This window comes from Cucumis melo, chromosome 1 (assembly GCF_025177605.1).
Source record: "Cucumis melo cultivar AY chromosome 1, USDA_Cmelo_AY_1.0, whole genome shotgun sequence".
Lineage (NCBI taxonomy): Eukaryota > Viridiplantae > Streptophyta > Magnoliopsida > Cucurbitales > Cucurbitaceae > Cucumis > Cucumis melo.
Genome location: NC_066857.1, coordinates 30,774,450 through 30,845,327, shown reverse-complemented (window position 1 = coordinate 30,845,327; position 70,878 = coordinate 30,774,450). Strand labels below are relative to the sequence as shown.

Genomic DNA, 70,878 nt, shown 5'->3' with positions numbered 1-70,878 from the left:
TATTTGCTTTCTTTATTTATCTTAAACCCTATTTCACTTACAGCCGTCCCATCCCTCCCAGCCACTGAACCCCGCCCCGCCGCCGTCTTACCGGGTTTCTCCGGACACTGCACTCTGAGCTGCCGCGTCCTCAGCCTTCCGAAGAAGTCGCTTCTGTTCCCTGCCTCTCCCAGCTAACGGAGATACAGTAGTTCCTTATCTCTGTTTTTATTTTTCAAAAAAAAAAAAAAAAGAAACGCAGTAGTTCAGCCCCTGGCGGGTGCCGTGGGTGAGATCGCGCCGCCGCTCATTTCTAAGATCCTCAGGTTTTGATTTTTGGGTTTTCTTTTTTGTTAGTTGGTTTATGTTGGCTTATTACTTTATTCTCTCCACCCATGTAGAGAAATCAAGAATATATATCTTTTATAATTTCCTCCTCAACCAGTCTAAATTAAACATGAAGATAAGAACATATGCATCACAGATTAGGAAAAAGAAAGATTGAATCCATATATAAGAATGAAGAAAAACATGTTACTCTTATCCTAATCCATAAAGAAAAAGAATTTTAAGATGAACAAAGGATAAAGAAAACTCACATGTATTTTGTTTAGCTATTAAAAATTTGAAATATTGTGTTTGGAAATATCGAGATCATTGTTATCAGTTAAAAACACAATCAGCACAAAGGCAAGCAAATTGAAAGCTACCATTGAGTGTGAATTTGTTTGAGTGGTGTTGAGTTTGCTTGAATTTAGAAGAAAATGAATGCAGATGATTTCTTTTTGAATCATTGATTATCTGTATTTTCAAAATTTTCATGCTGGATTTTCTCTGTCTTTTGCTTGTGGTACTGCCTCACGTATTTTTTGGAAGAATATTTTTTTTGAGTCGTTCACTTGTATTGACAGTGAAGGTGAAATAAAAGAAAATCTGCACAAAGCCCTGGTCTTTTGAAACTTAAAGATGGTAAAGAGGAGCAAAAGTAAGTGGGTTCTATTTATAATTTTGGAAGTCAATTCTTTTGTTTTCTGCTGCATCTGAGGCACATTTAATTTTCTTCTCTAAAATGTTTTGTGTCTTGTAGAGAGTAAAAGCAAGAGGGTTAGTTTAAAGAAGAAATACAAGATCATTAGAAAGGTGAAGGAGCATCACAAGAAGAAGGCAAAAGAAGCCAAGAAGCTAAGCTTCAAGGGGAAGAGCAAAGTTGAGAAGGATCCGGGTATTCCCAATGATTGGCCCTTTAAGGAACAGGAGCTCAAGGCTCTTGAAGCTCGTCGGGCCCGTGCTCTTGATGAGATGGAGCAGAAGAAAGCAGCTCGGAAGGAGAGGGTATTATAATTTAATATTTTTTATCACGAACAATTTTAGATTTTTAATGTATGTATATATATATTTATTAGCCTGTGGATTGTGTATGTTTTTTGGTATGTATATTATGTCGCCGTATAACAATTTTCTGGTATCTGGCTGTTTAATATTGTCCAGGCTCAAAAGAGGAAGTTGGGGTTGCTAGATGCTGATAATATGGATTCTGTAGATCAAAGTTTAGGAGAGATCAAGGATGGAAATAGCTCTGCAGGGCCAGCCCGGAATCATGGTACGTAGGTTGTTTTCTATGAAGAGTTTTGGATAAACAATGGAGCAAGCAAAATTTGATATTCATGTTCATTTCTTTGCATTGAGTCTTTAACTATGAATATGCAGATAACTCCGACAGGGTTTTCTTCAAGGAATTGGTCAAAGTCATTGAGGCATCAGATGTTATTTTAGAAGTTCTGGATGCACGAGATCCGCTTGGCACCCGTTGTATTGATATGGAGAAGATGGTGATGAAAGCGGGTCCTAATAAACATCTTGTTCTACTTCTGAATAAAATTGGTAAAACATTTCTCCTCTGTATCCATAGTCTACTATCCAATGAAGAAGGTCATGAACTTGGAAAACTGAAGCTATACAACACACTTATCTTGTACCCTTTATTAAAAATGGTTTCAATGTTTTCTTTCTTTACAGTTTCATTATTTGCTCCTACACACACACCCACAATGCATATTTGCTTTATGTGTGACTTGACTGGGCATGTTATGGTGTGTTGAAATCCATTTAAAGGATGTAAAACATAAGTTAAGCTAGTTAAATATGCACTAGTGTCTGTACTTAATTGTTTGAACTTGATTAGCTCTTAATCATATCAACTTAGTGTCCAGGTACTTCTAATTAGATTCCTCTTAAAATTGTGGATGGATTCGTGGTATCGTATGCATGTGAGTTACAACAAGCTGTGTATCTTTATCTGTAGAAATTTCAATTTGTTCATGTATTTATGTTTTTTCATTACAGATCTTGTACCTCGTGAGGCTGTTGAGAAGTGGCTTAATTATCTGAGAGAAGAATTGCCTGCTGTTGCCTTCAAGTGTAGCACGCAAGAACAAAGGTCCAACTTAGGTTGGAAATCTTCAAAGGCATCTAAAACGAAAACAAGCAATTTATTGCAGAGGAGTGACTGCCTTGGAGCTGAAACTCTAATTAAACTGTTGAAGAATTACTCAAGAAGTTACGAGGTACTTCAATGATTTGTGGGAGTTCTATAAAAAACTTTTATACTTTCAATTTTAAGAAGTTGATCATTTTGTTTTGTTTAATTTGGTGTTTTCTTTTTGTGCATTTGAAACTTGAAAGGTTGTGATATCCTTCTGCCCCATCATTGGATTAGTTCTCTAGCCTGCATTTTTTGGCTCTTTAAAAGTTGCTTCCGATCAATATCTGGAATTTCCTTTCCAATTTTGGTTAATTGACTTCTTATCCAAACTGTTTTTGGTTAATTGATGTGGTATGTTGTATATTTTGAATCTGACAGATTAAAAAATCAATAACCGTGGGTGTTATTGGCCTGCCTAATGTTGGCAAAAGCAGTCTTATCAACAGTTTGAAGAGATCCCACGTTGTCAACGTTGGTGCTACACCAGGATTAACAAGATCGATGCAAGAGGTCCATTTAGACAACAATGTCAAGCTGTTGGATTGCCCTGGTGTTGTGATGCTAAGATCTAAAGAAAACGAGCCATCTATAGCTTTGAGGAATTGCAAAAGAATTGAAAAGTTGGAAGATCCCGTTGCTTCTGGTAAATTGATTTTTCAACGTTTTCCTTTTTGTAATCCTTGAGTTCTGTATTCAAAAGCTTATTTACTACTTTTGGATAATCATAGTTAAGGAGATCTTGAAGCTCTGTCCTTCCAAAACCTTAGTAACTCTATATAAGCTTTCAAACTTCGATACGGTCGACGATTTTCTGCAAAAGGTAGCTGTTATTCGGGGCAAACTTAAGAAAGGGGGAATTGTGGATATTGGAGCTGCTGCTAGAATTGTTCTACATGATTGGAACGAAGGTATTTCTGTTTGATATTTTCAACTGTGTTTTATTATTTTGAAAAGAACCACATTCTAATCTCACTATTGATTGATATATGAAAAGTGTCAAGTGTAAAACAAGTGGAACTTTCTCCCAACTAAACCACTCCTTTTGGCATTATTGAATTAAAGTTCAAAGGAAAATTTACCTTTTTAGTCCACAAGTTTTGAAGAATATGTGCGTATTGTTTCTAAGTTTTAAAAATGTACCTTTTAAGTCCTCAGGTTTATAAGAATATACCTATTTGACCATCGTGTTTTCAAAATGTACCTTTTTAGTTCTTTGGTCTTTAAAATTAGGTTTAAAGGTTCTTCACAGTACTTATATTTTTATTTTAAATAATTATATGACATTTTAAATTAGTAGAATAACTTTTAAAATCATATCCTTCCTAAAACTATTTTTTTTCTAATTTTAAATATCATATAATTATTTCTAAAAAATCAAACAAAAAATACTTTTAGGACCTTTTAAATCTATTTTAAAAAACTCAGAAATTAAAATGAGTCAATTTTATAAATTTGGGACTAAAAAGGTACATTTTTAAAACTAAATGTATACATTAAAACTTGGAGACTAAAAAGGTAATTTTCAACTTTACAAGTTATGAATGCAAAAGGATCGGAGATATCACAATTCACACCTAACAAAACAAAATGTTAGTTCCCTCTGATAATAAATTAGCTTTTATTGTTTGGTTTTCTTTCTGATAATAAATTAGCTTTTATTGTTTAGATAACTTTTTCGGATGTTGACTTCACTTTGGTGCTTAATTGATGTCATAGGTAAAATTCCATATTACACAATGCCACCCATTAGAAGTCAGGTAGAGCCTTCAGAGGCAAGGATTGTCACCGAACTCGGGAAAGATTTCAACATTAACGAAGTTTATGGTGGTGAATCTTCATTCATTGGAAGCCTCAAGTCAGTTAATGATTTCAATCCAGTTGAAGTTCCTCCTAGCTGTCCACTGAATTTTGATGAGAACATGCAAGAGCCAAATGTATGCTTTTTTTCTTTTATTCTCACTCACATCTAAAACATTTTTAATGGATTTGCCAGTTTTCTCATAACCGAATGATTTTTTGTTATTTAGAATGAGAATGTTGAGCGGTCTATACAAGATGGCAAAGTCTTGGGGAATGCAATGGATAATAGTGAGGATGAATTGATGGAGCAAGAAGAGAAAGACGACGGCGACACGAGCAAAGTAATGGAACGAGATGCAACTAGCAAACAAAACGAAAAGTTGTATTCAGTAGAAGGTATTTTAAATACAAAAATGCGGAGAGCAGAGAAGAAAAGGAGAAAGAAGGCTAACAATAGTATATCATCAGTGTCTACAGATGCTATGGAAGATGATGACTACGATTTTAAAGTGGATTTCAAAAAAAATTGATGGATATCTTAACGGATAAACTACAATTGCAATGAATTCAGCTGTAAATTCAAGAGTTTTGTGTTATGATTTTTATTTAAAATTTAGATCTCATTTATGGCATTGTTGTCTTAATGTAAGAAATCTTTTTGTTAAACATTGTTGTAATGTAAGAAAATTTTTATTACTTTCCATCTTTAAGAAAAATGGAAACTGTTCCGAATTTAAAAGGAATTTTATAATCTTATTTTTGACTTTGGATAGTAATATTTCCCTGCAGTTCTTGCTTTGGATGGCAAAATTATCTATTTTGGCTTTTAAGTAATTGAAATGCAAATACCATAAAACTCTCATCTTCAAAACTGCAACCAATACTTTGTAATATAAATTACGATAAATTGAAGTGTTTGACCTTCATTTGAAATAATTTTTGGAAAAATGAAATTATGAAATAAATCATTTTAGAGAAATTCTTTACAAATATCTATTCTTCCTTTATTTTTTCTATTTCTTTTGTTTTTTTCTATTTTTAAGTATTTTGAATATTTTTTTTCAATATATATGAACACACATTTAAATATAGAGATTAACAAATGTTTTTCTCTCAGTCAAATCTATTTCGATTTAACATCCGTGAAAGAAATCACGAGGACGTCAATGAATAACATGATTGTTCGGTTTGTGAAATAAAGATGAATGAAGAACGTGATCGAATTGCACATCTTTTTGTCTAATTGATATTATATTATCTCGAAAAAAATTATTTATCTTATTTATATTTTTTGGATGGAAATCAAATTTTTTTTTATGATTATATATTTACATTTCAAGATATTTGTGCTTTTAAAATTGAATTTTTTTATAAAAAAAATACAAAAAATGAAATTAATGTTTAGTTTCAAATAACTAAAAAATTAATCATTTCAAGATAACGTATGATTAATTTTAAAATATATTTATGAAAAATATTCAAAATGTGTGTATTTTTGTATATAAACATTTATAAAGATATCAAAACAAACATGTGAGTATTTAGATTTTAAACTCATTTTACAAAAAATATATTTTCAAAAATCCTAAATTCTCAACTCAACTTAAAGTTAGTATATAAGATGGTATACTATACTAACATTTTGTGCACTTAAGAAATACTAGTAAAAGACACAATGTATGACACGTATAATGCGTAGCTTTAGATTATAGTATATATTGCATGTATAGGTTTAAGTTGTGCTAAATTTAAAGGTACGAAATTCAAAATCTAATAGAATTAGATGTATATGGGAAGAAGTTACAATAATTAAATTAAAATATAATAATTTAAATGTAAGACTTGCATATATCAAAAATTGATTTCTTTATAAACAATATTTTGCTGTACAGTTTGAAGGTAACTTATTGTCAACTATGAGCTTGATCCAAACTTTTTGTACGAGTTGAAGGTAACTTATTATCACCTATGGATTTGATCCAAACTTTCGTTATCTTCATTGAAATTCCTATAGATATTGCAACATATAAAGTTGTCCATGAGAAAACACATTTTTTAGGAAGATATGCTTCAACATTAGGAATTATTAGTCTTTATGCTTTGTTAATTGTCATTGCAAAGCATAAATGAATAGGGAATTGTTTTATCTTGAACTTGAATGAATATCCATTGCGATTTGGTGGGCTTAACGGTATTCGTGGAAGAAAATTTTGTTTTCTTGCATGATCATTCATTGCTATTTCAGCATGTATAAAATTTTTGCTAAAAGATCGACATATCAATCTTGTCTCATTACATAATTCATTGGATGAATCCAAATTTCTCAATAATCATGTTGGTAGAAAAAAACAAGAAAGCTTTTTATATAGTAGAAAAAAATGTTACAAAAACTTTTTAACTTTCAAGTCTTTAAATTTGTATTATTAATTAGAATTAATAAGATATTTAATTTGTAATTAATTTCTAAAATGTTAATGAAAAACCATTTGCATTCTAACTCTTTCACATCCTACATATTTTAATTCCACTAACAAGTATAATTAATTCAAAAAGGAGCGAAAGAGGGTGTATGTTTTATAATTATATATGTTACAAAAAAAATAAAAAATGAATTTACCATGAAACCAAAGAATCATTTAGAACATAGAACTAAACTCAATAGTATAATGAAGAAAAAAATTCTCCACGTTGAAGCTTTTATATATATATATTTATATATATATATAATACTATAGATAACATATTTCTTAAGAAATCAACATTGTAGTACAACTGAATGTGGTTTGATTTGTATTAAGAAACCTTTTTTTTGTTTTTTTTTTCAACTTGCATCAAACCCAAAAAATTTTGTAGTGAGAGGAAAACAAGGAGAAAAAATGAAATCAATCATTCAAAAAAAGAGAAAAGCTAATATAAGCAAATTTTTCTACGTTAGAAATCTAAATATAGTTCAATAGATATAAAATATTATTATAATGTTCAAAAATCTTATTATTTTCGACCTATCTAAAGAAAGAAAGAAAAAAAAAGTCTAAAATAGTGCTATATTTTCCATTTCCATTACAATAATCTAGGGAAATTGCCAAAAATAGGTTAAAAGAAGAGGTTTAAATGACTTTTGGGATAAGTTTTCAAAAGAAAGACTTTTATGACAATTTAGGTGTGAATGGACAAAAATGCCCTTCATTAAATTTCTATCCCTCTTCATTGAATTTTTCGACTACCCACGTTCGCTTTTCCTTCTCTTTCGCGTAGAACACCTGAAGTAAAAAAAAAAAAACATCTCCTTTCGTTGGCTTTTGAAATTTTCTGCTCTGCTCTTCGAAGATACTCCGACTGTTCGTCGGTCCTCCAGCGCATTTCGTCGCTTCTCCTTTTCGAATCATTCAATCAACTTTGAGTGTTTTCTCTTATTTCAGTGAGTTTTATCTGTAACCCATTTTCAATACATTTGCTGTAAATGTTTGGTTTTGGAGTCGACTTATTTGCTAGAATTTGTTCCTTTTTCTTTAGGCTTCAATCATGACATCGACATCGACCGGCGGACCCTTGTACAAGATTAATCCTTCCCATTATTTTTATTCCCTAGTAAGTTGTTTGTCTCATTTAGAAAAGACAACACATAATATTAAGGCCAAACTCAAACCCGATCAATTAGCCTTATTTAGGAAAACAAAGTTTGGGCACTTTTTGGACCTAAATATTGTCTTTAATGGGCCACTCATCCACTACTTACTGTTAAGGGAGGTGGAAGATGAAGGAAAGGATTCTATAAATTTCTTACTAGGGGCGTTGTTTGTACTTTCGGTAGGAAAGAGTTTAACATCATAACTGGACTATGGGGTCCTAAAGAGGACTATATTCAGTTGGTTGGGAATAGTCGACTGTTGGAGAAGTTTTTCAAAGACAAAGAGTGTATTTATGTTAGCGACTTAGAGGATATATTTTTGGAATACGAGGGTGATGACGATGATATTGTGAAATTAGCTTTAGTCTACTTTATAGAGATATCTTTGTTGGGAAAAGATAGGCGAACCAAAGTCGACATTGGTTTTTTCAAGATTGCTGATGATTGGAATACATTTAATAATTATGATTGGGGTCGGATTGTTTTTGGACGCACGCTAAGTGCCTTGAAAAGAGCCTTGGACAAGCAATATGCCAAGGGAAAGAAGAAATCAACACAGACAAAAAAATATACTATCAATGGATTTTCGCATGCATTACAGATATGTGACATCTTACTTCTTACTTCAAAACTTATGCATACATTTAAAATTAAACGATCGTTTAGTTATTTTAAACGATCGTTTAGTTTTTTTGATGGATTTCCGCATGCATTACAGGTATGTGACTTCTTACTTCTTACTTCAAAACTTATGCATACATTTAAAATTAAACGATCGTTTAGTTATTTTAAACGATCGTTTAGTTGTTTTAAATGATCGTTTAGTTATTTTAAACGATCTTTTAGTTGTTTTTTAACAATCATTTAGTTATGTTAAATGATCGTTTAGTTGTTTTCAAACGATTGTGAAACCACTTGTTTATATATCTATATATATCTTGTGGCACTTCCTAAACTTGTTTGTCAAATATCGAATAGCTTTGGGCATATGAGTCTATACCAACCATCATTGGATGTAGTGTAGATAAAGTAAACGATCATGTCATACCACGAATGCTGAGGTGGGTGTGCCAACAATCACCAAAGTCCAAAACTATAAGCTAGGTGTTTGACTCGCCAATGGTAAGTAGCAAGCAATAGTAACTAACTTAAGGATCGCATGATTTTGTGCTTATTTCTTTGTCCTAAATACATTTGCCTTTTTCTATTTGCAGTTGATAATTAAGGCGGTCATTGAGATGACACCTGAAGAGGAGCAGTTGAAAATTGCTTCAGGTGAACTTTTTGAAAACCTTCGCTCATCTATCATTATTCAGTCGAAGAATGGTGGTTCAAAAAGAGGAAGAGAAGTTGTTAATGATGAAGATGACTTAAAAAAGAGTAAGAAACAGAAGTCCAAAACTAAGATGAAAAAACAGAAGTCCAAAACTAAGATGAAAAAGGCTATTCGGAATCTCGAAGATCGAGTAGCGGTTGTTGAAGGACAACTTACTAGTATAAAATCAGATATTGACGAATTGAAGGGCATGATGTCAACTATATTGAAGCACATTGGACTTCAAAGAAAGGTTAGGAATGAAACTGTTAAGTGTATTGACGTTAGTTGTTTCATATTTGGTAATTACTCATACGTTAAGTTGCATGTTCTCGCTAATTCATTTTGAGGTTCCATAGGGTGACGAATGAGACCGCAAGGTGTTTGAAGGCTTAGTAGATCATACATTAGAAAGTGAAGAAGTGGATAATGCTAAGATCGAAGATGTTGACACGGGCGGTACCCCTAATTGGTTGAGGATGCCAAAGGAGGATGAACACATTGAACTTAAAAAGAAGGTTTGGTTCCATGTTCTTGCTAATATTGATGTTTAATTTTTATCATTATCCACACTAATGCATTATGAGCTTCCATAGGGCGACGAAGATGTTCACACCGTCGGTATACCTCCTTGGTTGAGGTTTAATATTGAGTTAGAGAAGCCAATCGATGTGTTGGAGAAGAAGGTTGATATTGGTTTAGAGGAGCCAATAGATGTTGTTGACGATGAGGTTGAAATTGAGGAAATTAGGAAAAAACTTCGAAATTGAGGACAGTAGGAAAAAACTTCATACTCATTTTGATGAAGACATCACAGAGATAGAACCATTTCCCACTCAACGACCACACGTTCGACCCGCCCGTAGGAAACGTGCAAGTGTTTACCTATTAACCCCATTCACAACTCTACCTAAACGGTTTGTGACATCAACCACCACCACCTCTCAGTGTGAACCAATTGTTTATGATCCTATGCACAAAATACTTGACGTCCATTTAGATAGACTTCGAGCTTGGATTACAGACAAGCGTACAGACGATGAGGTGCGTGAAACCTTTCATGGGAAAAAATCGAAGGTTTTTTTCAGAGACTTGTTTATGTGTCGCTGGTGGTTGGCGGATGAGGTAAGGGATTATCTTATCATTTATGTCATTATAATTTTTTTATTGTTATAATTCTATACATTTACTGCTTACTTTTGTTTCTATTAGCATTTGGATGCACTTTTTCTTTTCATTCGCTTGAAGATTAAGGCAGTCGGGATACCTTCTTCTCAGAACTTCACAACTGCAGACACAATCTTTATGGTTTGGAATCGTCACGTTACTTTATGTATGTATTTGCATTTGTTGTCTTTCGGTCTGATATTTGCGTTTGTATGTTTTTCTTTGCAGCGCATTTTAGTTGCGAAGTGGCCCCTATACAAAGAATGTATTAAAGAGAATCGCTCGTTTGACTGGACGGAAGAGTATAGGTTGGTTGACTATGTTGTCGGGTCAAAAGAGGACTTCCAAGATCCTTGGGCAAGTTTTGATTATGTTTACTCTCCATTCAATGTCCATGCCAACCATTGGGTTCTATTATGCTTGGATTTGGTAAGTTGTCAAGTCAAGGTATGGGATTCGCTTTCGTCACTTACAACTGCCGAAGAGATGACAAACATATTACTGCCCATTCGAGAGTTTGTGCCAAAGTTGTTAGATAGTACTAGCTTCTTTGATAGAAGAGGTAAATCATCGACATACAAGGAACCTTGGCCAGTTGTCATTGTTGACTCAATTCCACTTCAGCGAAATAATAGTGATTGTGGCGTATTCACAATTAAGTATTTTGAGTACATAGCTGCTGGTGTTGGTTTAGATACATTATGTCAAGAAAACATGTCCTACTTCAGAAAACAATTAGCATTTCAATTATGGACCAACACTCCTATGTATTGAAATATTTACATAAATCACAAGTATCATATGGCTTTTCGATTATTCTCTATGTTGCATTTCAATTAGTATCAATTGGCAATTCAATTAGTATCAATTGGCATTTCAATTAGTAGTATCGATTATTCTCTATGTTGAAAAACTACTTGTAGCTAAACGATCGCTTAATATTTTTTATGATTTTAAGAAGATCGTTAAGACTTTACTAAACGATCGTGTAAATATATGTGCATGATCTTTTACATTAGTGTCATACATATAAACGATCGCTTAATATTTTTTATGATTTTAAGAAGATCGTTAAGACTTTACTAAACGATCGTGTAAAGATATGTGCACGATCTTTTACATTAGTGTCATACATATAAACGATCGCTTAATACTCTTCACCTGAACGTTAAGGAAATCGCTTAATATTCTTTTAGATATCAATGTGGTTTCTCTAAACGATCGCTTAATATTTTGATGTTTATTAAGAAGATCGTTTAGACTTTACTAAACGATCGCTTAAACATATGTGCGCGATGAGTATTTCTCTACACGAATGTTTTGTGATATGTATCTAAACGAATACAAATATTAACTCAAAAGTACAAGAACCAAATATATATATATATATATATATATATACCAAAAGTATTTATTCGCCTAAAGTTCCAGCACATATTGTTGTCTAAACAGTTTCATGTTTGGCACAGTTAGACAACCAAGGTCACTACCAGTTACAAGGCATTCAATAAATTTAGAACAGAAAATTCCACAATCCAATGAACGCCCTTTCTGTAATGTGGACTTCGATCTGCGTATTGGCCAAGGGCCATATGTGAAATAATTTGAATGGAGGTTGACTCCAATTGCAATTGCGAGTGAGGCGATGCATCATGCAGGCATTTGAAGAGCTTCATCAACAAGTTTTTGCTCAACATAATTTGGCATTGATTCGAACACGTAGATCTTGCATTTTCTTATATCAGCTGCAATAGCCAACCAGTGTTCTTTTATGTTGATGCAACTAATCACGTAGTTGACATCTTCCCACCCTGGTATTTGTTCGTAATCACCAACAGATGTCTTAAAATAGTATTCCACATCTTTTTCTGTCCATATAGTTAGGTGTGTTGTTGGGTCTGTCCATTCAGCTTTGTTATTATCTAGTGTCACCAAATGAGTATCGAAAATATGGTTCCAAACAATGCAGTCTGGTTTATTGATTCCAGTCTTGAAGAACAAGTAAAAAAATTTAGTCAGAATATAATGATGCAGTTTAACTTCTATACAAAGAAAAAATTAAAGAATAACAACTTACTATAAACGAGGAATGTAATATTCTAAAAGAACGCTTGCAAAGTTGCTTGAGATGCAACATTTTTTTCTACAAGTGGGATAATAGCAAATCCAATGTCTACAAAGAAAAAATAAACGATCGTTTAGTGAATGAAAGGAGAGTATAAGCGATCGCTTAAGAAATGTACATGTGATCGTTTACTTACTAAGCGATCGTGTAATATTAACTTAACGATCGTTTAGTTAATAGAAGCGATCATTTAGAAAATACGAGTGATCGTTTACATATAAAATGAAATTGGAGAAGAGTACTTACGTCTCCATGTACCCATGTGTTTTCTTCAAGCTGTCTGAAAAAGTCTTTCTTTCTGGTTGTGGAGACTACTTTCCTTTCTTCATGGGTTGTTTTTCTTGATCTTTTCCATTGTAAGTATTCCTTCCATAATTTTGGATCCACTTGCCACATCGAATTATATCTATCTACTTCTTTGATTTCCACATCTGGGACAGGTATTGTAGATTCTGATATGATCTTAGTAGATGTTGTGGGTGGATTACCTTGTTCATCTTCATCAGGCACCTTTTTATTTTCTATTTTACACAACTTTCTTCTCTTTATAGGTTTTTCTTGTTCATCTTTATCAGACACAGTTACTGGTTCTTTTTCAACCAAAGTAACTGCTTCATCATTTTTTTGAATCTCAGCCTATTGTTTTTTTGTTTCCTACAATGTAATCGTATTAAACAAGTAACAAACTATTAATTCAAACGACTACAAATTTGTTGTGTATACATACCAGTTGAGATTCTTCATTTACAATTTGTACAGTTTGATCCAATGGAGCCAATTCACAAAGTGCAAGAGGTTGGCTCACAAGTGGAAGGGTAGTAATCATTTGTGGCAAGTCTTTTTCTTTCTGAATTTTAGCAGTTAGATTATCCGATATATCTCTTATAGTCCTTAGCAAGTCTGCATCCCTGCCGTCTATGCTTATATCACTACCACATTCCTGTTGATGTTCCCTAAACAAAATGAGAAAAAAAATGAGAATAAGAAAAAAAATACAATTGTTAGGTATTTATAAACTAGTAAACAATGAATAAAATTTTAACCTTTGGGTTTCCTCTTGATGTTCAGTATGTTGTTGTTCAGTATGTTGTTCTTGAACAACATACTCATTGTCATTCTGATGAGTATGATCATTCCCTTGATTTTCAGTTTGATTCTAATAAACCAAAAATTGTTTTGTCGAACATTTGCAGCTGTTCTTTGGTCAGTTTATCCTTAATAAGACTGCCGATCTTGTGCACTTGGCATGACACAGTGGCAGGGAAATACTTGTCGCTAGGTACAGCCATCCTGAAAATATAGTTAATCGAAAAGTAATAAATTTAACAATCTGAAGAACTATATTGAAGACAGAAGTCAAATCCGAAACCCTAAACGCTTCATAATAATAATTTACGAACACAATGATAGTTTTTCAAGATAGAAGTCGAAACGTTTGAAATATAAAGAAAGGAAAAGTGTAACGTTATAGTAGGAAAAGTTCGGGAAAATACCTTTTGACGTTGACGAAAAATATGGATTGAGACAAAAATGGTCTGAGAGAACAATGGACTGAGAGAAAATGAAGGTGAGTGATCAGTGCAGTTGTGTATTGCGAAGTGACGAAAAACGAACGAAGAAGGCGGAACGTATATATCCGTTGTTTTTACCAAAGGGGAAATATTGTAAATTCGCGTACTTTTTTTAAAATGCTGAATCGCGGTTGTAAACAATTCGCGGGTGTGTTTCATTTTTTTAAAATATCGTTTAAAACTAAAACGATCGTTTAGTTTTTTATAATCGATCGTTTAGTTAATTTCAAACGATCGATTGGTTGTTTTAAACGATCGTTTAGTTTTTTTTACCGATCGTTTAGTTTTGTTAAACTGATCGTTTAGTTGTTTTCAAACGATCGTTTGGTTGTTTTTACACAATGTTTTGGTTGTTTTTAACCGATCGTTTAGTTTTGTTCAACCGATCGTTTAGTTGTTATTAAACGATCGTTTACTTTAGTTTTGTTTAACCGATCGTTTAGTTGTTTTCAAACGATCGTTTGGTTGTTTTTACACGATGGTTTGGTTGTTTTTAACCGATCGTTTAGTTATTTTTAAACGATCATTTATATATTTTTAAACGAACGTTTAGTTATTTTTAAACGATCCTAAAACCAGTTTCTTGTGTTCATAAATGAATAAGCCAATTGTTATTTTCGTCTTCTTCATCCATCTGGAAGCACAGAAAGTAAGAATGTTGGGACACATCATTAAGAAAACACATCATTAACAAACATTCATTAATTAGTGTAATAATTAGTACATTGGTAGAGAAATTTCTAATCTTGTATGCTTGACTTGTCGGTATATGAAATTGGATTGGTACACGTTAATCTGTTGTGACCTATTTGTTTACACCGACCACACTTATGCAATTTCGGAGCTTCACCAACACTTGGAATCCTCTTTTTCTTCGGTCGACCAACTCTTTTGACTACTTTCAGAGGTAAAACAGTCATATGTACGTAGTATTCGCTTGTCTTCCAATCTGATTAATTCCCAACTAGGTAGACGGCCTCCGCATATGCAGCCAACAAACATTCATTAGTGTAATAATTAGCACATAAACTATAAACATTTATATTACGATCCCGTGCTACAGCAATGGCATGTGAGCATGGTAATTGCTCAGCTTGAAACTCCTAGCAAGTGCATTCTTTAGTCTGAAGATTTACGACCTCCTCCTTATGTAAATCTTTGACATGAAATTGGTAACAGTCAATTGGGTTGACCTTCATTGTCAAAGCTCATTCTTGTTTCTTTTGAATAACTAACTCTGCCCATTTGGTCAATGTAGATGTCACTTTAATGCCTTCTTCTCGACGCTCCCAAAACCAACGTTGTAGCAAAGCTCGAACATGTTCAAGGAATGAAGCAATAGGAAAATCTCTAGGTTCTTTCAGTATAGAATTCATGGACTCTGCTATATTTGTTGTCATCATGTTATATCGTCTTCCTGGGCAGTGAACACGAGACCACCGTGCTATTCCAACAACATTTAAATATTTCCCGGAACCATTAAGAAATGCAAGAAGATATCTCTACGCTTCTACAAACGTTGATTCACGATATGTTGTCGATGCATTATAAAACAAAGTAGCAACTGTGTCATTCTTATATTTATCATGCAAATTTTGACACAAATGTTGGACACAAAGGCCGTGGAATGCAGAGGGGAAAACTGATGAAATACCCTTGGAGAAGCATGTTTTCCGATCTGTCACGAAGCCTAGATTAGGCACATCCCCTATTGCTCCTTTCAATTTTTCTAAGAACCACTGTATTGAGTCATCTGTTTCTCTATCAACTACTCCAAAGACTAGAGGATAGATCTGATTGTTACCATCTAAGCAAACGGCCACTATCAACTGACCTCGATATTTGTTTTTAAGAAATGTTCCGTCCATGACTATGACCGGTCTAATGCAATTTAAGAATCCTCTAACACATGGACCAACAGCCATAAGAAGATATTTAAAGAAACGATCATCTTCGAGTTCCATGCGAAATATTGTACCTGGATTTGTAAATTTGAGTGCTTCACCATATCTACGCAAAAGATTATATGACTCTTCAGGAGACCCTCGCACTCGTTCATATGCATTTTCTCTGGCACGCCATGCTTTCTCATAACTCATATTTATGCCATAGTCTTGCCTCATGTCTTCTATGATATCACGTGGTTTGTATATGCAACCGGCTCCCTTGAATTTGAACTTTATTAATTCTCCAACAACCCAAGATTTTGCTTGCCTATGGTCACGATTAAAAAACTCAAGAGAACATGAATGAACTTTCACATACTTTTTAATCTTCAATATATTTGAATCCTTCAGTGTAATCGCTCGCAATCTCCAACCACACTTGTTGTCGATGCATCTAACGAAAAGAACCTCTTTTGTAGACTTTTTTACTACAAACTGAAAAAAAAATTCATTGCCAACACACTTAATCTCATTGACAAATCTTTCTTGCAAAAAAAGATTTGTCCTACATCCAACCCTTCACTTGTACAGCTTTCTTTGGACCAGCCACTTCCTTTTGTCTTCAACTTCCGACTAGAGGAGCTGTAGTCAACTTTACCTTTTCCTTTGCAATTTTTGTAGGAGCATCTCTTTGTTCTGGGATGTCAAACAATTCATTGTACATCTCAACTGACTCCTATATAAAAGTATCATCTTTTGAATGATATGACTCATATGATTCCCATATAGCCGAATTGGTCCCTATCATTTTATCACACAAGCCAACCTGAACTTCACCAATATCAACTTCATTCTCATCTAATGTATCCATTCCAATTGGAGGATGAGGGTTTAAATTTTGAACTTGGTTGCTCCCAGGTACTGAATTGTAATCTTTGTTTAACACTTTCATGCTTCGGTTGCTTGTAGGCTCAAATGATAGGTATAGGGGGACCTTCAATGGATTTTCACTAAGAATATAAAACTTCAAATCACGGTCATTGCTTAACTCAAATGGAAGAGCTTCCTTTTCCCCTTTTATCTCATATATACATCTTATCTTTATGTCAAACTTTGTAGGGTCAACTTCTGCAAGGTCATATAATTCATACTGTAAATCTTTGTGCGTTATTTATTTACTGACAACAATGCCTTTTAACACTCCTCCTTCATATTTTCTTCGTCCCTCATCCATGAACCACCGTGACGCACTAAAATCCGAACATGTGCCATCCTTAAACTACCTTAAGTAGTTTTGTATCTTCAAAAATTGATTTGAACTTAACCTACAATATGCGTGCAAGATGTAAAGAAATAACAAAAATAACTGCAAGATGTGTGCGGGCCTAAGAGAGTTACTAAACATGCAAAGAATAGCTCTAAATGGATTAGAAGGTGTACCAATTTGATTTTCAAATAAATAGTGAAAGTTTGGAACGTGCGAGATACGTGCGAGATACGTGCGAGATAAAGCATGAGGGCCTAAGAGAGTTACTAAACATGCAAAGAATAACTCTAAATGGATTAGAAGGTGTACCAAGTTGATTTTGAAATAAATAGTGAAAGTTTGGAATGTGCGAGATACGTGCGAGATACGTGCGAGATGTGTGCGAGATACGTGCGAGATAAAGCATAAGGGCGTAAGAGAGTTACTAAACATGCAAAGAATAGCTCTAAATGGATTAAGAGGTGTACCAAGTTGATTTTGAAATAAATAGTGAAAGTTTGGAACGTGCGAGATACATACGAGATGTGTGCGAGATACGTGCGAGATAAAGCATAAGGGCCTAAGAGAGTTACTAAACATGTAAAGAATAGCTCTAAATGGATTAGGAGGTGTACGAATTTTATTTTGAAATAAATAGTGAAAGTTTGGAACGTGCGAGATGTGTGCGAGACACGTGCGAGATACGTGCGAGATAAAGCATGAGGGCCTAAGAGAGTTACTAAACATGCAAATAATAGCTTTAAATGGATTAGGAGGTGTACCAATTTGATTTTGAAATAAATAGTGAAAGTTTGGAACGTGCGAGATACGTGCGAGATAAAAAAAAATCTTCATTCCTTCTATTCCTATTGCTTACTCCGCCTCTATTTGATCCAACTAAATCCTCATCCTCTAGTTCAATTCATTTTTCACTACCCATTAAACTTTCTAAGAACCTAAAACCAAACTTTGACTAAACTAATTACAGCAAATAAGTCCAATTCCAAAAACCAGACAATTACGGATAAAAATAGCAACAAATACCCCAACCAAACATTTACTTAAAAGCAGATAAATTGAAAATTGGTTAGACATGAAACTCACCCAAATAAGAGAAAACGCTCGAAGTTGATTGAATGGTTCGAAGAGGAGAGACGAAATGCACTGGACAACGACCGACGAAGGGCAAGCGACGATAGGCGGAGTAGGTTCAGGTGTTCTACGCAAAAGAAAAGAGAAGGGAAAGGGAACTATACGCGAAAGAGAATGAACTGGTCGTGGAGAGAAGGGAAAGCAAACGTGGATAAGGAAAAGGAAAAGAAGGGTATTTTTGTCCATTCACACCTAAATTGTCCTAAAAGTCTTTCTTTTGAAAACTTGTGCCAAAAGTCATTTAAACCTCTTTTTTTAACCTATTTTTGGCAATTTCCCAATAATCTATTCTACCACTTAAAAGTTGGTAACGAAACCTTCTTTTTCTGGACGACAAGACAGGAGTTATTCCATCTTTGATTTGAGTTATTCCAGAGAAGCCTCATATCCAGAGTCAACATCGGAGGATGGGGAAAGGAGCGAAGCACCTACCCCTGATCTTAAGTCACCCTTTTCACTGCCTTTGAAAACCCTAGGTCACCGCAAATTGACACTCTCCCAAATACTCCCAATTTGTTTTAAGGGTAAGAACCTCTCATCTCAATAATGCCTTCCAAGAGCCTCATCCCTTCCGCTTCTTTCAAACCTAACCTCTCCCTTTTGTGTACTCACTCTTTCACAATTCCATCTTAAATTCCCCAGACTTCCTCTACAAACCATCCTAATCCTAAATTACCAGCTTTTAATGACAAGAGGATTTCGTTTCAACATCGTCTTTCATTGTTCCTCCGCAATTGCAAGACAGGTAACGTTGCTGCAATTCAAGCATTTCATTTCTTTGACCTAATGATTCGTTCATATCCTATCCCTCCCATCTTTTCTTTCAATCGCTTACTCGATGGGCTTGCTAAGATTAACCATTACTCTCAACTATTTTCTCTCTATAATAAAATGCGCCTTGCTGGACTTTCGCATGATACCTTCACACTGAATATATTGGTAAATTGCCTTTGTAATGTCAATCGGGTTAGCGAAGCTCTTGCGGCCATAACGAGGATTTTAAGGAGAGTTTATATTCCTGATCTAGTCACATATACGACATTGATTAAGGGATTGTGTATGGAGCATAGGATTAGTGAAGCCACACGGTTATTTCTCAGAAGGCAAAAATTAGGTTGTACGCCTGATGTGGTTGCTTATGGGACTTTGATCAAGGGGCTATGCTGAACCAGGAATATTAACACTGCACTTAAGTTTCATAAAGAAATGCTCAACGACACTAGTCATTATGGGATTAATTGTAATTGTAAGCCTGATGTTATTTCCTATAGTATCATCATAGATGGGCTTTGTAAGGTTGGACGTGAAGAAGATGCAAAAGAACTTTTTGAGGAAATGAAAGCTCAGGGAATGACTCCCAATGTCATTTCATATAGCTCTTTGATTCATGGATTTTGTCGTGCTGGAAAGCGGAAGGAGTCTAAACGTTTGTTCGATGAGATGGTGGATCAAGGTGTTCAACCAAATATGGTCACATTTACTGTGTTGATTGATACGCTTTGCAAGGAAGGAAAGGTTGTTGAGGCTCAAAAGTTGCATGAGGTCATGATTCAAAGAGGTATCGTGTTAAGAGGACTTTTTCAGACAAGCAAGGTTGGTGATGCAAAGAAACTATTTGGCATCATGAAAGCTTATGATATTTCTGCAGGTTCTTGTATATATGGTGGTTTCTTAGATGGGCTGTGTAAGAATGGTTGTTTATTTGAAGCGATGAAACTTTTTAAAGAGCTAAAATCATACAACTACAAATTGGACATTGAAAACTATAGTTGTCTAATTGATGACCTATGTAAAGCAGGAAATCTTGAAACTGCTTGGGAGCTTTTCGAAAAACTATCCCAAGAAGGGATTCAACCAGATGTTGTCACTTATTCCATTATGATCAATGGGTTTTGTAAAGTGGGACAAGCAGATAAGGCAAATATTTTGTTTGAAAAGATGGAAGAAACTGGTTGTACTCCTAACATAATTACTTATGAAACCCTTATGCATGGTTTCTGTCAGAATAATAAGTCATATGAGGTGGTTAAACTTCTCCATAAGATGGTTCAAAGGAATGTGTCACTAGGTGCTAGCATTTGCACCATAGTCGTTGACATGCTCTGCAAAGATGAAAAATATCGAGAATGTCTAGACTTGCTTCCAAGATTTCTAGGCCAACGTGTCGAGGTTGATATTGAATATTTATATATATTTTTTGAAAGTCCACCTTCCAAACTTTGGCCTTTAATTTAGTTATAATATTAAGTTTTTGAGGTTCCACATTTGATGCAACTCTTTTTTCTTGCTCTGTCTCTTAGCGATCCTTTCGTTCATAAACTTAGTATACATATATCATACTACCTTTATTATATGCGTAGAAATATTATTAGTTAGTCACGTGTGTATGATAAATATTTTCTTTTTATAAAACAATGATGACGATTTTGCAAACATTATATAATATCATGTTTAAGTTGGGTAAGTTTAAATTAACACTTCAAATATGTCTCTTCAATCATTTGTGCAAAAAAGAAAAAAAAATACTTGGGTAAGTTTAATCATTGGAAAAGTTTAGATTAAAACCATTATGGCTCTCCAATTTTTTTCTTATTAAAAGGTTAAGTACACAATTTTTTTTACTAAATTTCTAAATTATTTTATTCATGTGATCTATTATTGTGTTCAAGCCTTCGTTGGGTCACGCAAAGGGACTCTCAAATAAATTATTACTCCTCAATTCAAATCCACATTTTCTCATTCATTAAACACGGCTTCCAATACCAAGACCAAGACCGTAGCTTCCACTTCTTCTATTCTTGCAATTTCTTCCAAATGAAATCTAACCTCTCTGCTTCTCTATTCAACCACTCTCCAACCATTCAATCATCAAAGCCCCAAATTTCCTCTGCTAATCATCATAAATTTCTACATGCATCAGCCGAAAACTTCAATACACGGTTTCGTTTCAACACCACTGGCTTCCCATGTTCCTACACAATTGCAAGACAGGTAACATTACTGCAACTCAAGCATTACGTTTTCTTTCACCTAATGCTGCATTCAAATCCTACCCTTCCCATATCCTCTTTCAATCAGTTACTTGCCGGACTTACTAAGATTAAGCATTACTCTCTAGTGTTCTCTTTCTTTCATAAAATGCACCTTTTGCTGGACTTTCGCCTGATGCAGGTCTTGCAGCCACGGCCGGGATTATGAGGAGAGCTGGTTACATTCTTGATATAGTCACATATAATACCTTGGTTACGTATTAGGTAGTAGGCCTGATGTCGTTACGTATAGGACTTTAATCAAGGGGCTTTGTTGAACCGGGAATGTTAACATTGCACTTAAATTGCATCGAGAAATTCTCAATGACACCAGTCGATATGGGATTAATTGTAAGCTTGATGTTATTTCCTATAGTATCATCATATATTTGCAAACGATGGCCTTTAATTTAGTTCTAATTTTTAGGTTCCACATTTGATGGAAATCTTTATTCTTGCTCTCTCTCTCTCTCTCTCTCTCTCTCTCTCTAAGGGACCATGGATGATTGAACATTTATAAATCTTTTTGCTCATAAACTAGTGTCTTCTCCAAAGTACCGGAAGATAAGCTATAAAATGTGATGATGCATTGAAAATGATTTAAGAAACGGTGCTTGATATTGCAATTACTACTTAATATGAGAGTTTCTTCAATTAAATAAAAATATTTCACTTGATTAACCAAACCACACCTAAGATCTAGAGTTAAGGTTTAGATAATTCTTATGACTTATAAGGTATTTAAGCCGGGACAACTTATGCAATTTAAATGTAAGATATTTACATAAAAAGAGTGAAGTTTTGAAGACGCAATGGAGATGGATTAATATATTTATAGTAGGGTGTTAGTGTTAAAATAGTCGTCTCCTTTGTTGGTTTTTACTTTTCTTATATGGATCATGTCAAGTGTTAAACACCCAACCCTTATGCTTTCCTTTGTTTGTTTTTAAAATTTTTCTTTCATGAAGTTGATTGACAAGTTAACGTCTTTATAAATTACATTAATCATTCTAGTAATAGTTTTTTGAAATATATCTTCATTTTTATTTTTTCATAGATATAAAAATATTTTCCTTGGATTAGTTCGTACAATAGCCAAATTTCTATGATGAATGAATGAAGCAGCTTTATCGTTTTACCACCTTATTTGATTGCCTATATTCTTCTATTGATTCTAGTTATATTAACACTTGTTACTCAATTGGTATGATAAACTCTATGTAATGTTTGTAAAAACACTAAAACAATGTTGCCATTCATCAACATAAATGTAATTGTTGGCCTTCATTTATCGCCATTTATGAATTTTGGTTTGCCTATTGTTTTAAGATTTTTTTTTTTATCATGATAGATTTTTGATATGGGTAAAACATGTTACATGTTCAAAATGCAATTCTTTTTTTGTTTTTTATTGTTATTACTTGTTATTTTATGTCACTTCTTACCTTTCTCTTAATGTGTTTTGTTGTTCTATTTTTAATTGAATTAAAACAATCTTTTTCTGATCGTATATCAGATAAATTTTCTTACTCAAGCTGCAACAACGAGTCTTCCACGATCAAGGCATTACAAGCAGAGTTATGGGTCGAAAGAACTCAACGAGTCTTCCATGACAAATCTTCAAGCTGGAACGATCATCTTGGGTACGCTTAAATACCTCATCATGGTGCTCTTTATCCAAAGATTTCCAAGATTATTCCCTACAAGAGATATTATTGAATTGGCAGGCCTTTATCTTCTAATTGTTATCAAGAGATGTCTTCATGTTTTCTTTTAATTTTTCGAGGGTCAGAAAGTTGTATCTCTTTACTATGATTAGAATGTATCTTAACTTAAGAGGAAAAGTCTCACTTTGGCCTACTCACTTTGATGTAAACTGTTATGTAATTTGTAGTTGGACACAACAAGGGATGTCAATCTAGTTGATTTGTGTTGGCGTGGCTATTGCACCTTAGGTTATTTGCTCATTGTTAACACGAGATTTTTCGAATAAATTTGATTCGTGGAGTAAACTTGTGTTGATGTTGTATTTATGTTGATTCGATGCGATGTGGTTCGATCTCTAGAATTTGATCATCTGATTCTCTCTCGGCTGGATGCTTATGCTTGATTTGAGGAAGCGAAGCACGTGATGTTCTTGAAGTTGGAGTATTGGAAGAAAGCTTGTATCTTCGAAGAAGCTTCAATCTTAAAGGGTGTTCTTGAAGTTGAAGACTTGGAAGAAAGTTTGAACTTGGATCTTCAAAGGAGTTTCAATCTTCAAATGTGTTCTTGAAATTGAAGACTTGGAAGAGAGCTTGTATCTTCAAAGAAACTTCAATCTTAGAGGGGGTTCTTGAAGTTGAAGACTTGGAAGAAAGCTTGGATCTTCAAAAGAGCTTCAATTTTCGAAGGTGTTCTTGAAATTGAAGACTTGGAAGAAAACTTGGATAGTTTCAATCTTCGAAGGTGTTCTTGAAATTGAAGACTTGGAAGAAAACTTGGATCTTCAAAGGAGCTTCAATCTTTGAAGGTGTTCTTGAAATCGGAGTCTTGAAGAAAACTAACTTGGATTTTCAAAGGAACTTCAATTCAATCTTCGAGGGTGGTCGACTTCAGGAGTTGAAGAGGCTTCTATCTTTTGGGAGAATTCTCTCTAGACCTTATGGAGTAAAAAATTTCCAACCCCACAAATGAAGAGAACTCCTCTAGAGTTCTTTGGTGGGCTTTTATGGACTTGAGCCTGTTCTGGTCCATGGACCATACCTATGGACTCAGTCACATGCATTTGAGTCATATTTTATTTTAGGCTAAATTAACCTTATTTTTGGGTTCAATTGAATTTTAGCCTAACTAAATAATATTTAACTGAACTAAAATAATTAATTTGACCCAATTGTCATAATAAAGATACGTGACATCATTAGAATTGTCCAATCTGTCTTTCAATTTAATTTGAGACAACCAATTTTTTGTTAATCCCAAATATAATTATTTTAGTAAATGATGTGGCAATTTGTGATTGGTTCCAAAATTCTTATTCAACACTCGTTATATATCTCTTATGTACTTTCAGCTTTATCTCTTTATTATTAATAATGACTTAAAGAAAAGATTTGTTTGATTTAGTTAAAAAAACATCACACTTTAAATGCCTATTACAAGTTCTTTATTTGCTCTTTGGATAATAAATGAAACATATTGTCTTCATTTTGTGAGGGATAGAGCGAGGTTAAATTATTGAGTTAGTTTCTTTTAGGTTGTTTGTACTATGTATTTTTTTCCCCTAAATGACCTGTATTTCCTTATTTCCTTACTTCACATGTTGTCTATTATTAATCACTTCAAAGGTGGACTAAAATCAAAGACAATTGGCATTCAAGAATGTCTTAGTAAGAGCGTTCGATGTTGGTAGGAAACTGACATTACATTGAATATTTTTTATAACATAGTTTTCGTTGTCAATCGACACTGCACTTCTATAATGTCAGTTTCAACTCAATTTTGTACTAGTGGTAGTATGTCTAACTTATTTTTATCGAAAGTATAATTGATTGTTTATGTAATGATATGTGTTGTTATGTAACAAATATAGAGGATTATTGTTGTGTTATGCTAAAAGGAGTGAAATGTTTATGATATTGCATGCATAATTTAAAATCACAATTTATCCATCAATACAAAGGACTTAATTTTGAAGAATGGAAAAAAGTTGTTAGTTCCATTTCATTGTTTGATTTATAGGATAAAAGAAGTAATTTGGTGAGATTGTGACGGTTGGATTTGAGTAAAAAGTTTATTGGGTTTGGGTATCTAATTTCAATTCCCCCGTTTCCTTCCATCGCTCCCCGTACGACTCCCTCTGAGTTACATTCAACTCCCCATCCATGGATGACAATCTCCATATCCAACGTTTCCATCTTCCTCCTTCGCCCTCTCATTTCGAGTCTCTCATCGAATCTCGCAACGTTCCCGCTGTAATCTTCTTCATAGTCCCTCCCTCTGATCTTTCTTCCTTGGTAATTCCATCGCATTACCTTCCGTTTCTTATGTTCTATGGCTCCCTAGATTCTTGTAGGATGCGTCAAGGACTGGAGAGCTTTATCGGAGTGGAATCCATACGTTGGCGGTCTTGACAATCTCCAGGTTGTACTTCAACTTCCTTTCTCTTCTCAGTCAGCTTGACCTTGCTCCTTGGTTACTCGTTATGCTGCTGGTTACTTTGAGCTGGTGATTAAATTTTATTTTTAAATTGAACTGTAGGAATGCGCAGGGTCATGCATTGTGGAAGCTATGCTCACTAGAACGGCTCCTGTTTTTTATGGCGACCTTAGAAGCCATGACAGAGTATAATCCTTACCATGTTTCTTAAATTTTTATTTGAAACTGAAACGCAAGGGTCTTTTGCTTTGGTTCTGATGAATGCATTGATCTTTCATAGGTTCCGATTCCATTTTCTACCTTTATTCAAATTTGTAAGCAGCGTCTGCTAGAAAAGAGTCAAGGAAATGTCGTTTCTTCCGAATTAAATTCGAACAGGATGACCGGTCCTGATTTGAAGAAAGACTGTTTGCCTTTTGAAGATGATTCTAAAAGATTATACTTAGCACAGGTTGAAGAGCTTTAGTACAACAGATTGATCATAGATGTAATGCTTGATTCTGCTAATTCTTTTACGAGCTTTAATATCTGCTAGGTCGATTTCAGGTGCCAATTTTGGATGTTATAAATGAAGAAAGGGCACAATTGGAACCACTGAGAAAAGATATTCAAACAGTTTGCATATCTCTCTTCCTTAAGCTACATGTTGTCGAATTCTATTTTTATATAGCTCAAATTTCTAATACCGTTTGATTGGTGTGAAGCCTGCATTTCTGGAGAAAAAGAAGTTAGCCTCTATAAACCTTTGGATGAACAGTGCTCTATCTAGGTCAAGTACTCACTATGACCCACACCATAATGTTCTCTGCATAGTTTCTGGCAGAAAACAAGGTTAGTCATTGATTATCCTCCCTTATCCTGATATCAATTGCTCGTGTTTCTCATTGCACCATACACTTATGATCCTTTTCTATGTTTTATGAAATGAAAGAACGTGACTCTTAATATTGCTTCATTTTGTTGTCTTGTCAACATTAATGTCAACGATAAAGATGATAGAACTCATATCTCATCAATCTGCCAGTGCTCAGTTCTTTGTTTTTTCTTGCTTGTTTGGTCTACACTCTTTGTCGGTCTTATTATCGTTTCTCAATTGTTTTATTTACTTTGTTTTATTTTTACTTTCATTAGTCCTGATGGAAGTTGTTTTTTCCCCTTTTCCGCTCACTAAAAGAAAAAAGGGAAGAACGAGGAACTTAATCAATTTATCTCCCACCTAAATGAGTTAAGAGGAAAAAGGCCGAGGTTCATGTTACCAATTGTCTCTTCCAACTATGAAATGACCTTACTTTTCTGTTCAGCCAATTCAATCCAATTCTTCGCATAATCAATGCCTAGAAGAAGTGAAGAACAATATCTTTTCACTAGGAAATATTAATCTTAGTTGGATTGATGTAACTTAAATCTTGGTAAATTTGTTTCTTTTAAGGAATTACTTTTATTATTGAACGAATTGAAAACGATGGAGAAGAGTCCTTTTTTTAGCCTGGTTTACAAACCTTTAGCGGGGTTTTTTTGTTGGGCTTTGTTTTTGTATCCCTTGTATTCTTTCATATTTTCTCAATGAAAGTTGTTTCTATATATAAAAAAAATGAAAAACAATAGTTAGAAAATCCCTTAACGTAATCCTCACATAATAGATTTTAGTAACAGAACATATTTTTACTCTATGATGGTTAACCTCATAATTGTTGATTAAAATTGCATTATGAATCTAAGCTCTTTGATTAGTAGTATGATAATATCATCATCAAGGGAACCTAAATGTTGAGGCAACAACAAGAGTATTAGCCCTGTGATCAAAAGTAGTATATCATCAAGGACAAACTTATTTGTTGATGCAATCACATTAAATGCTACTGGTTATGGAAAACGCAGTAATAGGTATTAAACCACCAATTCACCAAAAAGCTTAAACTGGTGGTTTAGGGAGGAGATGACAATATAGGGGCTTGAACATAAGACCTCCCTGGATCACTTGCTCTGATATCATATTAAACCACCAATTCACTAAAAAGCTTAAGCTGGTGGTTGAAAGCAAATTTAATTATGTATCACTAACAATAGGGCATGTAAAAACTTTGAGCAAACAAGGGCACTTCACATCCAATGACAGATGGTAAGGTTATAATAACGATGGAACATGTACATCAATAAGTTCTATGTTTCTCTCCGGGTATCATGTGAAGGTCTTTTTAGTTATCCTTCATTTCTGATTCATCTTTTTATAGGCTTGGATTTATGGGTTTATTTATTTTATTTAATTGCATGTCTTTTTGTTATTTCATAATTTTTGAATTAAAGTTCAGTTATTCATAAAGAGAAGTGCCTCAAATCTTATTACAACTAGATCATGCTAAAAGAAGGAAAGTTTATAAAATAGCAAAATATCCTAAATGCCAGTTGGGATTCAAAAGAAAAAAAAAAAAAAGCTTACTTCTGGATGTTCAGCTAGTCTCTAATGCTTAATTGGTAGGAAGCTATTATAGATATAAAAGTTATATCTTAGTAGACCTCTTGTTATAGTTAAAACAGAATGAGAAAACTAATTTACCAACAACCACACTCAATCTATTAATTGCAAAAAATTACTTAGAGAAATCACTTTTTTGATTCTGTGATCTTGCTTTTTATTGGTGTAATACTGTTTCTCCTTTAAATTCTTACTCTCTCTCCTTTTTTTCTCCTATTGGAGAGATTTCTTGTAATCATCTATTTCATTCATCAATCAAATGTTTTCTATTTCCAAAAAATATAAAAATACAAAAAATTAAAAATAATGCTTGTGATAGCTTTATGTTTCCAGTAATTCTGTGGCCCCCTTCTGCAACTCCCTCACTGTACCCGATGCATATTTATGGAGAGGCCTCTAATCATAGGTAAAGTACTGCTTTGTTGTGTTTTTCATGTTTAGTTTCTCTAAACAGTTTAATATAGGTTTTTATCCAAAAAGAAAAGTAAAAACAGTTTAGTATAGGAAGGTATTTGTCCTTGGATTGAATAGATTAAAAAGGCAGTTAATTCTAACTTACCAATTTAAACTTTTGGTTCAAGTACTAGTAGTTTGATGGATCAGTGTCAACAACAGATTTAATTTCTATTCCATATATATATATATATATTTTTCATAATTGTGATATTTGAATGGCCAGCCTCAGTCTTTGTATATTTTGGCAGCTCCGTTTCTTTAGAAAAGCCCGACTATTCACTTTATCCAAGAGCAAAATATTCAAGGAAATCCTCTCAGACAGTTGTTCTTCGAGCTGGTGATGCACTTTTTATTCCAGAAGGGTGGTAAGTAGTAAGATCCAGTATCACTTGTTTATTGATAACGTCCCTAGAAGCTTATCCTAGGATCTCTTGCGGTTTAGATTACATTGTGGAGTTTTGCTTGGGAAGATCAAGCCTTTCAAGAATTGTCGACCCTAAGTTTGGTTGGACATTTTGGAAAATTTCTTCAGTTTGGTTGTACATTTTGGAAGATCTCTTTCTTTGTTTATTACTTGTCAGGATGCTTAGTTTCGTTCTCTCTTGTTTGATTTGGATTGTTTTAGTTCTCTGCATAGGTCTTATGTTTTGTTGTAGAAGGGTTTGTTGTTTTATTTATATATATTTGTATATTGAGAACGAGTCTCTTTCCATTATTACAATGAACAATTCTGTCTCCGTTAACTTTAATATAAAATCTAGGGATCTCTTAATTGCATGAAGGAATTCTTTGATGAATTCCTTATTTTCAATGGGGCAATTTGATACAATGAAGCTCATAAGTTGAGAGAAGTCATTTTTAAGATCGATTCTTAGGAAGCCTATGACAATGTTGATTGGAATTTCCTTGATAGAGTTTTATGACAAAAAGATTTTGGTTCTAAATGACAATCTGTTAGTTCATTGCGTTGGTCAATGGTAAGCATGGGGGTGGGAGTTCTTAGGCAGGGTGATCTGCTTTTCATTTTCCACACATTGATATCTTCTGCTGATTAGTGTTTACTTGGGAGCACAGAAATCTCATTGAGAGTTCTTAGGTGTTAACCATAAGCTCTTTTTGTATTCTTCAATCAAATTTGATTTCTTAACTAAAGGATTAATCTTACGCAAGTAGGGAACTGGTGTGAAAAACCTTTTCATTTGATTTACACCTTTGAATCAAATTTTATTCAACTTTAAGAAAAGCTGTAAATGGTTTACTTTTGGGTCAAAGTCCTATATGCAAAGAAAACCTTTATTTACTTGAAATACTCCCCACGTTCGGTGGCCACCCATCTCCCAAATGTTTCCAATTCAAGTCTAAAGCAAAGTAAGACTTGCAAAAGGGGCATGATGCACTTGACGTTAATTAATAGGCACGCTAAATTTTATTTATCTTCTTTCTAAGATTCAGAACATGATTTATGTATAAGCCTACACAGGGGTTAGCCTTGAAAAGAGCAAGAAAATCTAAATTCTCTATTAAAAGGTAGAAAAGAGAATACAAGGTTTACGTAGAAAACCTAGAACATGGAGTAAAAACCACGATGGAGAGTCTTTTATTATTTTCACACATAATAAAAGTTAGAAAAGAACGCAACTTTATTGGCTCTAGCCAGACCTAATACAGAAAATGAAATAAACTTGGGGTAAAGTAAAATACTAAAAATACAAATCGGGCTATAAACTATAAAAAATGCCATTTTTTTCCCACACTCCTACTCAAGTTGGGGTGTAGATGTCAACCAGACTCAACATCAACAACTTTTTGAGATGGAATATACAGAATACAAATATTGCCATTGTTCAGTTTCTCTTTTATAAAGTGTTTGTAAATCTTCACGTTTTGTTCTACCATGTTGTACAAGATTATTGGATATGCTTATAGCCGCTTTATTATCACAATAGAGCTTCTTAGGTAAAACACATTCTTAATGAAGATCAGACAAAACTTTCTTCAACTGGATTTCTTCACTGATTCCCATACTCTGTATTCAACTTTAGCACTGATTCTAGCTACAAACTTTGGTTTCTTACTTCTTCGAGTATCTAGGTTACCTCACTCAAAAGTACAATGCCCAACGGTAGAGTTTTTGTCAATAACTGATCCTGCCTAATTAGAGTCGGTATAAGTCTCAATGCATTTCCTATCAGTTTTCCTGAACATTAAACCTTTACTCGGAGAGCTTTTCAAATATCTCAGAATTCGATTCACGGCTTCCATCTGTTCTTCATAGGGTGCTTGTATAAACAGACTAACAACATTGACATGATAGGAAATATCTGGTCTAGTGTAAGATAAGTTAATCAGCTTTTCCACTAAGACGTTGATACCTCTCTTTATCAATAGGAACTTTGTCAACAGAATGACAGAATCTCCTAGTTTCGCATTGAATTCCATAGGAGTGTCAGTTAGGTTTACACCTAGTCATGCCTGTTACTTTTAACAAGTCAAAGGTGTATTTTCGTTGTGAGATAGAGATCCCTTCCCTTGATCTTGTCATCTCCATCCAAGAAAATATTTTAGATTCCCTAGATCTTTGATCTCGAACTCATAATCCATTTTCTTTTCCAGCCTGATGATCTCAGTCGCATCATCTCCTGACTAGACAATATCATCTACTTACACAATCAGAACAACAATTTTTCCAGATGCTAACCTTTTTGTAAACTACGTGTGATCAAAGTGTCCTTGAATGAAACCTTGTGACTTAACATATGTAGTAAACCCGTCGAACCACGCTCTCGGGGACTGTTTCAATCCATACAAAGACCTCTTGAGTTTACATACTTGATGAACAAACTAAGCTTCAAAACCTAGGGGCGGGCTCATATAAACTTCTTCTAATCCATGATTCAAAAATATATTTTTCACATCAAGCTGATGAAGAGACCAATTTTTGTCAATTGCAACAGTAAGAAGGATCTGAATTGTGTTTAACTTCTCTACAGGGGAGAAAGTCTCAAAATAATCTATCCCATAAGTTTGAGTAAACCCTTTCACTAAAAGTCTAGCCTTGGACTTGTCTAGAGTTCCATCTGATTTATACTTCAAAGTGAACACCCACTTGCATCCAATTGTTTTATGCCTTTTATTCTTTTCAAGAGTTCCCATTTCTTCCGTGACGACAATCTTCCACTTGGGAATTTCTTTAGCCATATGTATGTTTTTCGATATTGTTGCTCTATCAAGGCTCGCTGTGAACGCCTTGAACTTAGAAGACAAAAAGCTATACATGGGGTACTTGGTGCCAGAATTAGTGCATACTTTATTGAAAAAAGAGACGAAGAGCAAACACAATTTTTATGTGGAAACCCTAGTTCAGGGAGAAAAACCACGGTGAAAATATCTCTTTTTATTATTTTTTCATAATAACAAATGATACAATGGGGAAATAAATAGACTACAACGAGGAATAAGAAAAGAAAAAAATATTAGGTCAAATCTTCCCTTGAGCCAAGCCCACTAAATATAACACTCCCCCTCAAGTTGGGACGTAGATATCAATGAGATCCAACTTGCTAACACAAAAATCAGAGTTTTGTCTGGGAAGTCATGTTGGCTCGAAGGAATGTGCGGGATGCATATGCTACCATTGTCCAATCTTTCTTTGATGAAGTATTGATCAATCTCAACATGTTTAGTTCTATCATGTTGAACTGGATTGTCGGTGATGCTAATGGCTGCTTTCTTATCACAAAATAATTTCATTGGTAACAAAACTTTCTGGTGCTAAATTTCCTTACGTCCCCAAACTCATAGCTCTGTACTTGGCTTTAGCATTGCTTCTAGCCATGACCCCTTGCTTCTTACTCCTCCAAGTTACAAGATTGCCCCATACAAAGGTATAATAATCGGAGGTAGATTTTCTGTTAACAACAGACCCTGCCCAATCTGAATCAGTATAAGCCTCAATAGTTTTCTTGTTTGTCTTTCTGAACATCAATCCTTTACTAGGTGTCGGTTTTAAGTATCTTAGGATTCTGTTTACCCCTCCATGTGTTCCTCATAAGGAGCTTGTACGAACTGACTCACGACACTCACAATAAAGGAAATATCTAGTCGAGTATGGGACAAGTAAATCAACTTATCCACAAGGTACTGATATTGTTCTTTATCAACTGGAACGTTATCATTTGAATTTCCTAGTTTACAGTTGAATCCAATGGGAGTATTAGTAGGATGACACCCCGCATACCTGTCTCAGTCATCAAATTAAGGGCATACTTCCTCTGAGATACGAAGATACCTTCTTTAGATCTAGCTACCTCCATTCCAAGGAAATATTTCAAATTTCCCAAGTCTTTGATTTCAAACTCATCACCCATCCTCTCTTTCAGTTGGATGATTTCAGCATGGTCGTCCCCGGATGGAACAATGTCATCAACATAAACAATCAATACTGCAACATTCCCAGTCTTAGAGACCTTTATAACAAAGTATGGTCAGAGTGTCCCTAATTGTACCCTAGGGATTTGACAAAGGTAGTAAACCTATCAAACCATGCTCTAAGTGATTGTTTCAGACCATATAAAGATTTTTGAAGTTCACACCTGATGACCGAATTGAGCTTCAACCCTTGGGGGGCTCATGTAGACTTCCTCCTCTAGGTCCCCATTTAGGAACACATTCTTAACAACCAGCTGATAAAGAGGCCAGTTTTTGTTCATAGCAACAGATAGTAGGACATTAACTGTATTCAGTTTAGCAACTGGGAAAAAAGTTTCTAAATAATCAACACCATAGGTTGGAGTAAACCCTTTTGTAATGAGCCTTGCCTTGTGTCTGTCAAGGGTTCCATTTGCCTTTTATTTGAGAGTGAACACCCATTTGTATCCCACAGTTTTATGTCCTTAGGTAGAGCACGGATCTCCCAAGTCTGGTTCTTCTCAAGGACTCTCATCTCTTTCATGACAACATTTTTCCACTTAGAACATTCTAAAGCAATGTGGATATATTTTGGTATCACAATAGAGTCAAGGCTGGCTGTGAAGGCTCTAAATTAAGGAGATAGGTTCTCATAAGAAACATAGTTAATAATAGAGTGCTTAGTGCAGGACCTGGTACCCTTCCTTAGTGCAATAGGCAGATCAAGAGACAAATCATGCTTACTAATATTTTCTGAACGATCATTCCTTTCATTTTCAGTAACTCTTGCACTGACCTCATTCTCATCATTACTGTTCTTTCCATTTAGGATGACCTCAGTATCAATATTGCCCTGTTCACCTATATTTTCAGGAATAGTTGTCTTTGACCTGTCACTTTCACTCATTTTACTGTCAGTATGTGAGGCAATAGAATCAGTCATACGAGATCTCGTAAAGGTTCAAAATTTTGGACCGAAGCTGGCTGATTAGCCGGAGATCCAACTTCCTTTCTAAGACTCCTCCTATAATAGGTTTTCCAAGGAACTTGGTTCATAGGTAGGACCGTGATAGAACACCACAGAAGTGTCTATTTATATTGATATGAAATGGTAGTTACAAGAATGGAAAGACTTTGTGTATCAATGGAGTATTGACCACAATGACAGAATTCGCTGTAAAATGTTCAAATGATTACACTTAGAAAAGTGAGGACTCAAGAACAAATGCATAAAAACTTGGACCCTCTGGTCTCCTTTCTCTCGGGAGTTGGCAGCCTTTCTTTACAAAATTTCCATCCCTTTTTTCCGTAACCTCCCTCCTTTTTATCTCTTTCTTCTAACTTTCGGTCCCACCAGTGTGGTCCCTCCCTCTCTCAATTTCTCCTTCATTCGCATGTGCGTTGATATTTTTATTTCTTCTACTGTATTTAAATATTAGCGGGGGCCTAACATTACTCTCCTCCTCCAAATCCACCTTGTCTTCAAGGTGGAAGTCTAGAAATTGTTGTTTGAATCACTGCAGATTTCCCAAGTAGCTTTCATGTGGAGGTAACCCTTTCCAACTAATCAACACTTTCCATTCTTTTGTAGCTGGGTTCTTCTGATAGCCATACACTTCCTTTGGTTCAGTCAACCATTCATGATTCTATGGTATAAGCTAATTCACCTTGGCAGGATCACCCGATGCTTTCTTCAATTGTGATACATGAAAAACAGGGTGTATTGAAAAGCAATTCCAGCTTATACGCTAATTGCACGATCTTCTCTATGATCTTGTACGACCTAAAGTACTTGGGGGATAACTTCTCATTTCTTTTCTTCCTTAAAGTTCAAGAAAACCATGTCTCCTGTTTGGAACCCTACGGCTCTCCTCTTCATATCAGCATATTTCTTCATCTTATCCTGAGCTGCTTGGAGATGCTCCTTCCAAGCCTTTAGTGCAATGTCTCCCTCCTTCAACTGCTGATCTAATGTAGAATTAGGGGTTTCCGTACCGCCATAATGTATTAAAGGTGGGGGTAGTCTTCCATAACTGCTTGGAAAGGATTAATTCCAATGGAGCTTTGATATATTGTGTTGTACCAATATTCAGCTCAGTGCAGCCAATTTATCCATTCCTTTGGTCTCTCTCCACAGAAGCACCTTAGGTGGGCTGCCACTTCTCTGTTTACTACTTCTGTTTGCCCACCGATTATGGATGGTAAGTTGAGCTCCTCTGCAATGTAGTCCATGCTAGTTTGAACATCTCATTCAAAAAATGACTAGTAAAGACTCTATCACAATCTGATACAATCGAGCATGGATAACCATGTAAACATTCCACCTCCTTTACAAACACCTCGCCTACTGTCTTCCCTGTGTAAGGGTGCTTCAATGCTATGAAATGGGTGTATTTACTCATATGATCAACCACTACCATAATTACTTCCCACACTACTGCTCTTGGCAACCCTTCTATGAAATTCATCGAAATATCGGTACAAATAGTGTTAGGTATTTCTAGTGGCATCAACAAGCTTGTTGGAGATAAGGGCAAAGTTTTGTTTCTTTGGAAAATTAAACATTCTTCACAATATTTTTTTACATCTCTTTTCATCCCTTCTCAATTTAGTTCTCCTGTTAACCTCTTATAGGTTCTAAGAAAACCAAAGTGACCCCTAAACATAGAGTCATGATACGTGTGTAATACTGTAGGTAGTAAGGAAGAGGTTTTTGAAAGAACTAACCTTCCCTTGTACTTCAGAACTCCTTGATGCACAGAAAAGTCTTGTACTTCCAGCTTCTGATCTTCTATCTTACTTTTAGTGTCTTTCAATTGCTGATCATTCTTCACTTCCTCCTGAATGATTGCTAAATCTAGCAATGCTAGTGCTGAAATATGATTCAAATGGACTGTTGGTGGTACCCTTGACAAAGCATCGACTGCCATATTTTCTAGGTTCGGTTTATATACTACTTCAAATGAGTAACCCAATAACTTGGCTATCCATTTTTGGTATTGGGATTGTATGACTCTCTTGTCAGTTTTCTCCACAACTTCCTCCCTAACAAATATGGCCTCCACCTCAGCACAACAAACATGACTGCAATTAACTCTCTCTCTCATAGACTGCTTAGCTCTATCTCTCATAGAAAGTGTTTGGTTGAAGGAGGCTATTGGCCTTTTAGCTTGTGTCAACACTGCTCCCACCCCATATCCGGATGCATCAGTTTCAATCTCAAAGTGTAAATTGAAGTTAGGCATTGCTAATACAGGCAATGTCATCATGGCCATCTTTAGTTTCTCGAATGCCATTTGTGCTTCCCCTGTCCACTTATATGCTCCTACCTTCACTCTCCCCTTAAAGTAGGCTAATGAGAAAGAAAGGACGATTCTCAAGAAAGGTAGCATCTATGGAGACAAAGTACTTACGAGAAGACGGATGAAAGCATTTATAGCTTCGTTGGTGCAGATAGTAACCAACAAAAACACATGCTTGAGCCCGAGGAGTAAACTTAGATGGGTTAGGGCCATGGTCATGAACATAGGCTGTACATTCGAATACCCGAAGAGGAACTTCAGAAATGAGGCAGGTAGAGGGATATGACTCTTGTCTGGAGATGTAAGACGCAAGAAGGCATTTGGTTGATAAGATAAGCTGCAATGAGGACAACATCGCCCCAGAGATAGGAAGGAAGGGAAGTAGACAACATAAACGAACAAGCAACTTCCAATAGGTGACGGTTTTTGCACTCGGTTACCCCATTTTGTTGGGGGGAATAGCCATAGTAACTTTGGTGGACAATGCCTTTGGAGGACAAAATCTCACTGAGGCTGTGGTTTTGGAACTCATGATCATTGTCACTTTGCAAAATAGCAATCTTTGCATTGAACTGCATTTCTACGATGTTATAGAAGTCCTTGAAGACAAAGGTGACCTCAGATTTTTCGGAGACGAGAAAGACCCATGTAAGACGGGTATGGTCATCAATAAAGGTTACGAACCACCGTTTCCTAGATGAGATAGTTATCTTGGATGGCCCTATACATCACTATGAACAAGTGTGAAAGGGTAGGTTGGTTTGTATGGTTGTGAAGGAAAAGAAACCCGATGTTTTTAGCCCGAATACAGACGTCACAAGATAAGGTAGAGACATGAAGTTTAGAGAAAAGATGAGGGAATGAATGTTTCATATATTAAAAATTAGGATGACCTAAACGAAAATGCCACAATATGCAATCTTGTTCCGAAGTAGTAAAATAGGAAGATAAAAGACTAGTCCTAGAAATGCTACTAGAAGAGGTGTCGTCATCAAGGAGGTAGAGTCTCTTACTATGCCAGGCAGTGTCAATCATCTTCTCCAAGCTCAAGTCTTGAAAAGAGACGAAATCAGGTAAGAATATTGCTTTGTAGTTTAACTCATAAGTAATCTTGCTTATAGATAGCAGATTATAAGAAATTTTGGACATATGCAAAACATATAAGGAGAGCTCTACATAGGGAGAAATCTTCCCCTTCCCAGCAATGGGGGCCAAGGAGCCATATGCAATTCTAATTGTTTCGTTGCTAGCACATGGAATATAGGACACAAAATGTTTAGAGGAACCAGTCTGATGATATATGGCGCTAGAATCCAGAATCCAAAATCCAGGGGTTCTTCCTACGCTAATAAGACCAAAGGACGGTATACATACTTGATTGGTCAACGACACCTAAAGTAGCAAGACTGGGATTGGTTTGGTTCCCGTGTGGATTGGGTGGTTAAGAAGGTCCAGCAGACTCGCTCACATACGCTCGTCTTGTGTTCTATTTCTCATTGGGAGAGTGTTTCTTACCTCTTGGAGGACGACCATGTAACTTCCAACTTTGTTCCTTTGTATGCCATTGTTTTTTCCAATGCTCACAGACAAGAACTGATTTTCCATTGTGCTTGTCACTGCCACTGGTAGAGGACCTCACACTAAAAGCAGTAGAGTCAATAATAGGAGTTGCCAAAATACTCATAGCACTTGTGCATTCCTCCTCGAGGCGGATTTCATAATAGACTTCCATCAGGAAGGGAATCGGTCTCTGGCCTAGTACACGCCCTCGAACTACATCAAACTTAGGATTAAGACCAGCGAGAAAGTCATAAATCCTGTCAATTTCTTCAATTCTAGAGTAATGCAAACCATCGTTGAGATTGCTCTAGACTAGTTCTCTGCTAGGTCCATTTCCTGCCAAATAAGAGAGATTATTAAAAAAGGATGTGACATCCATAGTTCCTTGCTTGCATTCATGATCCTGCTTCTCTAGTGTGTATAGGAGAGAGGCATTCTGATTTTTGGAATATAGTTTTTGGGTTGTGTCCCAAATATCCTTAGCAATTGCAACGTACAGTAAGGGTTTGTTGATCTATGGCTCCATCCTATTGATCAATGTGGATTGAAGAAGAGAGTCCTCTCTCTTCCAGTACCGTTCCTGTGGGTCTTCCAGTAGAGGACGTGGTATTTCTCCTGTCAGAAAACCAAATTTATGTCGTCTTTTAAGGACAATTTTCACTGACTGAGACCACGAGAAATAGTTATTATCGTTCAATTTTTCCTTGAAAAATATCCCTTGGACTGTGTCATTGTATTAGTCACATAAGAAGAGGATAAAGTGGGGAATGAGGTTACCAGATTCTCAAAATACATCGGTACAAGTGTATGAAGGCCATGACCCGGAGTGTTGGATGTTGCCGCTAGCCTCAATTGCTGCAATCTGTTGTCGAAGTCCTTCCAGTTGTTGAGTGAATTTAAGGGTTCCTAACATCAAGATGGTAACTAGGTCAGTGAGTGGTAGGGCATACAAATTTGACTAAGAAGCGGTGGTGGCTGGTCGGAATTAGGTGGCAGCACATGGATCGGCACGTGGGGGACACTATAGGTCGCGGATGAAGACAAGGGTGGCATAGCTAGGTCGGCCGGCGGCATTTGAATAGGATGAGCTGGCGTATGTAGCTTCGGCGGCGGCACGTGGATGGTTTCTGACGGCGCAGATGATGAAAAGAGTTGCGAAATTAAGTTCCTCGACGTTGTCTGAAGACTGTGGAACCATTCATCTATGGAAGCATTGATCCAAGCATTGGTAGCGGCACTAATACCGGCGGCTGTCTCCTCTGTTTGGTTTCCATCACAAGTTGTGTTATCTAGGGTATGATCACTTTTATCCCTCATTCTTGTCATCCAGAGACTTTTTATTCTCTTCTTTCTTTCTTTTTTTTCTTTTTTTTTTTTGTAATGATTTATATCTTTTTAATTTTCATTTTTCCATTCACTAGTTAGTTTCAGTTGTTTTGGGTTTCCTAGTACTACCTCTTTGGGAAACGGAAGTTGATTGAAAGGGAAAAACCCACACATCATTCTGGAAAAGATGTCCTGAAGAGGATACCGATACATTATTTCATGTAAGAACCTAGTTGACCAGATTTCTTTGCATATAGGATTTCAGTCTGTTAGATATAAAATCGCAGGCCTTCATCTTTCCTCCTTGATTGATGATCCAGTTTGGGCCACGATCTCTGAAGCTTCTTCCATTTGCAGCTCCTTCGTTTGACTGTCGTTTATTCCTAGTCCTGGTAGAATTTGTTTCTATGTTCCTTATTGAGTTGTAATGGCTGTGTTTATCCCCCAATTGAACTTTATTGATTGTTTGGTCCGTTATTTTGTTGGATATGATGAGGGTGCTAAGAGGGTGCCAACCTAATTGAGATGCCTAGGTGCACCTTTTGATCCTTGTTTGGTTTTATTTTGTTTGCTCATTATATAATCCTTTATAAGCTGTTATCTCATTGTTTATTAATGAACGAGGTTGTTTCCTTTAAAAAAAAGTCTGTTAGATACAAACTAAAAAGTTTAAGAACCTATTAGGCTAAAAGTTCAAACCAAACAAATACAAACCTCAAAAGTTTAAGGACTAAACTTTTGATTTAACTTAAATAGATGCCACTTGATTCTCTGCAGATCTTGTTTAGTTTTTTTGCCCTCACTAGACTGCATTCTTTGCAATTCTAATAGGCCCTGCTCTAAATTTGGTTTATTGTACTTTCTTTGATATATATGGGTTAGATATTTCAGTGTTCTCCGACAGGTTTCATCAGGTTGATAGTGATGAGTTAACCATTGCTGTTAACTTTTGGTGGCAATCCCACATGATGTCCAGCGTGTCAGACCACATGGATGCATATTACTTGCGTAGAATATTGAGAAGGTACTTTAGTTTCTAGCTTCCTAAATTTACAATTTCATTTGGTAAACTAACCCGATGCATTTCTGTTTCTTATCTAATTCTGCTTGTTGGACGACTCTGGTAATTCGAAGATTGATGGACAGAGAAATGGTATGTAGTAATACTTTTGACTTTATTTCTTGGGAAAGGTTCTCCTAACTATTTTAAGGTTAAATATGCCATTTCAATTGTCTCTACGTCTTATACTTTCATTCATTCTCAAAACTTCCTTTCAATTAAAAGAAAAAAAAATTACCCACAGCCTCTAGATATATATCTTTCTTTATAAATCAAATCCATACTGACTAACATCATCAATATTGTATCATGAAATGATGGAGACGGTGGCATGACATTTAAAAAGATTATTTTTCTAGAAGTTGACTTTTTTTTCTTATAAATATCTTCCCATTTTTTAGAAAGGAAACGGGACTTTTCATTGATAACATGAAAAGAGTTGATTAACACTCAAATTACATGTGGAAGAAAATAAAACAAGATATAGCAGAAATTGACAACAGAGACGGACCATGATAAAAAATCTGCATTCCAAAGATCGGCCGGACAGATGGGAAGTAATATAAATCTGCAATAACTAGTTAAATTTGAGTACAAAACCATCAACTCAATCCTAGGAACCTTGAAAATCTGCTGCCAATACCAGGTTCAAAAGGATCAATAGAATCTACCGGTAACCAAGCCCTGCAAATACTTATCCAAAGCTCAAACCAATTTTTACATATGCGTATCAATAAAAAATCTTTCCCATGTAAGCTCTGAACCAATTTAAATCACTTCGACAAAAGGCCTCCAAAGAGCTCCACAAAAGACCAACCAAAATCCAGAAATTCCACAATTATTTAATGCAAGTTTGGTAAAACATTCCTTTTATATCACTAGAAAAATATTTCAAGAGGTAACCTAAACTGAATGATGTGTAGCTTCATAAAATTGCAAACCACAAATCTCAATGATGGAGGAGAGATGTGGCAGAATTTTAGGAGATAGAGGAAGATTTGCAGAAGGGACTTTAAACACCCCCCTTTCTTATGACTTTTGAAAAAAATTACCAAAAACTTCACCTTAATTCTCAACAGAAAACTTATCCTCAAAAGCAGAAAACTCACAACTATCTACCCCATCTAATCCAATTGAAATTTTTTGATTGAGTAGAGTCTGGTTGTCTCTTTTGAGGATAGAATGGATAGTTACATAACTTGTATAAAATACTGTTTTCGATCTCAAATTGTTAGGCAGGGACTTTATTGAAAATTTTGGATATCTTATGGATAAAGTTAAGTGGCAATCTGCTGGAAAACCCATATAATAAAGCCGCTTACCCATTCACCAATTTGTAGTATAAGGGAAGTACAATGCATTTCTCTACCATGTACACAAGCACAACTCAAGATGTTCTTGAATGTAGTTATGGTGGACACCTTTTAGATGGAAAAACCGGTCCTTTGGCTAAACATCATTTGGGCAATTATGTGTTCTATATGCTTGAAAAGAATTCTTGCATCCTTACATATAAAGAACATGATACTCAGTCTCTTCTATCTTCATTTATATACCTATCTCTAATTTGGTATAAATTAAATTCTTAATTTTGTAACTATAGTTTATCTTCCCTTGTAGCTCATTGGAATATATTTTTCATTCCTTTATTGTGGCAGATACTTCTAATAGAGTGTGTATGATGTATTATTGCATTAATTAACATTTTGAAGACTGCATCACTTCAGTCATGGGTGCAGCCCATTCATATACTTGTGGGCTTCAGAAGATTGACCTTTGTGTGTGATGTAAAGAGTATCCAGATTGGGTACAATATATGGACATATTTTCTAGAATCTCAATGAAGCTCTGAAGAATTTAAAATAACTGTAATCAAAGAGAGACCGTTGCTTCTAGAAAGGGTTTCTCGTAGAGTATTGTGCTTAAGCTGAAGCTATTCTGGCCTATGTTTTTGAAAACTTGCAAGCTATGTTCACTAACCGTATGATGAAAATTTATAGACTGAGTTTGAATACTCTATCTTCATGAACTTTTCATTATGATTTTTTTTTCTTTTTTCTTTTTTGGATAAAAGCTATAATCGTAGAGTTGGTTTTGACACACTTAAAATTAAGGACAGAATGAAGTTTTGCGTGTGCCTTGCTCTCTTGCTGAGATGGATGAAACTAAGAGCCATGAGCCTGACGTATTGGGTATCAAAGGGATGGGTAAGGTTCTCTTCCCCACTCCAGATGTTTCAATAGTATTTTGAACTCTCTTGAAAGTGCGAGAAAAGAGTTTAGAAATTACATTTTAAATTTGGTGGCTGAGACAATTTGGTGGCTGAGACAATTTGGTATATTGATCTTTATTATTAATTACTAGATCAAGGTGTTCAATGTTTGAGTCAAGCATTTGAAGGTGGGGATTTGAAGGAGAAAGAGCTAAGGGAAGAAACTTTTTCTCATGAACTTGAACTTTGCAGTGCCCGAGCTCTGCATGGGCTTATGACTTTAGTTCATGACCACGTCAGTGTTTCTGATCAAACTGGAGCCCTACAATCTAGTTCTACAAATGGTTCTGCAGACGGGGAGGAGAGTATGAATTTCACTAGTTTAAATAGCTTGGAGAACGATCAAGTAGCTATCTCTATTTGGAATTTGGAACCATGCGTTCTTCAGAAGGTCCTTCTCACCATGGCAGTGAGTTCTTTTCACTTCTCTGTTACATTTACAAGATTGAAATTGTTTTTTGTGGAAGGCATGGAGGAAATTAGTCTATTCCAATTATTGTCTAGTCTAATTAATAAACTAAGGCTTCTCAATATTGTAATAGATGCGTGAATATATTCTTTGGTTGTCAAACCATTTTAGTTTTAGTCTGTTATAGATGTGCGGAATTGTTCCTCTTTCTTTGCTTTCCCCATTCTTTGTTTCTTCCTTAGCTTGTCATCTTATACTACTTTCTTTTCAATCCAGAATAACTTCCCAAGAACTCTAGAGGCTCTTATACTGCACTTGCTTTCACCAATTGGAGCAGAGGTTCTTACTCGAAAATTTGATCAGATGGACCAACGAAACACTGCGGAAGATCAGTTAATTATATTGTTACAAAAAAGAAGTTTCTTTTTTCCTCTTATTATGGAGGCTCAGGGAGAAATCTGACTCTTGTCTTTTATCTCTTTCATCTCAGGAAAAGATTCTACGAAGTTTTCTATAGTTCATTTGATGATCAATTTGCTGTGATGGATGCAATTCTAAACAGGAAAGAGTCTTTTGCCCGTCAGGTCCATTGTAACTCTATTTGACAGCAATATATATTTTTTTCTTGAGTTATTTTATTTATTTATCCTCTATTTTACTTCAATCATGATATCTTCCCTTTTTATCATATCCATAGATATAGCTCTGTGCAATTTGTTTTAAATAATAGGGAGGATATGCCTTCTGTCCTCTTTTTCTCTTTTCTCAGAACATAGTACTGAGCACACAAGTAGCCGGTAATAGTAATCGATCTCGAAGCAATCTTTGTGGAATAACAACAAAAGCTCTTCTCACATGGTTGTCATCCTCCATATATTTGGTTGGCCACCAATTGGAAACGGCACTCTGCAATTGTGTGCTCAGCTTTTTTGTTCATGTGAAATATCCACTTCTTTGTAGCTACTAGGCAACCTTGAAAAATGAAAAGCATATTTACTCATCCCAAACCGCCTTTTACTTTGGCAATTAATTTGATTTGGATACTGTTATATAAGTTTATATTGAAAAGATCCTAATCAATATTATATTGTCATGTTGCCTTCTAGGAACTGCAAATCTGTGTTTTGGGTTGTTATACTGTTCACTTTCAATACAAGAAGCAGTTTATTTATTTATTTTTCTGTTTTGAGCTTTATTATTATCAATAAAGAGGTCTGTTTCCTTTTCTAAAAATAAGAAAGAGCTTCAGTTTGATCAATTGCCTAAACCAGAGTGCTTTCTCCTCACAACTTTAAATATCTCAAATATTTGTTCCCTTCCGTGAATTTGACTTCTTTTGTTTATTTTGAATCTCAGAGAATGTGCATGTTCTCTGCCCATAGTTTTCTAACTATACTCTTACTGATGTCTAATTTTTGTAATTTATTACGCCATTTCAGTGTGGTGTTTTGAAGGCAAAGTATATTTATTTCCAATCTGCCTTTATTTTTTTTGAAAAAAAAAACATTGTTATTCTCATCGCCATAGAATAGGCAACTAGCCACCTTATTCATTTCTACTTTCTTTTATGTGTTCCCTAATAAATAAGCATGACCAACGAATATGCTGTTGAAAACGCTTTGGAACTTTACTTTCTGATGTTGTTGTGGTATTGTTATTAAACTTTACTTTAATTTCTGCGGCAGGTGTTCAAGAGTGTGCTGGATAAATATGTGGGAGTAAACTTAAATGGGCCAAATCCGGGAACTTGAGGAAGTCCTTTAAAGAAATTGGTCCTGCAGATTCTGCAGCATATCGATGCTATCCATTTTCTAAAGCTTTTCCTCAATTGGTACTTTTACGTATAAGTTATCCACAACTATGTAGAATATTAATCTTTACCTACTCTAGCCATTACTTTGTAATTTCTTTCAGTTCTATTTTATTTTGTAAATTTGCGTAGGGAAGAAAATAAAAGGTTGCTTAAAATCAATGTCATTTATACTTCATTTTTATACTTCCATACCTCCATTTATCTTCTAGTTTGCCGAAGTAAACCAAGGGCGACTGGACTTTTACATTTACCCCATTTCTTCCAGCCAAGGAAATAAAATTCATTTAGTTATCTTATTAAAAAAATCCTTTAGTTAACAAGGTTAATGAACTAAACTATTGTAATTTAGGAATAATGACGTATGCAGCAAGTGAGAACCTAATGCTCCTGCCTGATACTTTAGTTGGTGATTAGTTTGCCTAGGAGCTTCTGTTTATCTACAGATGAGACCGAAAAGTACGTTAGGATCCACAACCGATGACCCTATTTTCAATTACTCTCCTACTTTGACCCTTTTTACCCCTATGATGTCGTGATTATTCTTCTGGCTGTATGTGAACTGAACTTTGCCAAGATGGCGACAAGGATAGGAAAACCATTATGATAGGCCTAATTAGAACGAATAAGAGGATTGTGGAGGGAGTTAGATGGGGAATGTAATTTGTAATGAATATTCGTTTCTTGTAGAGTGGGGATTTCCAAGATGGGTTTTAGAGAAAAGATTGGGGAGGAGGGGGGGGGGGGGGGGGGGGGTAACATAGAGATCTGCAGTAGAGAAAAGCCATTGGAAAAGAAGGGTCTGTAAATAAACAAGATTGGAAGGAAGGAAAGAGGGAAAAGAAAAGGTGGTTGAGATGAGATTCCCTGATGGATGATGACATGGGCAGGTAAATTTAATAGAAGAAGAGGGGGTGGGGTGAGGGAATAGAAGCTTTTTGATTTTGTCTGTTTGTGCAGCATAGATGGGAGATAAAAAAAGATGCAGTCTTTTTTACCAGGCAAATGGCATATTGTACCTTAATCCTGCAACTCATGCACATACTTTCTAAAAGCTAGGATATGCCATAATGCCCAACCCTCCTTTCATTAATCCCCAGATTCTTTCTCTCTCTCTCTCTCTCCCTGTGTTTTTGTCTCTCCCTCCTCTCTCTCTCTCTGTCTTTTCTCTGTGAATATCCTAACCTTTTCTTTGGTTAAGTTGATTAGCTTTACCATTTTTATAAATTCTTTTATATTCAAAGTAAGCTGACTCCATTTTTACACAGTGGCTGCAGGAATCATATAAAGGTAGATGCACCACTTTGCATTATCACCATGGCTTTGAGTATATTAAATAATATATTCACATAATTGATTTGACCTCTTGTTAATTTCTATGTTATCTTTCCCTATGTCAATTTTTCTAGCCTTACAATTACAATGCTATTTTCTCAAAGTATTTTGTTGGAATTGAAATTTCTCTAGCCATAGAATGAGAATGTATCCATAATTGAAAAAAGAAGAAAAAAGAAAAGACTCCCCCTTTTTTTTGTTTTAAAGTAAAGTATATGATTTCTTTTGAAGCATGCTGAAGAATATATATTTTGCTGCACCAATGATTGAAATGATGATCTGATAACAGTAGACTAGACTATATGAGAAAGCAGAGAAGGACAAGGTTTAAGAGTCAATTATTGGGATGTTATTACAGGTTAAGCTGCCTACTAAAGGTTGTGATGTGGGGAATATGCACAGAAATTGATAAAGGCTTCTCTTAGCAACAACAACTACAAAAGAAAAGACTCACCACAGAATTGCAATTCAAACTTCCGGAGCTCTTTGTTGGTATCATTTTCATCCCCGTTGACATTTTTTCTTTACTGTCTTTAATTTAATTTTTTTTTCCTTCTTTTCTTTTCTTTTTCTTTTCTTTTTCTTCCTTTAGGTTTTAGTTTGCATCAGTACCTAAGTCCCGGACCACCACCACAAACCATCACTCACTGAGGCACAAATTCACATAACACCAAACTTAGTTTGCCTTTATTTTTTAAGAGAACAAACAAAGAAAAAAAAAAAAAAGACTCGCACTTGCAACCAAATTTTACTGCTCCTCCTGACTTTAGAAAAGGCTACTCTATTAAAATATTTCCAGTAATTCTTAGTACCTCTAGAAAAGTTGTGAAGAAAAAGAAATTCTTGGGATTTGATCTTTTCAACTCGAATTGCACCCATGGTATGGAAAAAAGAATGTTTATCTTCCCCATCTATTTTCCACGGTCTTCGAGTCTCCCTCTCTTTTCTAACTTATTGCCATTTTCTTTTGCCAATTCTTGCCTATGATTGTAATGGTAAAATAAGGTTGAATCTCTGATAGGACAAATAATTTGAGTGTTGCACGAATTGGTTGGTTTGATTTGGTTTTTCCCACTTCCAACTTTGGTGGCTAAATTTGGATTTTTCGAACATGGTCTTCTTCATTGACATTAAGACTTTAGTTACTTTTTTAGCTCCATTCTTTTAACTCTAATTTACTTTTATGCCTTTTAAAATTTTTATTGTTGGTTGCACTTTCTCAAGGACCCCACAATGAAAAAACACCTCACTCTCTAAAAGATACATAGGTCATTTCTTTACCGATTAGTTTGTGATGAAACCTCATATTTTTCTAATATAGTATTAGCTAATATAGTATTAGCACATGAAGTCCAAATAGATATTCAATCTAAGAAAAAGAATGGTAACCTTAAAGAGATACTGTATTGATAGGTATTGTCGAAAATCTCACATTTAAAGAAATTGAGACTTCAAACTCTTTATAAGATATGCGTAGTTACTTTGTTCATCGTTAATTAACAGTGAGAGAAAATCCATGTTTCTCTCAAAGTCGCTCCAAAATAGAATTAATTCTAGCCCAATACCTTATAAAACTCAACCTAAATCAATACATTTTTGTGTCAATTTTTTTCCTAGTTTCTTTGTCAAAATTCTAACCCACAAACATTCTTGCCCTAAAATCCTTTACCCAAGTATAAAATTTGCATTGCCTGAAAGTATTCGTGTATGAATCATTCAATTTGTCATTTTCAACTTCATCACCATCAACCTCACTTCCTCCTAACTTAACTTGACTATTGATAAGCACCATACTAGTATTGAGTCAAATGCTCGATACTCAATATCTTTTTCTTAAGATTTTAACACCTACTTTTTTCAACTTATGCGTTGAAAAGTGATATTTCATAGTATTAAATGTCACACCATCAAACTCATTTATCGTATTCACTTACTACATTGGGTTTTTGTTATTTTTTTAGTACAAAAGGACATGCTAGACTATGATGTAAAAGGTAAAAACTTCATTTTGCTAGCCAAATTTACTCAGAACTTTGAACACGGAATCCTTTTAGGCCCCCATAGGTACAATTGAAACTCTCTTTTGACAACTCAACAAACATCAATGATTTCTTGAAACCCCTAGCTATAGACAAAGGGAAGGGTTCTATTAGCAATTTTCATAAGAACAAAAATGGTTTTACATTTTTTTTTCAAGATAAAAAAAAAATGGATTTGGAAGGTGGGAAAGAGTGGCATCGCTATCGCACAAATGCTGGGTTTGGGGGTCCCCTAAAGAGCAATGGGGCCGTAAAACCACATTCGTCGCTCTCAAAGAGTACACCCAAATGGCTCCCACCACCGACACCTTCCCTCTCTCCACATGATATTCTTCTATTCTCATATATCACATTTCATTTTGGCTCGGTTTGGGATTTGATTGTTCGAGGCTTGTAACTATTGAGACAACTCGATAAGACTAGCTCTGTGTGAATTTGGGCAAGATCACCCTTTCGTCTCTTAGAATCGTTTGGTGTTTCCTTAAATAAACTTTTCAAAATTTCTAGTTTATTCCACGGCTGAATTTTAAGACCCAACTTACTTGTTGAAAATTGAGTTTATAAATGTCAGTTTCATCTTTAAATTTCTTATTATTATATCAAGTTAAATTTTGAAAATTAAGAAAGAAAAAGTTTTATTATTACTTTTTTCTTCTGATTTTTATTAAGAATTCGATCTTTTTTTAATTGAGAAAGATGCAAAATTTGATAAGAAATCGAGTGGTTTAATTTTCAAATATCAAAAATGAAAAATAAAGAAAAACGGTTGAGTCTTCATCTTTTGTTTTTTTGGTTTTTGGATATATTGATGCAGTTTTTTTCTTACCATGATTTTCATACACTTAAGCACTAAAAATTGTATTCTTAGCTAAATTTTAGAAACAAAAATAAGTTTTGAAAAATTATGACCTTATGTAGTAATTTAATTTTGGTTTTTAAAAATTAAGTTTATAGATCTCTTCTACATCTAGTTTGTTTCTCTTGTTGTGATATCTACTCTAAAGATTCTTTAGACTTTAATTTTTAAAAGCTAAAAAAAGAACTAAACAGTTAATAAATCTGAAAGTTGATTTCTGTAGAGGCACAATTGATGTCATTTAGTTATTTTAATAGTTGCATAATCTCAAACTAAACTTAAATTCTTTTCGAATTTTATGTTCGATTTTTGTGGTCTCCTAACATTCTTAAATATTTCATTTTCATTTAGTTCTTGCGACAGTTTTCTCATTAAGTATGATTTTTTAGACTCTAACTTTATTACCTCTTTCTATCCCATCTTAAGAACACATGTCACACTTTAAAAGGAAATATATCATGTGAAGTAACTATATGGTAAGATCAAAGACGTTTTAAGGAGGGAATAAATTGAAACTTCTAAAATTATGGGACCAAATCGTATTACAAATAACATCAACAATTAAGAGAAGAGTTAGAGATGCTTTTTTATTGAACTTATATAATTAAATATTATATAAATTAATAACTAACAGGGAGACATACTTGCAACAAACTAACTGAAATCCATTTATTTAAATAAGTGAACATATCCCCGCAAGTTAGAGTGAAAACATCAAGAACTCCTTATGACATTCCACAATTTTTAAAGCAGCAATAAGTAGTAAGAATTGCCAAAAACATCAGCCAAATGCAAGTGTTCGCATTGTTCACAACTTTGAGCATTCCATAATTAATTTCGTCTCTTACATAGTGGCAGTTATCTTTAATTTCTTTGTTTCTTTCATAAAAAGTCGAATTGAAAGCAATAGTTATAGTTGCTCGATTATCACAGTAAACAATTGTCGACAATAATGCAGAAATGTGAAAATCTTTAAGCAACTGATGAACTCAAATTATCTCGCTTGTAATAGTTGCTAATGCTCAATAGCATGCTTCAGCCAAGATCTAAAGATAGTCGACTTTGGACTTCCATGAGATTAATAAAAAGAACAACCTTTTATCATTTACAAATTCACCTGAATCATTTGAAAGTTTCAAATTCAGGCAATTGGTTGGTTATGAATCTAAATTTCCTGTGTCCTGTAATATTTGAAGCTGACACACCTTTTTTTTCCTATCAATCAATTTCCATATTCCCACCTTCCCAAATACATCAAAACGATTTTTTCTTTCTTGAACAAAGTTCTAATTTGTTAATTTTCTTTTCTTTATTCTTCTTCATATCGTATCTAGCAATTATTTGGATGCAATCTCAATTTCATCAAACACATAGAAAAGAAGCTAATTCCTTAAAAAAAAAAGTAAAATAACTTTACTGAATTAGACGATTTAACGTAAGAAAAAAGCACAACCTCGTATGAACCATTAAATATTAAGAAAAAAAAAAGAGAGAAGTAGCTTTTGAAGAGGTCATGACCGAAATAAACCATATTAAGAAGGGTATAATGGTAATTTGAATGCATGGTACTATTCTTTTCCGTGATTTCATGTAGGTCCACCATTCCATTATCACGGGAAGAAAAAAAAAAAAAAAAAAACAATCTTCGGTTCTAATTTTAATAATTTTGTTTCCCTTTCCTTTCCATTTTTTTCCCTTCAAATAAAAATTAAATTACCTTAATTCTTATTTTATTTTTTAATAGAAAAAATGGGAAAAAATATTATAATAATATATTCCTTAATAATGGTGTCTAAGTTGAATTAACATCATAACCTCTCCCCACCTACCATTCTTTGTCAATTCTAAATCATACTCAATCGTTTCAACCTAATCCAAAATAAAACATCTTCAATCATTTCTCCAATTTTGTTTTCCATCTTTACGTCACAAGTTCCATTCCCTTTCCATATCCTAATAATAATAATAATTATTATTATCAAAATACTCTGATTGAAATCTTTAATTTATATCAAATGACAATAGTGATTTAATTTAGAAACTAATATAAGTCTATTAGTATCTAGATATGTTGATAGAATCTTTAATTTTACTATATTTTTAAATAATTTTATATTATTATTATTATTATTATTATTTTTATTATTTATTATTATTATTATTACTATTACTTTTTACACCATTTCCCATCAAAGCTTTTTGCTACTTATTTTTATTATGAAATATTGCTAAGTTTTATTATGAAAATTGAATTAGAAGCATATGTAGGATAGAATAGGACACAAAACATTATTATTCTGGTTTAAATTAAACTCCTAAATCTTCTGAGTTAGATTGATTTAGACCCTTCATTTATGATTTACCTTACAAAATCATCATAGAATTATCTATGAATTTAATTATTCTCAAAAGTGTGTAAACTTCTTTAAATGTACATAAGTGATTATTAGAGTAGGTGCATAGACGGCTTCTAAAGAAAATTTTATCAAAGAGTCTAAATAATTAATTCATATGTGAAAGTTTATGAGTTTAATTGATACAATTGTTATTTCCACGTTGAGTTGTTCTATAAACAAAAAATATTTCGATAAACTATGTGAAAATGATACAATCATCAAATTCTAAAGTTTATAGTGACACAATTAGTAGTTGAAAGATTACGAGTATAAATTGATATTTTTCTTTTCTTCTTCTTTTTTCTTTTTTTTTTTTTTTTTTGAGAAACTCTGTTATTCAATTTAGTACTCGTAAATATGTAGATTCGATTATGTTGTATTCAATACTAATTTCAAGTTATTGAATCCTCAAAGAGTCAAATGCAATGGTTATACCATAGACATTATACCTTATCATACTACAAAAGGCCATTTAATACAAAAGATTCAGGGAGTCAAGATGATCAATTTCATACAAAGTTTAATTTCTATAGAGATTAAAAATAAGCCATACAAAAAAAAAAAAAACATACATATACATAAATACAAAAGGTGGGAAATAATTGCAAAAAGTTAACACGATCAAAGTAAACACAAAAAAAATTAAAAAAAAAATAAAAAAATTAATATTTAATAACTTCAAAAACAAAAAAGAAAAAAAAAAGGAGGGAAAGAGACAGAGAGAGAATTTGGAAATAAAAACATTGGAAAATGACTATTAATTGTTTTAATATATATAGATTTCTTTTTCTCTAGTGAAAAACGACAGCGTTTCATTCAACAGTCTCCCCAAGCTTCATTGGCAGCTGGCTCACCATATCCAAAATTATTATTATTATTGTTGTTGTTATTACTATTGTTGTTGTTGTTGTTGTGAGGCTTAAACATCTCCAATCCACCTGCGTACGTTAACATATCCTTAACGCTCAAGCTAACCTGCACCACTCCATCACCGGCGGATCCACCACCAGCACCGCCGTTCCCATCTCCAGTCAGACCGAGAAAGTCCCTGGTCAGCCGGTCAGTCTTCTGCCACGTGGCGTAGTCGGGATCAAGTTGACTCAGTGAGTCAATGTGATTGGGTTGGCCGAACTCGGGTATGTTAGGCATGTTGAAGTGAGTTATATGGCCCGCTGACTCGGCCTGATGGTGACCGGATTTTGAAGCGCCAACGCCAACTGTTGCTGCCTTTTGGAGTAGGGCAGTGGCTGATAGGTGAGCTGAAGTAGCAGCATTTGATCCTTGGTGAACTGACACGTGGAGGTTCCTAAATGGTGAAGTTATCATGGAAGAGGTGGACGATGAGGGTGCCTTTTGCTGTTGTTGGTGGTGTTGTTGATGCTCTTGAATTAGACCAAAATGGTTGTTGTTGTTGGACGAGGAGGAATTGGAGAGGGGCAAATTTGGAATTTGGTGAAAATTATGAGAATTATGTGAAGGATGAGAATTTGAATCCTCTGGCTTAATGATTTGGAGGTTGTGATTAGGGTTATTAGGGTTTTGAGGATGGTCCCAAGGGTTTAAAGACACGTGGGTTTGCGACGCCATTGGCAATGATGACAATGATGAATTCAAGAATTGATGATGATGATTACCATAAGGAAAAAGAGATTGCACGGCGGTGGTGGTCGAGGACGAGTTTATGTTGATGTCAGTGGCACCCGAGGCGGCGGCCGCCGCTGCTACAGCAGCCGCCATCGCCAATTGATTAGCTGAAAGCCTTGCGCTCTCTTCAGCCAATGCATCACAAAAAGCTCTATGGGTTATGAAGCTATCCTTCCTACACATATATGATATATTACCCATGCAAATGATTAGAGAGATTTCACCAAACACAATTGAAGTTTAAAAAAAAAAAAAGCAAAAGAAAAAAGACACATATATAATCAAATCTCTCATGTGACAATTCAATTTTCCACCCAAAAAAAAAAAAATGTTTGTTGGAAAGTAATTGTGTTATTGCATGAAAAGAAAATGGATATAGTTTCAACAAAATTAGATTGTTGTTTTTTCTTTTTCATAAATATAAATAAATAAATATATATATATATATATATATATATATGGTGGGACTTTTGTGGAGAGAGCTCAAGAAGATTCATACGATGTTCATAAAAATCTCACATTGACTCAAAAAGCAAAACACATGGTTCCTAAATGAAAAAAAAAAAAATAGAAAAGAAAAAGAAAAAAAAAACTCTCTTTTGGTCAAAAACAAAAGAGACGACTGCCCAAAAAAAACCCATAAATCAGTAAGCTTTGGAAGACTTTTATTTTATTTATTGATTGATTTTGCTTTAGTGTAGTACTGTAGTACATGCATGCAAACAAAGAACACTGGGTTGTGTATTCATTTTTTCATTCATTCACAAAAACAAGTCTCCCTAAAATTATTGTCTAAATCTTTTTTTTTTTAAATGTATTTCTCTTTTCTACTTCTATGAATCAAAATAGAAAAAGAAAATAGAGAGATAAGATCAATAGGAGACAAATAACGAAATATATATATATATATAAATAAATAAAAAGGGAATCAGGAACTGATGAAATATCAGATTTTCTTGCAGTTTTCATAATGATGAAAGGGTTCAGAATTTCAGAGCTGTGTGCAAGTAAAATAATTATTATGAACACAATATCTCTCTCTCTCTCTCTCGAAATAATTAATAATACAAAGAAGTCACGGATCCATAATATCCTTAAACATCATTCATCCCAATTCTTCACAATCAATTCAGTCAAATTTCTGTCCAAAAATCACCAATTTTACTCATGAAAGTTGGTACTATGGATCTCGAAATTGAAAATATATATATATATATATATATATATATATATATATATATATATATATATATATATATATATATATATATATATATATATATATATATATATATATATATATCAAATTTCTATCAAAGAATTCATGAATCACACACAAACCCTTAATTCAAAGTTGAAACCCTACAAAAGAAAAACATTTTAAAAATCCAAGTTTTCATAAATTTCTCATGAATCTACACCATACACACTAAATATATATTTAAAAACTCCATTTTACCCCATAAAATGGATGAGAACTCAAAGAAATGTAGGGTTACCCGTTTTAGTAAAAGATATAATGAAATCAATTTTTGAAAATTTTGCCAAAATTAAAGACATTAAAGAGTTCCCATTCAAAACAAAAGACCAATCCTTTTGGGTAGAGTATCAAACATAACTCAACAATAATTGAAATGTATTATTTTCTCTCGAGATTGGAGGTTGGAATTATATACCTGGAGAAGAGGGTTCCACAATCACATCTATATTCTCTAGTGCCACAAGTTTTGGAGTGAGCTTTCCAATCAGATTGAACAGCATAAACTTTGGAACATTTATCACATTTCCATTTCTTTTCACCATGTTTTCTGCAGTAATGTTTTTTAATTCCTGTGAGATCTCCTAAGGCTCTTGAAGGATGATGATGAACACAACTTGGTTCTGGACAAACATAGGCTTTCTTCTTCACTTCTTTGTTGTTTCTTTGCTTCAATTTCCATGGCAAGTTGTGTCCTCTCCTATGTAATTGTAAATTTTGATCCCTTTGAAAACCCTTGTTGCAAATCTCACACACAAACCTATTTGTTGCTAGTAGTGTTTTCGGCGAAAGCGCTATCACTTCTGCATCCGGGTCTGCAAACAATTCTCAAAATCGTTAATCTTGAAAAAGAAAAACACACGCACACAACATAGTCATCTGGTTTTGGTAACTGTTTCTTATTTTTTGAAATTTGAGATTTTCTTGTTTTGTTATTATAGAATAGAAAACAAAATACAGAAACGTTAATTATTGAGAAATTTGACATACCTGGGTTACCGGGGAGGCTCCGTTTCTTCTTGGGTTTTTGTGGAGGGTGATGAATATCAGAAAAGGATGGGAGGAGAGGGTTTAAGGAAGTGAAATCAGGGTGGATTCTTGTGGTAGAAGAGACACTAGCAGCTTCTTCAGACAAAGAAGTTGAATTGGACATTGTTGCAGCAAACATATTACCAAAAATCCTTTTTTTTTTTTTTTTTTTTTTTTTTTTTGTGTTTGAGCGGTGAAATGAAATGCCTTTCAAGAAAACTCCAACAAAGATGAAAACAACAAAAAATACCAAAAACTGATAAATCAATCTGATCTCTTATTTTTTGTTTCTTTAGGGTTTGAGAGAGTCTTATGTATTGTTGGTATTAAAATCCAAACCCTTTTCTCACAAATAGAGAAATAGAGAGAGATATTAATACAAGAAAAGCCTAAGTTCCAAAACATAAAAAAGAAAAAAGGGAAAGAATCCTAAATGATAATCTCTTTGGCTTTGGAATATCCAATTGAATTAGCCACAACAACGATTGAAAGCCTTCATCATCATCTCATATGAGAATTTTGGTTTCAAAGGAAAAACAAAGAGAATACCATTTAAAAAAACAAAAACAAAAAACTTCAAAATCAGTCACTCTCTCTTTCTCTCTCTTGTTGTTCTTCAAAAACCCTCAAAGAATATAGGAGAGCTCTTTCAAGAGAAATATCAATGGCATATAATATGGTTTCTTCAATGGAGAGAAAAATAATGGAAAGAAGAAAGAGAGTGATGATGATGAAAATTGAAGTGAAAGAGGAGAGAATGAGAGAATTAAAAAGGAGACCCAAATGGGAAAAAGGCTATAAAAATACTAAAAAAGTTAAAAAGAAAAAAGAAAAAAGAAAAAAGAAATTCTTCAAAGGAGAGAGAGAGAGAGAGAGAGTAGAGAAAGTGAAGAATGGCATAGCAAAGCTTCAACCCAAAAAGACCTAACCCAAGTTTCTCAAAAAACTTTTTTTTTTTGGGGTTTCTCAAAGCCACTTGATGAGGATGATTACCTTTTTTTTTTTTTTTTTCATTAATCCAGCTACTAAAAACCATTTCCTTTTGATAATTAATTCTTTCTTTCTTTTTTAACCTTATGACTTTGGCCACTTTTTGTCTTGTTCTTGTAATAAAATACCCAAACTCAAAAGGGTATATATTGATTTGAATAGAATGATAATATTAAAAGGAGAGAGAAAGGGAAGAAGGTCAAGAAACTAAATTTTCCCTTTTTTTAACCATATACTAGAGGAGGTAGAGGAGTTAATTATAAGTGAATCCGGTTAATATTTTAACTAACTTGAGATATAGTTAACATTATGTATTTCAAATGATCTAGAAGGATAAGAGAAAAATTCAAAGTTAACCAAATGTAACAAAGAGAGACTAGAAAACTCATTCAATTTAAAGAAATACAATAGATAGCATGATTACAAAATTGAGGTGATTTAGTACACTAAGTAGAATCCAAAAACTAAATTTTTTGTGTTACATACAATAATATCTCATACATTTTTCTTTTTACAAATATTCTCATACTATTTATCGTAGTATTAAAACTTTTTTTATTAGTAGGAGAGAGAAATTATCATAATACTACAATAATAGTACGAAAATGAGTGTGTAATTTGAAGAACGAGAAAAGTTCAAATATATTATAGTATGTATCATGAATTTGTATGGAAAGAGATTCTCGTATTACAAACAAAACCTTTGATTTAATTTTGTTTGATTTCATTTATTTTATGAAAAGTGTGAAAGACAAAGGAAATACCTATAATAATACTCGCACTCTCTCTTAACCCTTTTTTTCGCAATAAAAACCCCACAAACCTAACATGATTGATCCATTGATTGACTCTCCCACTTCACTTCACTCTTCAAAGATCATTATACCTTTTTTCTTTCCCCTTTGACACTATTTCTTTAATGATATCAATAATTATATTATCTTTACAATCTTATCATTTTCTTTTACTCTATAACCCTAATCCCTTTTAACTCGTCTCTCTTTGAGCTTTTTACTTTTCATATGAAATCATTTTATTTTCATTAGGTTTCATCTCCCAAAAGTCCAACTCCCCATTGCAATCATTTTGAGGTGAAATATGCATATCCTACTTTCTCCTATATACACAATTATTCTCTCTCTTTTTGGGGTAATATTGGATTTTTAATTTTTTTCCTCAATCTCTTTAATTAAATATTCAATAAAAATATTTACGTATAATGACTATATTTTAATAATTGTACTTTCAGTTTAGTTTTTTTAATGTTGTTGTCTACAAAAATTGGTTTTACACGATAAAATACAAAATAAGAATATTTTTTTTCAAAAGTTATAAATGCTAATAGATAACATACAATTAAATTTAAAAAATTCAACTATAATAGACTAGTAATTACCTTAAATTTAAGATTTATTAAAAACTCATGGACTAAAATTGGACAATTTAAATTAAAACGACTAAATTAAATAAAATTAAGTGTTGTAATAAACCAATTAAAATAATATTTTAATATATATATATATATATATATATATATATATATATATATATATAGATAGATATTATGAAGAAAAATTTAAAAGGGAATGTAGTAGTGAAAGCAATGGAGCTAACCCCACCAAGGAGGGAGGATTGCAGGCCTCCTCTTCTTCTTTCCTTTTCTCAACTTTCTTTATTCCAAACCTAAATCTAAAGGCAAATTGGACTATTTTAACCACACAAGTTCTCCATTTTACCCCCTCCTCCATTTACCACACATGCCCAAAGTTGTGCTCAATTTCCATCTTTATCAAAGGGTAGGGTTGTCTTTTCGCGTTAAGCCAAATTCAAAGTGGTTTTTTTCCCTCTCTCTCTCTCTCCCTCCTAATTGCATGCATGGCCTAAAACATGGCAAAGAACATGCAAATTTAGAAGAGATTATGTGAAGAAATAAAGATTTCAAAGGATTCTGTTTTGTGTTTGCTAAAAGGGACCCATTATATTATTTTTCTATATCTTATGGTTGCCCTTATATATCCTCAAGAATCCTATGTGTGAATTAATTTCTTTGATATTTCATTTGTAGGACTTTTTAGGGGATATTCCCCAATCTTCTTTATTTCTTTGTCTTTTGTTTTTTATAAGATGAGATTTATGCTTCATTTATTCACCTTTTAATGTGTATATATGAAAAAAGAAGAAGAAGAAGAAGAAGAAGAAGAAATCCCAATCTACGCACGTAACTTACCTTAGGGGAAAAAAGGAAAAAAAAAAAAAAAGAGAGAGAGAGAAAGAAAGAGCCTTTCAAAAAAAATATTCTCCATTAAAAAAAAAAACACTTTTGTTATCTGTATGTGTTTGGTTATAGTACGAAACATTATCCTTTGTTGGGATGGGAAATGGCTTTTGTCCCATTGTCAAAGGTTGTTGTTTATTAGAGAAGTGAGATATAGATTGATTTCATTTTTCTCATAAGCTTTTCTATTTCAAAAAAATTTATTGCATATTCATACGTTGTTTTTAAGATAAGTTGAAATTAAGATTAGTGCAAAAATTAAGATTATTGTAACATTAAAAATCAACGCGTTAATTTTATATTTTACAATTTAGAAGAATTAAGAAGTATTTTCTTTATGCACAAAGTTACCGACATGAGCATATTTAGATAATAATTAATTTATATCTTAGACGTGAAAAGAGGCAAAACTCTTGCTTTAACTTTCTAACTTACACTATTTATGATTTAGTATCTCAAAATCATGACCAAATCTACCGTCGTTGATGATAACTAATTTTTCACTTATTTCATTACCGTATAAAATCATTTAAAAAACCTAGTATTATCTTTTTATATATAATATACTTTATACGATATTCAAATTTACGATGGATCACAAAAGATAATTAAAGAGCGAAGTATACACGTTTTATTATGTAGGAAAGTGATGAAAAAAGTAAACAAAGAGAGGTTAATTCACACCTTAGTCGAACGCATTAACAAGACTAGCTTGATGTTTAATTGAAATTTTAAATTAAACGATATCAATTACTAATACTTTAAACAATAGAAATAGTAATAAACAAACCCTTTGAAGCTAAAATTTATGATCACACACACACTCATGTGTGTTCCAAATTATATTGTTAGTAAATCAATGGTAATTAAAAAATAAAATTAAGAGATGGGTATAAAGAAAAGTAGAGATAATAATTTACAAAAAAACCAACCCTAGATTCTCTGCCAATCTCTTGTAACAGTTACCTTTTTGGAGAGAAAAAGAAAGAGAAATTGGAATGCACATCAACATATTTTCACTCATCAACTTCCTAAAACCCTATTTTTCACTCCTAATTTCTTTTATTTTTCTTTTTACCTTTTTTAACTCTTCAATTTCTTTATTTTTATTTTAAAAAAAATTAAATCAAAATTCTTTTATCTTATAAATATATATATAGAAATAGCTGGGTGTGGGTCACTCCTTATTCACGGGTTCTCCTATTACAAGATTCTGCCATCTAAGTTTTTCCTTCCTTTTTTTTTCTTTCTTTTCTTTCTTTTAAACCCATATATTTAATTCTATTTTCTATTTTTGCACTCTTTTCCCCCCTTAATTTATATCTTTTTTGTTCAGTCCTCTAAATTTATGTAATTTGTGTTCACTACCCTTATAATAAGCCCTTATGTTAGATTATCAATCAATCCTTCTCAGAACACATAGACGGCTGAATTACCATAAATTAAATATTTTATAAATGCTCAATAATTTTTGATATTTCGAATTAAATAATGTGTGAAAAGAATTTTCATTTAGTTAAGAGTGTCGTTTTCAACTTAGCATTTTGAAGTTTGTTTAATTTTAGTCAATATACATACCTCTTTGTATATATAATCTCTACTTTTTTATATATTAAATTTTAATCTCATTATTTTCTAAAAATCGTTGACTTAATTTTAATCGTTTGAAGTTATTTATTTTTAATTAAAATAGGTTAAAAAATACAATAACATATGTTTCAAAATTTATAGTACTAATAGCTATAGAATGAAAAATTTATCAAAAAAATCAACAATAAGGGAGACACGTAGAGACTAAATTCAATAACAGAGACTAAAAATATAGATATTTAAAATCATATGAAGTTAAATTAAACCAATTGTAATAATATTAAATGATATTTTTATATATGAACAAGCGAAGATTGTTGCTTATATTGTATAATTTTTTCTCTAACCTTTTTTTCTGCTCTCCTTGCTTTATGTAAGGATTCTTTCGATAGTAATGAAGCAGGATGATGAAAGTACTATGAAATGTTTACTTAGTGGAGTTGTCTGGATACACATGCTGACCGATCCATGTATCTTTTATTAAAAAAAAATATATGTATAATTTTTTTATTTCTTTACAAAACCATGAAATCATAAAAATGATTATTATTATTAGGTTGGATTATATTCATATTTTAGTCTTTAAAGTTTAATTTAAGTTAGATGTTTGATAGTTCTCTAGAATTTTAACACATAAAATTAACTTTTGTACCTAATAAATTAAAACATTGCTATGTCCATTTTGAGCTCAATTAGTTTCATGAATTAACAAAATTAAATAAGTTCAAGATTTATTAGACACAAAATAAAAAAAGTCAAATTATTGGTTACAAAATGAAAAGTTTAAGACTTATTCAACATTTTTCTTAAGTTTTGGACTTGTTAGATTAAATGTTGTGTGGTCATTTGGGTATAGTTTCATTCTTCCATAAATGAACATAACTATGTTGTAGATACCATATTTTGACCATTTATTTTTATTTTTTATATTTATTTTATTTTATTACTTTATTTTTAAAAAATAATTTGATTTGAATTTGAATTTAATTTTTTCTGAAAAAAATAAAAAACAAAAAAACAACAAATGAATACTGCGTCTCCTCTCTATTATTTTCCCTCAACCACTCCCTCCACAAGTCCCATGATTTTTTTCCCTCTCCCTCTTCACGATTCTCCCCACCTTCTCCACTATCAAAATACGATTCTGCCTTCTTCTTAGCGGTCTAAAAAAACTACCATCTCATTCAGTTCCTTTAAGAGAAAAAGAAAAATGAGAAAAAGAGGAGATTTTCTTGGAAGGTACTTAGATTGATTTCTTTTTTGAGTTACGTCACATTTATTTCTTTTTTGTGGGAGGTCAGAAGAGGAGATCAATTGAAAGGGTTAAAAAAAAAGCGAAAAAACTATTCTGCTAATTTAATTTGAAAGGTAAGTTTTTTTCCCTTCCTTTCCCTTTTGATTATAATGTGGATTTTTTTCAATATTGCTTTTGTTTTTAATTCGTTGAATTGATTTTACAGTGCCTTTAATTTTGTTAGGTTAGGTCGGTTGAATATATTGTTGCATCAAATTTTGGTTTCAATTTTGTTAGGTTTAGGTCATTTGAATGTATTGATGCATTAAATTTTACCTACTTTACTTTTTAATCTTGTTAGGTTTAGAGTGTGTTAATTTTGTTAAGTTTAAACAATTTGAATGTATTGTTGCGTCAAATTCTGCCTATGCTTTATTTTACTGGTTTCAATTTTGTTAGGTTTAGGTCATTATTTTACTGGTTTCAATTTTGTTAGGTTTAGGTCATTTGAATGTATTGATGCATCAAATTTCACTTTACTTTATTGTGTTTTAATTTTGTCAGGTTTAGACAATCGAATATTGTTGCATCAAATTATGTCTATTATGTTTCTACTTTGTGAGATACTTTACGTTTTAATTTTGTTAGGTTTATTTTAATGTATTGTAGCATCAAATTTTGTCTCTGCTTTACTTTCTTTTACTGTGTTTTAACTTTGTTAAGTTTAGGCCAATTGAATGTATTGTGCATCAAATGTATGTGGTTTAGGCCAATTGATTTAGGTATTTGTTAGGTTTAAGCCATTTAATTTAAATTTATTAGATTTAGGGTTTAATTTGGTTGTTGTTAATTTTGTTTACTGTTTATTTATTAATTGATTAGACTTGTTGCAAGGCAGAATATTTATTTCACCACCTGCATATTATTTATTTCTCAAACATTATTTCTTAACTTGTATATTATTTCCAATATAGTATATTATTTTCAATATATTATTTTCCAACATGTATATATTATTTCCAACTTGTATTATTTGGTAACATATATTGTTTGTTGTATTATTCACCAAATCATTTGCTAATCTGCCTTGTACGTCTACGCTAACTGTATTATTTCCCAACATGTATTTCTTCTATTAATTTCCTAATAATAATAATAATTTTATATTATTATTATTATTATTATTATTATTATTATTATTTATCATCAATTGCAAAATGTATGAAAATATTCATTTGTTTTTTTGTCATATGAATATAAAAATTTTGAGACGAGAAAGAAGTATTATTCATTTATGGATTTTATGATTTAAATTCCATAAATACATGAAATTTCTCATTTTTTAAAAATTAATCAGTAAATTATTTTTAAACAAAATATATTAACAATTTTATATTTTAAAATGGGATTGAGTAATGTTTTCTTTAGAATTCATTAATTCTTTAGATACACGAAATTTCCCATTAAATGCCTATGATGGAGATCAAAATATCAAAGTTCGATATTTTAATATTCTTGAGGTAAATAAAAAAAATCATCATTTTAAACAAAAAATAAATTTCATTTTTCTAACGACTCTCATACCACCCATATAATTATCAATTCATGTTTAGTTTTTTTTTTCTTGCACTACAAGAGACGAGGGTACTCACGATGCTCAATACAATACACAGTCATACTTGCAGGCGTGAATAGTCTCGTATCCCAAGCCCAAGTCACAAAGTTTTCGTTTTGCTTCATATAATGAACTAGGAATAGTACTATTACACATTGGAAACGCTGCTCTTAATTAGAGTTCTAACAACATGTCGAACAACTTGTTACGCCAACCATTTAGAACTTTCACATGCATCAACTTAACCAAAAAATTCAACGACGAAAATTCAGAACAACCGGGGTACAACTCATTACGTGTTTGATTCAATAAGTTCTGAAATATATTATTTGTTCTATCTTCATCTATATCTACCCCAACATTCATCGGCATTTCATCTTCCAAACGAAATTCCTCTATTTCCTTTTCATGTTCAATAGGGGCTTGTAAATCATTTAGCATACTAAAGCTATCACCTTCTTCATTAAATTGCCTATTACTAGTTCCTTCATCAAAATGATTACTACTAGTTCCTTACTCAAAGTTTTCTGTACCTTTAGAGCTTAATGACTCTCCATGATACACCCATTATGTGTAGTAGGGGGATATTTCAATAGTCAGTAGATATCGTTCAACACCCTCTAATGAGCTCCAATTTAAATTCAAACATCTCTTGCATGGACACCTTAATCGTCCATAAGCATCAACGTGAAACTTGGCAAATTCTAAAAATTAGGTCACTCCATGTCTACACTCAAGGGAGAACTTATTTCTAAGTTTCATCCAACCCTTATCCATCGTTTAAGTCCCTAAAACGTAAATAGGTTTGATTAGAAACATATCTCTCTCACTCTCTCACATCCATAACTTACTCCCCTGAATTTTTACTATTTTTCAATAACTAACTTCAAACTATAGAGGCTACCATAACTGCAGGATAACCAACACAACCTAATTATTAACAACAAAATATTTCAAAATCTTGGCATCCTACAAACCCATCCAAACTACAGAGGCTACCATAATTGCAGGATAGCCAACACAACCTAATTATTAACAATAAAATACTTCAAAATCTTTGCATCCTACAAACCCCTCCAAACTACAGAGGTTACCATAACTGCAGGATAGCCAACACAACCTAATTATTAACAACAAAATACTTCAAGCTATCCTACTACCACCCCTTGAAACCATCCCAAACAGAAGCAAATTCAAAACAAAAAAAGGCTACCATAATTGTAGGATAGCCATCCCAAACATAAACAAATTCAAAACAAAAAAGCTACCATAACTGCAGGATAGCCATCTCAAATCAACAATAAAAATATTCAACACAAACAGACTACCATAATTGCAGGATAGCCAAAACAAATCTTAACACACATATTACATTTTCAATTCAAAACATAAACCCCCCTCCAAATTTGAATGTAACCATAACTCCCTCATTCAAATTTGAATTCAACCATAACCCCTTACAAATTTGAATGCAACCATAATCCCCCCCCCCCCCCCTCAAAAAAAAAAAAAAAAATCAATTTTCAATTTAACCTAAACCCCCCTCCTCCAATTCAATTTTCAATTTAACTATAAATCTCCCCCCCCCTCTAATTTCAATTTTCAATTCAACTATAAACTCTCTCTCCCAATTCAATTTTTAATTTAACTAAATTTTCAATTTAACTATAAACCCTCTTGCCCGAATTCAATTTTCAATTTAACTATAAACCCCCCTTCCCTCCCCCCCCCCCCCTCCCCCCTCAATTCAATTTTCGATTTAACTATAAACCCTAAACCCTAAACCATTCAAATTTGAATTTAACTATATTAACCCCCTAACTATAAATCATTAACCCTAAACCATTCAAATTTAAATTCAACCACAAATTACACACATTCTATACAAAAATACATTTAACAAACAAAAATCTATTCCAAAAGAAAATTCTAAAACAATTCTCCTAAAAAAAACCCTAAAACATAAATTTAAACTAAACAAATTTTAATTTTCCACTTACCTAAAGTGGCAGATGGCGGCGGAACGGCAGTAAGGGACGGCAACGGCAATGATGACGAAAGACGGAAGTGCTTTGATCTTCTCCCTCTTCCCCTCTCGGTTTCAATTCTGTATTTTACAGAACTAAAACGATTATAAAGGGGATTTCCCGATGCCGTCGAGCGGCGTCAGGAAATCTCCAAAAAGCGTCGGAAAAAAGGGGATTCCTGATGCTCATTAAACGGTTTTCTCGATGTGTTACTATGCGTCGAGGAAACCCCTATTCCCGACGTCGTTCTCGATGCACTGTGCACGACGTCGGGAATAAGGTGTTTTTCAAATTAATTTGACCTTTTCCCGACGTCACGTGGCCGACGCGTGTTTGATGCATCGGGAAAAAGTGTATTTGCCTCTCCCGACGCAGTGTTCATAGCGTCGAGAATACACTTATTTCCGACATTCTTTATGTCGACGTCTTTGTTGGCATCGGGAATCCTCCGTTTTCTTATAGTGTTGGATGTGAATTGATAACCATGAGACACTTAAAAAAACCAAATAGAAAATTTAGTTTTGTGAACCTCTTTAATTTAGTTTAAAAGATAAATTTTGGTAACCATTTTTATGGGTGTTGTAGGGTGCTAACAGCTTCCCTACACACAATTGACTCCGGAACCTTAAATTTGAATTTATGTAGATCAATTTTTTTTGTGACCAATCACACCTTAATATGATTGGTGGCGACTCCGAACCTTTTATTTATTAAAGATTAAATGACTGAGTACTTCTGCCGCTCTGCGTCGCGATCACGTCGCAACACATGTCTTTGCATAATTAACAACCAACTTGAAGAAGAGACCATGACTATTTGAATGACTACAAAAAGTTTGTAATTAGGAAAGACCATTCATTATTGGTTCTTGTGGATGAGTTGTTGTATCTATTAAGGAAAATAACTTGTTCCTTTGTAGGAGATAATCACTCATGAAACACGAACATTAAGGTAAATAAATTTATCTAAATGAGACAATATGAATTTGTTAGACTCGTAATTTCCATTCTCTCTCTCTCTCTATATATATATAGTCATGCATTTTTTTATTTGTTTTCGTATGATATTATTTATATAACACTTTTTAGCTGGATACATAATCATTAGTTTTAGGATATATTTAATATATTTTAAAGTTGAAAAGTTTATTTGACATTGAAGTTTGATGAGTGAACTTGTAATATAACCTTGCTATTATTTTTTTAATAAAGAATAAAACTTTGGCTAAATTACAAAAAAAAAATGTACTTGACCGGTAGAAAATACTACTAAATTTTGAAAAGTTTAAAAGATGTCTCCAATCTTTTGAAAAGAGTTAAAAAGGAAAAAGAAGAAGAAGAAGCCCAGAAACGATTAATTTTATATGGAAACAAATATCGTTAGTTAGAAAATGCCTTCAGAGTTTAATAAATTAAAAGAAGAAGAAGAAATCCATACCGTTAGTTTTGGATGGAAAGCTATAGTACTTTGTTTTAAAAAAAAACTCATTGAACTTTTAAAAGTATAAAAGATGTCCTTAAACAACTTAAATGTAACAAAACTGTAAACTATTTACGGCCCGTATAACAATCCTATTAAGGCAAATTATTTTTCAGAATTTCTTATTTGCCCTTAATCTTTTATAACGATCTTTCAAATATGATGTTCTTCTTCTTTCCGATTTTTTCACAATTGTCGTTTTCGAGTTATTCATCTCGTCTTTTATATATCTTTCATCTTGATCATTCTTTGCCTTTTTCGTAATTTTCGACAACATTCGCTCTCATATCCATCATCTTTGATAGCATCATTTCTCTTCTTATCATCTTGGACAATCAAGATCGTCTATATTGCTCTGTTAATATCATCTCAGTGATTTTGGTTTTGGTAAGTATTCTAAATATTGTTTTTTCTTTGAACTATTTAGTTGATTATAAAATTTCATTTTGAATTATATATTTTGGCGTGAAGATAGAATGTTTAGAATATGTAGATATTACTATAAGACATCCTATATTTGGTTATGAATATCGTTGAAGATTTTGATTACTGTTTACATCGATTTAAGAATTTATATTTCAGTATGAATGTTGTTTTTGTTTTTTGTTGTTTGTAAGAATTTAAAGATTTTTTTTTTCGTTTTGAACTTTTGAGAATCACTGTAAGAATTGTGTATTTCATTATGAAGATCGATAGTTTGAAGTTTTTCACGATAATTTTCATTGAATTACTTGATCGTTTACCTCTATCAACATCAACGTTTAGCAATATACAGATGATCGTTTTGCTATATGAACACGATCGTTCATCTTGAACACGATCATTCATCTTTTATGAACACAAATTTTTTTAATATTTTGTATGATCAATGTCTTTAAACGATCGTGTATCAAAATCAATACGATGGTTAAAATGATCAGTGTCTTTAAACAATCGTGTATCAAATTTAATATGATGGTTTAAACGATTAGCATCTTTAAACGATCATGTATCAAATTTAATACGATGGTTTAAACGATCAGCGTCTTTAAACGATCGTGTATCAAATTCAATACGATGGTTTAAACGATCAACATCTTTAAATGATCATGTATCAAACTCTATACGATGATTTAATTTATTATATACGATCATCTATTGGTGTTAAATGATCGTTTAGTATTTATTAACTTCTTTGCACGATTGTTTAGTATTCTCTTATTACATCTAAATAGTTCATTATTTTTTTTTCCAAATTAGAATGTCTATTCCTATTGTTGGTTTTTATGGAGGTCAATGGAATGGCTGAAATGTTTATGAGAATTACTCAGTGTCCAGAATTTTGGTAGCTATGCGAGTTAGCTTTAATTCTTTGGTTGCTTTGACATGTGAACAACTTGAATTGGATGAATCAATAGAATTATCTGTTTTACTTGATTTTGGTAAAAGTAATGTTCAAACTATGGTGCCAATAAAGAAGGACAATGAAGTTGCTTGGTATTTAGCTTTTGCTAAAGATGCAACTAGTAAACATTCATTAGTTACCCATGTAAGTGTTAACTGTTTGAGAATGTCTTCTTCATCTAGTAGTGTATGGGAGAATGTTGATATGTCATTGAATATAGGTTTTTCTTCTTCTGTTTCAAATGATGAAGTTATAAAGATATCTCTTATTATTCTGATTTGAAGAAAAAAAGTTTATTTGAAAGTAAAGAAGTGCTTTCAAAGTGTTTTTGCATAATAGTAGTGAAGAACAACTTCCAATTTAGGACTACAGTAACAAATTTGAGGTCTTTTGAATTTAGATGTCTGTAAGAAGGTTGCAAATAATATGTAGGGACATCTCGTTATAAGAAGAGTGATTTGTGTATGCTACGAAAATACACTTCTAACCATGATTGTTCATTGAGTACTGCCTAAAGTTCTCACATGCAAGCATCTTCAACAGTAATTGGCAATTTTTTTATAGATGATTTTAGATTCATGTCTACTGATCATTCCATTCCTAAAGAGATTGTGCATAAGGCTCGTACAAATCTTGGAGTTAATATAAGTTACCAAAAAGCTTGGAGGGCGAAAGAACATATGGTAAAGATATTACATGGTGATAGAGTTGAATCGTATGCATTGATTACAAGATTCTTTGATAAATTGGTTGAATCTAACCCAGGTATGATTAATTTTGTATATCAAATTTAAATTCATTTGCAGATAGATGTGGATAGACTAATATCATAGTCTATCTAGATAGACCAGTATTAGCATCTTTCATATTCTTTCTGTTTTTTTTTTGTTTGTGCTTATAGAAATGTGTTTTTAATTACTATAGGTACATGCACTGCTTTAGAAATGGATGATAGTGGTCATTTCAAGTTTTGCTTTATGGTTTTTGGTGCATCAATTGAGGGGTGGAAATACTGTAGACTTATTTTTGTTGATGGAACATTTTTGAAATGTAAGTTTGGTGGCATCCTATTAACAGCCTTATCACAAGATGGTAACAATCAAATCTTCCCTCTTTCTTTTGCCATTGTAGATTCTGAAAATGATGTATCATGGACATGGTTTTTTGAGAAGATACGAGGTAGTTTTTCAGAGCGGGCTAATTTAGTCATTGTTTCTGGTAGACATCTTAGCATCCCCAAAGGAGTTTTAAAAGTGTTTCTTAATGTTGAGTATTGTGTGTGCACAAAACAAATTTTAAGTAACTTGAAACTCCATTTTAAGAATCCACTACTTGATAAGTATTTCTTTAGTCGTGCTTATGCCTACACTGTTAAAGAATTTGAATACCACATGAGATGCATGAAGTCTAATTGTTCAAATATCAGATATTATCTTAGTAGTGTTGGTTTTGAAAAGTGGTCTCGGGCATATTCACGTAGACGAAGGTATAGAATGATGAATCCAAATTATGCAGAAAGTGTAAATTCAGTGTTTAAAGATCTTAGAGAACTACCTGTGGCTACGATGCTTTGTTCAATTAGGGATGTATTGCAAAAGTGATTTTATGAACGAAGTAAAGCTGCTTCTATAATGAAGAGTCATTTGACTTCTTGGGCTGAGAACGTTCTGCGTTTAGAACATGAAAAGTTGAGAAGATTATTAGTAAGATTTTTTTTATCTCGAACGGTTAGAGATAGATTGCTATCTTTGTCTATCCGATAGATAAAGATAGCAATTTATCTGTTCATGTCTCAGATAAACACTGATAGATTGATATCTATATATATATATCTAATGTATACAGAGATTGAAATCTATTTCTTATTATTTATTAATTGTTCTTATTTGTGTTATGTATTAGGTTGATCCAATAAGTACGATTGAATACCAAGTAACGGATGGAAATCAACAGTTTATTGTGAAGTTAAATGTGGGATGTTGCAGTTGCTGAGTAAGGGATGTTGAAGAAATTCCTTGTGCACATACTCTTGCTGTTCTACAAATGCTTAATTTAGATACCTATTCATATGTATCTGAGCTTTATTATAGAGAAACACTATTAGCAACATACAATGGTTGTATTCAACCTGTTGGATCTCATTTTGATTGGAGAGTTGTAGATTCTGTCATGAAAAATTATCTCCAGTCTTTAAACGGCAGATTGGAAGACCAAGAAAACAAAGAATTCCATCTGTTGGCAAATTTAGTAGTTTAACCAGATGTTCCAATTGTAATCGTAAAGAACATAATAGTAAGACTTGTAAGCAAGGCAAGGTTTGAACAATTAATGAAAATGCGTACTCGCTCTCTTTCATTATTATGTATACACGTTTGATATTAAATTTGATAGAGAGTTAATATCGTTTAGACATTAGTGTGATACATATAAAAGATGATTTAATATTTTTCACTTGTACGTTTAGGAAATCGGTTTGACTTAAGTGCATGGTGGTCTATGATATTAAATATTACATGATCGTTTAGATTAATAGGAAAATTCGCAATCGTTTAGATATTAATGTAGTATATATAAACGATCACTTAATGTTTTTTATGTGTATTAAGAAGATCGTTTAGACTTTACTAAACGATCGCTTAAAGATATATGCACGATCTTTTATATTACTGTGATACATATAAACGATCGCTTAATATTCTTCACATGTACGTTTAGAAAATCAGTTTCACTTAAGTGCATGGTGGTCCATGATATTTTACATGATCGTTTAGATTAATCGAAAAATTCGCGATCGTTTAGATATTAATGTGGTATATATAAACGATAGCTTAATATTGTTTATGTGTATTAAGAAGATCGTTTAGACTTTACTAAACAATCGCTTAAAGATATATGCACGATCTTTTACATTTCTCTACACGAATGTTTTTATATCTTTAAATTGTTTTGTGATATCTATCTAAACGAATACAAACATTCAATCAAAAGTTTATTAAAATTTAAAAGTAAAAACTGGACATGTACATGAACCGAATATACATTTATTTACCAAAAGAATTTATTTGTCCAAAGTTCTAGTACATATTGTTGTCTAAACAGTTCCATGTTATCCATAGTGAAACAATCATGGTC

General features: G+C 33.3%; 3 protein-coding genes and 1 pseudogene across 13 annotated transcripts in view; 3 read left to right on the top strand and 1 right to left on the bottom strand.

The window, feature by feature from the left end:
* The window catches only part of LOC103492649 (guanine nucleotide-binding protein-like NSN1), a 4,993-nt gene extending 36 nt beyond the window's left edge, over positions 1 to 4,957 (top strand). The window contains exons 1-10 of the mRNA XM_008453101.3: positions 1 to 305; positions 891 to 964; positions 1,067 to 1,311; positions 1,468 to 1,579; positions 1,687 to 1,860; positions 2,323 to 2,543; positions 2,840 to 3,104; positions 3,190 to 3,369; positions 4,178 to 4,395; positions 4,489 to 4,957. The exon at positions 1 to 305 is cut by the window's left edge and continues 36 nt beyond it. Of these exons, the coding sequence (XP_008451323.1) occupies positions 946 to 964; positions 1,067 to 1,311; positions 1,468 to 1,579; positions 1,687 to 1,860; positions 2,323 to 2,543; positions 2,840 to 3,104; positions 3,190 to 3,369; positions 4,178 to 4,395; positions 4,489 to 4,791 (1,737 nt within the window). The 5' untranslated portion in view covers positions 1 to 305; positions 891 to 945 and the 3' untranslated portion in view covers positions 4,792 to 4,957. The remainder of the gene's footprint in view (positions 306 to 890; positions 965 to 1,066; positions 1,312 to 1,467; positions 1,580 to 1,686; positions 1,861 to 2,322; positions 2,544 to 2,839; positions 3,105 to 3,189; positions 3,370 to 4,177; positions 4,396 to 4,488) is intronic.
* Positions 4,958 to 19,137: 14,180 nt separating this feature from the next.
* LOC103492877 (pentatricopeptide repeat-containing protein At1g12300, mitochondrial-like) lies at positions 19,138 to 20,586 on the top strand (annotated as a pseudogene).
* Positions 20,587 to 25,139: 4,553 nt separating this feature from the next.
* LOC103492647 (lysine-specific demethylase JMJ31) lies at positions 25,140 to 46,844 on the top strand. 11 transcript variants are annotated; one of them, XM_017045591.2, is made up of 18 exons: positions 25,140 to 25,336; positions 25,428 to 25,505; positions 25,623 to 25,706; positions 25,801 to 25,971; positions 26,067 to 26,135; positions 26,225 to 26,351; positions 28,327 to 28,399; positions 28,698 to 28,814; positions 39,949 to 40,068; positions 40,179 to 40,197; positions 42,224 to 42,311; positions 42,469 to 42,785; positions 43,062 to 43,177; positions 43,276 to 43,369; positions 43,555 to 43,722; positions 44,471 to 44,616; positions 46,289 to 46,418; positions 46,523 to 46,844. In XM_017045591.2, the coding sequence occupies exons 1-16, from the start codon at positions 25,247 to 25,249 to the stop codon at positions 44,534 to 44,536; spliced, it is 1,797 nt and encodes a 598-aa protein (XP_016901080.1). In that variant the 5' UTR covers positions 25,140 to 25,246; the 3' UTR covers positions 44,537 to 44,616; positions 46,289 to 46,418; positions 46,523 to 46,844. The 11 variants fall into 11 exon arrangements, with proteins under 11 accessions (XP_016901080.1, XP_050936615.1, XP_016901079.1 ...); XM_051080658.1 differs by adding an exon at positions 45,864 to 45,885 and having other exon boundaries at positions 46,289 to 46,844; XM_051080665.1 differs by adding an exon at positions 45,864 to 45,885 and having other exon boundaries at positions 25,141 to 25,336; positions 43,555 to 43,643; positions 46,289 to 46,844.
* Positions 46,845 to 51,948: 5,104 nt separating this feature from the next.
* On the bottom strand, positions 51,949 to 55,910 carry LOC103503132 (zinc finger protein BALDIBIS). The gene is made up of 3 exons (XM_051080616.1): positions 55,114 to 55,910; positions 54,542 to 54,938; positions 51,949 to 53,040 (listed from the first exon to the last, which is right to left on the bottom strand). Exons 1-3 carry the CDS (start codon positions 55,289 to 55,291, stop codon positions 52,038 to 52,040), a joined length of 1,578 nt encoding a protein of 525 aa, XP_050936573.1. The 5' UTR covers positions 55,292 to 55,910; the 3' UTR covers positions 51,949 to 52,037.
* Between the last annotated feature and the right edge of the window lie 14,968 nt (positions 55,911 to 70,878).

Coding starts and splice junctions, on each gene's coding strand:
- LOC103503132 (XM_051080616.1), bottom strand. CDS start 55,291: ATGTTTGCTGCAACAATGTCCAATTCAACTTCTTTGTCTGAAGAAGCT. Junction 54,939..55,113: donor GAGCCTCCCCGGTAACCCAG/GTATGTCAAATT, acceptor AATTGTTTGCAG/ACCCGGATGCAGAAGTGATA. Junction 53,041..54,541: donor TGTGGAACCCTCTTCTCCAG/GTATATAATTCC, acceptor ATATATGTGTAG/GAAGGATAGCTTCATAACCC.
- LOC103492647 (XM_017045591.2), top strand. CDS start 25,247: ATGGATGACAATCTCCATATCCAACGTTTCCATCTTCCTCCTTCGCCC. Junction 26,352..28,326: donor AGTTTCTGGCAGAAAACAAG/GTTAGTCATTGA, acceptor TTATGTTTCCAG/TAATTCTGTGGCCCCCTTCT. Junction 43,178..43,275: donor CGAAACACTGCGGAAGATCA/GTTAATTATATT, acceptor CTTTCATCTCAG/GAAAAGATTCTACGAAGTTT.